The following is a 72089-nucleotide window of genomic DNA, read 5'->3' on the forward strand; positions in this document are numbered from 1 at the left end:
ATTACAAATTTATATTAAACTGTCTAGCAATCTGAGTTCACAGTTTGGACCAAATAAAGGACAAAGGAGTTTAGGTCTTACAATTAGAATTCTTCCACATCTGAAATACTTAAATGCTATTAGAAAATTTAACATTTTTTAGCATTTAGCGTTTGACACCAAATTAAAAAAAAATAGATGTTTTTCACAGAGAGAATTAAAAATTTCATTTGGCATTGACTATTACTGCTAAGGTTAAACTGCTTCCCCCACCCCCAAAAAAACTTATTTTTGTTTGTAATTGGGTATTTTTAAAACACTTTTTTCCAGTCTTTAGCTTGCATGATACAGAAGAATTTTAATGAGTAGTGAAGCTATTTTGAGTGTATATATATATATATATATATGTTAAACACAGGGAATCTGAAGTTCATTAGCCCTTGTAGAAGTGCTAAACCAACTATGTTCAAAAATATAACTATATTGCAAAAATATAACTATATTGCAGGGTCCTCTGTTTTCTGTGAAAATGCATGCCATTTGCCAAGCTTGTTCTCTTGGATGTGAATGCATTCAATTAAGAGAAGTTCATAAATTACATACTACTCAGTTCTAATATAAAGTAAGTCATTTTTGCTGATCCAGCTAAGAAGCCAGTAAGCCCATTTTCACAATGATAATGCCAATATAACTCATAGGGCATTTAACTCTGTCCAAGAAAAGAAGAATAGATGGGTTCCTGTGCATGTGTATGTTGCAGGAAAGTGTTTATCAGCTATTGCAGTAGTATTGGGTCCCTTTCATGAAGTGTATGGGAAAGAAGAAAAGAGTAATGGCCTATTTCATACTGAAAGGAAGCTTTTAAAAGACATGACAGAATGAAATTAAAGTAAACTTAGGGATTTGTTATATCCTATGATTTGCAATGACACCAGAGATTGGCTGAAATTCACACTGGGTTTAAATTAAAGCAAGTCTTCTGAATTCAGGGGCATTACGCCCGCTGTACACATTGTCATTTGGTACCTCTTGTATTTTCAGTCCAGTATAACAATGCTGCACAATGGGTAAGACTTGGCAACACGTTTTGAAACAAGAATCTGTACCTTCACAAAAGGCATATTTTCGTGAGTTCTTCTGTAGTCTATAGGGAGAGAGGAAAAAATGAGAAAAATATTAACTACCTCCACCTGTAATCAAAGAGGGTTGCCATAGAGATGGTGCCTCATTTTTTGTGTTAATGGGGGTCAGACTACTGCCTATTTCCCAGTTATTTTTTTTTCTGCATCACAGATCTACTCCTTTAAACTTTACTTATGCACAGTTGGCAATTTCAGTCCATTTTTACTCTTTTTGTCTTTAATCTTCTGAAAGAAAACATCTTAAAGCACATCAGTGTTACAGCTGTACATTCACACACAAACAGTTCAGGAAAATGAATGATAAGTCTTTCAAAATAACATTGTATGCATTCTTTTTTTCACCTATCCTCACGTAACTGAAAGTAGTTAAACTCCATGAGTACCCAATGAAAACAGACTGATACAAAAACAGAAAGTTTCCTCTGTTCCTGTTCTCCTTCAAGCATGTGTCTTAAATTCACTGTTTAAAACTTATCTTTAAAGGGAAGGGAAGATAAAGGATGTTTCCTTCTGGGACTGTGGTGGAATAGCATGCAGAAGGAGGGCCTAGATTGCTAACTGCTCACCATAAAATTATGCTTATGTTCAGTGTACCCAATAACTTTGCTCTCAAAATTTTAATCGTTTAATTTTCTGAGATATGATTGTTGCTATTCTTAGTATTTTAAGAAAGTAAATATTAAATTCCTTATTTTATAGTGGCATTTTTTCTCCCTTTTTTGGGGAACAAAAGTGAACGCAATTTTTCTTAAAAACTGAAAAAATGCTCTCACACATTGCTCTCATAGTATTTCAACACAGTAAAACAGGCCATCACCCAAGGATTAGATAACACACAAAGGAGTATATTACTCAGGGTGTTGCCAGGTCTACAGATAAAGTGGTGATATAAAAACAAAAAACAAAAAAAAAAAAAACACTAGGTAACAAAAATTTTTGTAACTGAAATATTCTGTAAACTGAAATATTTTCCCCATGTTTTCAAAATACAAATTACAGTAAGTAAAACAATGGTAGTAAGGTGTTAATTAAGTATATTCTTCATAATTTTCTTTTGATTTGATTCTCCCTCAGAGGTGCAGGGAAGTTACCCAGAATGCATATGGAAAAATAAGATGCCTTTTAAACTAAATCTTAGTTAAAGCGACTGGGGAAGCCATAGGTCCTGTCTATGTCTATCAAGTAAAGTCTATCAGATACATACCTGGCTGCTTTGAGATTCATTTACCAAAATGCCCTGGTCAGATGAATGTATATGCAGCACTGAATGACATCATAACCTTCACTATAACCTTCACTGTCTTTACAGTTATGTAGTTTGTCAGCTGTGCTTTTTACCCTATGTAAACATTAGGTTTGACAATTTCATATGCTACCACTTGTCACATGTCCAGGAGTACAGCTGCACATGGCTCCACTATACCATTGTCTTAGAGATAGACCTTTACTGTATTCATGACCCAGTTCTTGAGAAAGCATGAATATTCTTGAATAAGCTATCAGCTTGCTGAGTCTGTATAGGTGACACATTTAAAATCAACAACCTTTGTTAAAGTAAACCTGCTGATTAAAATTAATTTTTACTTTTTACAATATGCATTTTGTTCTAGCTGCTCACTCTCCTTTTCAAAATTTATATTTTGTTGTTGTTGTTGTTGTTTGTGTGTTTTTTTGTTTTTGTTTTTGTTTTAGATAGATGGGTTTCTATATTTTCTTTTGCATCACTCATACTCTGCTAGGTACTTGAGAGGGGAAAGTAAGAACATGTTTTTTTCTCTAAGAAGCTAAACTTCATTAGTATCATCATATGCATTTGTGTCCTTGTGATGGTGATTTGGATGGATATGTTCATACAAGAAAGGTTAGTGTCACAGTTTACCATAGAAAGTCTTTTTCTGATAATGTCTGTTCTACCAATGGCCTGTTGCTAGACAGGCTGGGTAAAAGTGTGACTAGACTATAGAGATACAGGGCCTTAAAAACAACCACCAAGCTACATGGGAAACTCAGAACAATGTTAGTACATAATCAAATACAAAATACAAAACTAGTACATAAAAGTACTACTTTTAGTTTTCTGGTGTTCAAAATCTGCAAACTGGAGTCAAAAAGCCCTGAACAGATAATGCAGCCAATTTTCTCCCTGTTCAACTGAAACACTTGGAGAAAAGCACCTGAAGCTATTTAGCAATCTAATCTGTAGAGGTAAATTTTATTTGTTGCCCATCCTGTTTTACTGAATTTTGCTTCACAATCTCTGTTCCTGTTCCTTTTGGTGTTATTAGAAAGATGGGGATGAAGAGAAATAGGTTTAACTATGAACAAATTTAATTTTTACTCAGCTATCCTAAGATACTTCAGAAAAGTCAGTATAGGGCTGTTGGTAGGTCCTTGTTAAAAATAAATAAACTTTCAGGACCATAATCTGCCAGATTGGTGGTGATATGAAGCAATTCCTTAGGTTTTAAAAGACTAATCTGTTGGTCTCTGGACTATTAGCACAAGCCTTGTATCCTCTCTGTTGTCCAGCTGCCCTGGTAACATCTGATGGCCTCACATCACTCAGCTGTCAGGAGTCAGGCAATCTGTAGTACTGTTACAGCAACCATAATTTGCCTGAGAATTTGCACAGTATTTTTTGCTTGCTTGCTGCTTAAAGTGTTTTTTTGTTTGTTTGTGTTTTGTTGTTGTTGTTGTTGTTGTTTTGTTTTGTTTTTAAATAAAACTGTTTTTGCATTCTTTCAAGTAATTGTATTTGAGCCAAATTAGGTTCAGGTGCCTGTGTAAGTATGCAGAACCTCCTGTTTCTTTCTGTCTCTTTATTGGTAGGATGTTAGCAGGCTCCTTAGAATTTGTATGTCTCATCTAAGGAGATACCGTATGTTCTTACCATTATCTGTAAAGTTTGTTTTTTCCCCTTTTCAATATAAAGTTGTTAATTTAAAGTTTTTATTTTATTTTATTTTATTTTATTTTATTTTATTTTATTATGAATCATTAAATAGCAATACGAGTTTTTGATTGTTATTTTAAGGAAAGAAAAATGGGTCAGGAATAAAGGAGTGGCTCAAAAATAGTGAGAGTGTATTTGCAATATACAGAAGAAACCACAGAAAGAAAAGCTCAGGAGAATACCCCCAAATTATTTAAAAATGGTAAGAACTGGAGAGGAAGCACCTAGTATTTTCTTTAGCATAAGTTTGTGTGTTTGATGACTTGTACAAAAATAGCATTTTATTTATTTTGGAACTCTGCTTTTATCCTTTCTTACATTTATTTCATAAATGTTTGCATATTTATTTTCATATTTACTATGTGAAAACTGTCTGGTTTTTGGAATGCTTTCATATTTTTTGTCAGCCATTTTCTCTTCCATCATTTCTTCAAATACCTATGTACCTGGGCTGAAGCTGTTTTTTAGGGATTATTCTTGTATATAGTGCTTTAGAATAATTTCCAGTTTCAAGTTTAGTGTTTTTTTCTCCATTGATGGGAGCATGAGGACTGGAAAAATGTCTGGGAGGATGATGGACTTCATGAGTATTTCAACATAGAAGCTTCTTATGTGATTTGGTTGAGTGATGCTTGAAGCTTTTAAGAGTGTTGCTGTGGCTACAGAATTTCTTTCATTTTTGATGACTATATGTTGTTCCTTGGAATATTTTTCTTCCCCCAGCTATGTGTTCTTCTCTTTATGTTGGTCTGTTCTCTGTTTGTTGGCCTTGGATCGCTTTATTTTTTTGCTAAAAGTGTAACTTTAGGTAATGTGCCTTTCAGATAGTTTTCATAGCATAGTTGCATTGCTTTCAGATTAGGTTCTCATGACAGCACAAGTGATTCAGTTTAGATTGAGCATGTAAATTTTTTGCTTGATTGTATATTTAAGTTCTGTATCTGAATCTGTGGGGAAAAGTAATCTGAAATAGCATAGGATAAAAACACTATTCAAGTGAAAATCTTTTAAAATCAGAAAATATTGAATTTGGTTTTGCTGTGTAATACGCATGCTGTGTAATGAATGGTTTGGAGAAGAACAGTATCCAGATAAATTCACCATAATAATTGATTGGGTTTTCATTTTCTGAATGATGCTAATTCACAGAATTAACCCAGAAGATTTTAATCTTGGATTGAGAAATGGAAATAGCTTTTTCTTTTAACTTCTTTCTGAAAAAAAAAAAGTCACATACCTTTGCTTTGAGGTTATCAGTAAGCGAAGTGAATATCATTTGATGTTAAACAGAATCTTCTTTAGTGTTTATGTCTCTAATTCAAATATGATTAAAACAGTTCCACACTTGGACAAGTCTGTCCTCTAGCAGGTGGAAGTTCCTGGATTTCACTGAAATTCTTTTCAAAGGAAAAGTAAAAGAATGGTTAATTTTTTCTCTATTTTAGAAAGTGTTCATATTTGTTATTGAAATTCTACATAAATCTGGAAGTGGTCAAGTGATCTGTATTTTTTTTTTTTCCATGTTTCAGAAATAAAGCATGAGATGAGACCAGAGAAGTGAGTTTTGTTTAGACTCTTGGGGGGGTGGGGGGGTATTAGTTATAGCTAATCCAGTGGTGTACATCAAACAAGACCAGACACCCTCTTGCCCCAGACAGTCACAAGCTAAGTTTATAGTTTAGTGGTGGGCTTGTGTCCCACCAATGTGCTCTCAAAGTTTGTTTGTGGCAAACAGTGTTTCCCATGAATGGAAGCAGAGAAACTAGTAAACGGGAAATTAACTTGCAACAGAAGATTTGAATGAAATGACACTGTGGTATGATGTTGTGCTAAGGTTCTTGGGTCAGAGCTTTACTTGGGGTATGGGAAGGAGAACATATGTAGCTAGACATAAAAGTGCTAAATGTACGACTAGTATTTAAATATAAAACTCATTGGATTTAATCATCACTTATCAGGTTTGCTGGTCTGTGCATGAAAATAGAGCAGGACTCATAGAACCACCTACCCATCAGGAAACTGTACGAGTAGCAAAGAACATGGCTTTAATTTTCATGTCTGGATTTCTAGATGTGTAAAAGGTGGCAGTAAATTTCTTAGACTTCTACTGAATTTGTTTTATTTTATTTTGGGGGTGGCACAAGAGAAGAAAACAAGAAAAAACTTGTATTACATACATCTTATTTTGACATTTCTCTTATGAAGTGTGCTTTCCCTGTCCTGTGCCCTTATTATCTGGTGCTTCCATCTGGCAGTTGTATACTATAAACTCATGTGATTTATATGGTGGGTTCTTCAGATTGCATAATGAAGTCTGAGTGATAAAGCAGTGGAATGAGAACTCCATGTAAAAACAAACAATAACCTTGGTGATGCTACCTGGTCAACAATTCAAGTATGAATAGTGTTAAAAGAGCAGCAGTAGTTCAAGATTTTTATCTAGTTACTAAACAATCCAGCAATATCTATTGAAGGGTAGAAGGGGGGAAAAAAAAAAGTTACTCTTGGCCAGGAGTCAGGGATAAGGTATGTTTTTCTCTGGATTAATACTAACTCCTATTTCAGATAGTAGAGAGTGATTAAATTCAGGGTGGTTATATTTTTGTGAAGCAATTTTTTAGTCTCTGAAAGCAATAGGCTTATTTAGCCAAGAAATTGCAATGTGTATCGTTTGCCAAAAATACCAATAAAAGAAATTCAGTATGCAAGTACAAACCACTATGTAATGTTAGTGTAATTAGTTTATAATGTTCATGACTCACTCTGGGATCATTCACAAGTGCTCCATAAACATTAAAGATGACCTATGACTAGACCAATTTATCTTGTGCTGCCTGAAAACTTCCCTGCAGTGTAGGAAATGGGAATTGGATCCCATTTAGCTCTTGCTTATCCACCTCTTGCAATTTGCAGTAGAGTAAGAAACATGAAGGTGATGTTTTCAGCACCCTCTTATTAAATTCCCTGGTCTGTTTTCCCCTCATATACAGATATAGCCCTGTATAAAGATAAGGTATCATTCATTTTCCTTTTAACAAGAATGCAAGAGGAGAAAACCAAGTCCATATAGATGGTACAGGGACTGTTATTACTCATGGAAAAAAGGGTGGTTATAGCTCTCCTATATTGGAGAAAGGGCTCAGAGGTATCTGATGCTTTTTTTTTTTTTTTTTTTTTTGGTTGGTTGTCTTTTTGTTTCTTGAGATGAATTTACTACAGAAGTAAGACATTACATTCTTAAATACACTGGGTTTTGGGAACAAGAGAGGTTGATTTCCTTTTTTTTAATTTTTTTATTATTTTTTTTTTTTTTCACAAGAATGTTGGGGGGCAGGGGAGGAGAAGCATGATTTTGGAAAACTCCAAAAGATCAATACATTTTTTCAGAAGAAATGAGATATTCCAAAAACCAATTCTGCTAAAACTGCATTTACTCTGCATGTTTTCAGACAGATGTAAGAATAATCTCATTTGAATCTTCCAGTATCCTGTGGATATAATGTTGTTCTAGGGTTATTACTGTGCCAAGGTACCTTCTTAAAGCAGATCGGTTGACTCTGAAATAACCTTAGTTCCAAATTTTTGCCATGCTTACCAAATTATTCTGTTTAATAACATCAGGATGTCTTTATAAGTCTAGTCTTGTGCTGGTTGTGTACTTGGTCTTTAGATGCTCATAAATGAAAACTTTTATACCCTTGTGGTGCTACTCTTCTGGAACAAAAGTTCAGTTTGTAGTTCAAATTTCAGTGATTCTACAATGCTGACTTAAAACCTGAAATTTGCCTTCTTCTGTTGACCTAGAGAAAAAAAATCTCACTAGGGAGAGGTGGTAAGGCATGGTTATTTTGGCCTCAATAATTCTAAAACTACATCATTTTAATCTTCTTGTTGTAATAGTTTTATAAGATTCTCTCTCCTTCATCTGCTAGTTCTTATTCTAGCCCTCTTAAATATAGCTATTTCGATTGTTCTCTGCTGGTTTTGGAGAGTTTGAAAGAAATAATCCTGAAGCTGCCTGATCCTAATGGCCCTTTTATAAATATGGACATATGAATGAACAACAACAAAAAAATTAAATGCAATGGAATTTCAGAAATCCAACAATTATTTTACCTGTCCCCTGTGTGATTTTCTCTTGTTACTGCTTTTCATAAATATTGCAGTTTAGACTAAGTTTTTGGCCTAAATTACATAGCAGCAATGGGTATGTTGCCCTTGGTTCACTACTCAGTTGGCCTGATTAATCATGAAGAAATCATCAATAGGTATTGCAGGCTGTTCTATCTTTATAGAAGGGTGTTGAAAGGTACTTGAAGCAGTGTGGTTAAAAGGGAGTTGATGTGCTTCATTGCCTGAGAAGTGGGTTAGAATTACAGAGGCTGTACAGTGGAAAGTGTGTGTGTATATGTAGCAAGGCAAAGACACTTGTAATATTTCAGGGAGAACAAAATACTTTTGAGAAGGGAGAGGATAGAGTCCATAATTGTAACCAGGTCAACATCCAATGGAGTAGCGTGTTATTTTGTGATTAATATTAGGTTGCAATTTTATGTTGGCTCCCGGACAGTTGTTAAGATAGACCGAAACTGAAGGTGGGTTTTTGGTGCACCAGATAAATGGGAAGGAAAACTTTATGTGGGAATTGCCCATTAAACACAGAGAGAGAAGGAAAATGCTTTAATTGAAAGGAGAGGATTTTGGATGTCTTTCCAAGCTGTTGCTTATTTTGAAGTCTGCTAGCACATGAGAAGCTCCATTCTGAACTAATCATTGGTATACCTGCAGTCCCTCATTATTAAAAGAACCCCTTAAGCATCAACAGCTTCTAAACAGAATATCCTCTTTTGATTTGCCTCTGTGACATCAGACATTTTTCAGCTGAAATATTTTGGCTCCAGGTAAAGAACAGGCTTCTAAGGAGAAGAGCTGGTTTCCATGCAAATATCTGACATAATAAAAATAATAAAAAGAACTACAAAAACTTCTCATAGGAAATTTTGAGAATGTCAGAACTTTTACTGAGGATCTTTAGGCAGATTTCAAAAAAGATTCATATCCTTGATTAATATATAGGCATGTACTTGCAGCCAATGCTACAGAGATGTTTATGTTTGCACTTGCAATGCTTCATTATTTACTGTGCATATTTAGCATTTTAAAGAACTCTTCAAACACTATTGTCCTACAAATCTTACAGCTCATAACTTAAAGTTCAGCATTTGTCAATAAAAATGACACTCGTGGTTATAACAAGGCCTGTAAACTTGTTCTATTTGTTTCGGCTCTTTTAATTAGTGAATTACTAATACAGCCAAGCACTAAGTCCTGGTCTTTGTTATTACCTTCTGTAACATCTTTCTCTTTACCCTACTTTCTTCCTACCCTCATCCTTTAGGGGAAATGAAAATGGAATAAATGGTGCATATCCTTTTATGAAATTGGACCTCTAAGTAACCAGCATTAATTTATTACAGGGGACAGAAGCATAACTAATGCTAAAGCAAATGTGCTTCTGGAAGACATTTACCCACTTAGCAGTTATCCAAGTTGTGTTTTGGTGATCAACGTGGCTCTATCTTCTCTGTAAACATCCTGTGAGCACAGAAAGATTGAAAGCAGTCACAACTAACACCAGTGAGGATTTAAAAATATCAATATCTGCCTTTTTTTTTTTTTTTTTTTAAGGAAGTACAGGTATCACAGCACTGAATACTTAATCTTTTAAGTTTATATTTGGAGAGGTATGTCTAAACCAGAAAATAGCATTGTTGTCTGTCATGTCCACCCTTCCCTCAATCTTTCTGGTTATGGGAAAAATAACTTTAAGACAATAAAAATTAAGATTGGGGGAAAGCAAATACTTCATTCAGCAGACACAGCATAGAATTTTTCTTGGGCAGAAGAGCTGATAAAGTTTAACTGCTTCAGACTTTTCCCAAGTCTAAGTGGGGGACTGTTTTCTCTGCACATCATCCTGCTCTGTAACCCAGCTTTAAGGAATGTAGTGCATTCCTTTGGGCCCTATATTTTAAGCTGCATGCAGAAATCCATATGCCTTCCTCAGGCAGGAAGATACCTTTATGTACTTGACTACACTGAAGTCTATACATTTAGGGGAGTGGGATATTTCAATGTAAGAGCAGACAGGGTAGCACAGGAACACAGATCAGATCATTTTTTTTTTCCACTCACTTAACCTTTGGTGTTTAAAGAAATTGCAGTCTCCAGAAAAAAAAAAATGAAATCCCTTCTTTCTGCTCCTCAGAGTAATTATATGTATGCCCTTTCTTTATTTTTTTGGTGTTGTTTCTTCCTGACTTTTAACCCCAATTATTTTGGAAGAAAAGCACAGGTCCTTTGCTGTGACTTCCATCTTAAGGCATAGGCTCCTAATCCTGCTCTCCACATCTGGTCATCAAATCTGCCACTTCAGCAGGAGGTTACAAGTGTCTTAAGATATTATTAGCTTGCATCTCTCCACTACTGTGCTACAGATAAACTGTTGTGACACTGTATAATGAATATTTGCTCAAGATGCCAGTATTCAGTTAATGCTCCCATTTAGCATACCATATATCTGAGGACTGTTTGGTCACTTATTTTCTTATTTTACTGTATTTCAATTCCTGTTTTCTTAACTAAAGATGGGCAGAGAGGGGGCACAAAAACAAACAAACAACAACTACTAATAGGTGCAGTTGCTATTAGCTGTACAGATCTTGCTCTTACACTTACATCACTGGAATCCAACCTATTCTAGAAGAAAAAGGTACATTTATATCCATGTGTTATACATGTGAAACTGAAAGGACCATGGTGTGCAAGAACAGTAAAATACCTCAAAGCAGACCCATCTAACACTGGGATAGCTGCTTTCCAATGCTGCATTTTAATTAATTTGTCTGTACATCCAGCTTCCTGTCGCATTCACTGTTCTTTCGGTCAAGGCTTACTGCAACACATCTCAGCTGAGGTAAATGGACATGGATAGCATTTTACATGAGGAATTGACCACACTTTCTTTCCTTTATTTCTGAACAAGGGAGGGCTTGGAGGCTAAGTCCTACCAGCTGTTTGCAGGCTAGTTTTGAATCTGGTCCTCCTCCTACCTCTTGCCGGTATAACAGAACTAAATAAATAGTATCTGATATAAATAAGGAATGAAATAAAGAGTATCTGATGGGTTAAAACACTACTGTGATGGGTGCTGACAGCTGAAGCTCACTGAAAATGCCATAGGCTTTTTTTTTGTAATCTGAAGAGAGACTGGGACTTTTAAGAGTGATTATTCCTGGAACCCAGCAGATGTCCACTCCTGTTAATGCTGTCTGAGGTAAAAACAGCCACTGTAATGTGCCCACTGGGTCTCCTGCTTGAAAGTGCTGCATTACCACCAAGAAGGGAGACTTCTTTAGCGTCAGCCACCTAAATGGAGCACGGGAAGGGGGAGACATTTATCTAATTTAGGTTAGTTAACTAAGTGGAGTAAAAACCTTGGGCAAACTTGCCTCTTCTGCCCTGTGGATTTGTGAGGGTGGAAAAAATATCATCTTGTTAATCATTTTAGCAGTGACCTGTATGCATGCTGGGTCTGTCATACAACCCCCAGCCGTGCTAACCAGCAGGAAGGATGCAGAGAAATGCTTGGATGGGCTCTCCTTGCTCCTCAGGTGTCAAAGCACAGCTTGGTTCTTTCCCAAGTTCCCATTGCTATGTACAGGGACACTGATATTTGAATAACAGAGGTTGCAAAAAATATATAGAGGTCAGTTAAACACTGCTCCTAGAAGCTTCCACATTAGAAAATGAAACTGGAGGAGGTGTCCTGTGCAGGACTGGACAAAGAGGATATCTTCAGCTGCTTTATCAGTGAGCTCTCTCAGTTTTGCTTAGAGAGATCTTGACCCAGGTCAGTATTTGTGTCATAATAGGAGTCATTTTTAGAGGCTCAGATTTCTTAGGCCAGTTTAATAAGTTCATCTTAAGGAAAGTAAGGTACAACTCTACCTCCGAATTTTGGGTGTAGATACCCTTGAGGAGGGAAGATCAAGAGTTCCTGTAAATAGGAAGCGTATGATTAGAGATCAAGAGAGTGATGAGGTGCTAAGTTGGCAAAAGTTATTACTACTCACTACATAAAAATCTTCAAAATTTGATATACCCAGGCTTTATAGTTACCAGTAATACTTAACCTTCCTGAGCTTTAAGACAAAATAAAATAAAATAAGAGAATCTCTTGAATTGGTTAGATTAAAATCTAAGTGGTGTTTTTCATGGGTTCAGCAGTGTTCCTTGGTTTCATGCCCTCTTACTTTCAGTGTTAAAACTTACCTTCAGTACATCTCTTCTATTTCCCGTGTATGAACGCAAAAAAAAAAAATCTAGTTCATCCTACTTCTCCACAGAAGTTTTCAAACATAAATTTCAAAACCTTCATTTTGTAGCTTATAGTCAGCCTAATAATATAAACAATTTAACTCAAATGCCAACTAAATAGTAACTTTGCCTTGTCCTTTCATTGTATGTTTCCGACACTTAAAATTTGTTTACTATGATGTTTCCAAACAAGTCTTCTTATTCTTTTCTGATGACATCTGAATTATTGAAAGATTGCATCTTGACTGCAGAACTCACAGAATGCCTGAAAGAACCTAAATCTATTCCAGACTGTATAAATAATTCATGCTCGATTCTTCTCTCAGCTGTGGGGATGCTGCTGCTTATTTACAGCACAGCACACTTCAAGAAAAAAGTCTTATCTTATTAACATCTCTGCTATTTAAATAAAGTTGGTCATAGACTACTATTGTAGCTACTCAAATACATGTACTCTGATGAGTTGTAATTATATGAATTTGCTCCTTTTATAGTTCTTCACTTATGAACTTAATTTAACAAATTTGTGGGTTTTATCATGTTATTTTCTAAATAAAGCATATTCCAAACAAGAGATGATGATATTTTCCAGTGTTCTGTGTGGGACCTGCTCTTTACCCTTTTCAGGACCAGAGACTAGAGAACAATATGAGAGAGAACAGATTAAACTTCTCCAGGTTTTGTTTTTCTGTCTGTTTTCTTCATAACTGACCAGCAAGTCCAGCCTGTCATAGCCAGTACACTGTAAAAACTGTTCTCACTGATTACCTTCCATGAAGTGTTCTGATACTGCTGATAATAAATAGCTTACTGCATTCATTTTAATAAAAATTGTTCAGATAGTCTCCAACTATTGTGGTTGATGCAATTGAAGAAATAAATATTCCTTAGATTCTCCTTTAATATTCACTTACCTGTGCTTTATTTTCTACCCTATTGGAAGAGGTGGACTTGTGAGAAAAAGTTATATGCAAGCACCTGAGTTCTGGGTCTGGATTTAATGTTCAGATCAAGCAAGACTAAGTGCAAGTGTAAACCCACTACTGTTAATTGTTGCATTCAACAAAGACTTCAGATTTTTTTTCACGCTAACTGTGATATATTTGATATATCAGAGCACTGGTACTGGAAAGCAAACTGCTTGTGCTGCTTATTAATAGTGATAACAGTTTTCACCTACATAACTTCTTAATTTCATTTTACTAAGACTTCTCTCCTCTGCATTGGACAAAGCAAAAATTGGTTCCTCTTGTAGCTCTAAACTCAGATGAATCATACCAATTAAGAGAATAAACCACTACGAGTGTAGGAATGTCTTGCTCAGAACAAATGTAGTAACTGGTAACAGTGTTCCAGAGAAAATGAATCAATTTGATACTGGAAATTATAGAATAACCTGCTTAAGGATGTACTTGCTTTTTGTCCCTTGCAGGTAATGTTCCCTTTCAAGAAGGTTTCTATTATGATTAGTGTTTATATCGTAACTCTCAGCTGTAGATGTTCTCACTATACATTAAAAAAATCTCTAACCCTTTTCTGAGTGTCACTGCTTTTCAGGAACTTATCTTAGTTTGTGTCCGGTAATAGTGTCTTACAGGTTAACCAAGGTCTGCAGAGAAGTTCTTTGAACATTTTGTATTCACTCTTCAGTAGCACTGAGTGGATGTTTCCAATAGTTACCTCAGGCCAATTCATGTTTCTGCTTTTGCTGTTTACAGATAACTTAGGCTGAAGATGCATGTTGTTAGAACCTTTGGTCTTCAATCCCTCCTTTTTTCCCCTCTTCTTTTCCCCCTTTTCCCCTTCTTCCTCCAGTTTATACCTCAAGGTATAAACCTTAAAGAACCTCATTGATGTTTTTTTCCTGCTGACAAAATAAAATAAAATTATTGATTATAAAAATTAACTTAATAAATACAAAACAAAGACATGAGCCAGCTCCCTCAGCACTCATTTGCTGTTTATGTGCTTGTAGAATCCTTTCATAGAATGGTTTGGGTTGGAAAGAACCTTAAAGATCATGTAATTCCAGCCCCCCTGCCGTGGGCAGGGATGCCACCCACTAGATGAGGTTGCCCAGGGCCTTGTCCAACATGGTCTTGAACGCCTCCAGGGATGGGGCATCCATAGCTTCTCTGGGCAACCTGCTCTCAGAGCCTGACCATCCTCTGAGAGAAGAATTTCCTCCCATCCTCTAATTTAAATGTCCCCTCTTTTAGTTTAAAGCCATTCCCCCTTGTCCTGTCTTTCTTTGACTGAGGAAAATGTTGTTCTCCATCTTTTTTTATAAGTCCCCTTTAAGTATTGAAAAGCTGCAACAAGGTCACCCCAGAGACAAGGTCACCCCGGAGCCTTCTCTGCTCCAGGCTGAACATCCACAGCTGTTTCAGCCTTTCTTTATAGGAGAGAATTTTTGTTGTCCTTTGAATCCCTTGCCAGGTGTCGTGGTTTAACCCGGCTGGCAGCTAAACACCACGCAGCCGTTCGCTCACCCTCCCCCCTCCCTCTCTGGGACGGGGGAGAGAAATGGAAAGTGAAGCCCATGAGCTGAGATAAAGACAGTTTAATAAGACAGGAAAATAATAATAACAACAACAACAACAATAATAATAATAATAATAATACAATGGTGATAATAGGTAAGTAATAGTAGTATGTACAAACAAGTGATGCACAATGCAATTGCTCACCACTCGCTGACCGATGCCCAGCCTAACCCCGAGCAGTCCGGCCCCCTCCCCCTGGCTAGCCACCCCTATATATTGTTTAGCATGACCCCATACAGTATGGAATACCCCTTTGGCTAGTTTGGGTCACCTGTCCTGGGTCTGTCCCCTCCCAGCTCTTACTGCACCCCCAGCCTGCCTGTTGGCAGGACAGAGCAAAAGGCTGAGATATCCTTGGCTTGGTATCAGCACTGCTCTGCAACAATTAAAGCATCGGGGTGTTATCAGCACTCTTCTCATCCTAAGCCAAAACACAGCATTCCATCAGCTACTAGGAAGAAAATTAATTCTAACTGAAACCAGGACACCAGGTTTAGTATTGGCTCTCCTAACTCTGTCCCTATGCTATATTTCTCCTGGAGTGTAATTGCCATTTAACAGTGTAAAATTAAATGGTGATATGAAAACTACACGGGGGAACTAAAACGTGTATTTAAGAATAATTCTTGAATGTTGACACTCTATTGTTTTATTTACTTTCACAAGTAGAAGACATTTCCCACCTGTGGGGTGGAATTTTATTTGACTAAAATTTACAATTAGCTATATGAAATCAGAGTTTACTGTATGTTTTACAGTGGAGCTCTTCCTGATTTACCATGGTATAACTGCAAGGTTCCTTCCTAATCCATGCTGTTAATGCTCATTATTATTCTCAAAGTTTAATGACAACACAGGTACTCTCTCTTAACAATGATGGAAAGAACATTGAACAAAGTTCATAAGACAGCAACATTTACCTTGGAAGTATTGAAAGGTGATGGGGCGGTGGGGATGGTGGTGGGTGGGGAAACAGTAAAACCCATTATGCAACAGCGTAAGGTTTTTTTATGGTACTTTGAAGACAAAGTACAAGTTCAGAGCAGTGCAGATGCTATTTTCATACCTACAGTTTGTTAGGTGCAAAAGATATGTGTTAAAAAGTGAATCCCAGATTTGATCTCAAGGCCGTTTTCAAGCAAAACTCTCAACACCTTTTCAAAATAGCTTTGAAATTCATGCCATCTCAGTGACACTGTGAAAGTAGCAGAGTTCTGATGTATCTCAATGATTGAGTGCTTTTTCTTCAGCAGTGATATTCTTTTGAAAGGAATAGCAAAGAGAAGCTGTAGTAATTCAATTCAGATGCAAATATATCTGGATTTCTACCGAACTAGATTTACCACTGCTCTTTGTCTGCTTTATAATCTGTACCTGTGCACAATATGGAGAGGAGAGGTGAGGTGGGGGTGAAAGCCTTTGCTCTATTTTAGTGAAAATCCCTGATCACAAAAGAAGCAAGTCAGTGTAGAACTCATCTCAGCTTTGGTTGTTTTTGTTAAAGCTGTCTCTGCTTTCTTTACAGGTCTACCTTTTTTGTTTTGCTAATGCAAAGCAATGAAGTCTTGGTTTTGTTCTTTTGAATATTACATTTTAAGAGGTACATATTACTTTGTTCTCTTCTGGCATTAATATTTCATGAATTACTAAAAAAAAAAATAGTCTGGTTTGATAAGAATTGCATCATCTAAATTTGAACTATCTGAGGAGATATCAAAACAGTCAGTCTTAATACTTTGTTCTTGATGTTTTTTAGTTTGTTCTTTAATTAAGGGAGAAAAATAATTGTTTTCTCAGTTCATCTGGATTAAAAAAAAGGGGTATCTTTCTAGTAGATTTGTTTTTATTCTTTCCCTTGAAACTTAGTTTGTTTTTGTATACATATTTGAATCCTTACCAATTAAAATTGCTATCACTGTTCAGTGTTACAATAAATTTAGTACCATTGTATATGTTTTCTTATATTGTTATTCCAAAAATAATCTCCATGCACTTCCCTCTTTCTAACTGCTGGAGAGGGGGGGGAAAAAAAGGTATCCCTGACCTCAAATTCATGTTTCAGCAGTTTTTCTTTCAGTGATCCCATTCCATTTGTGATGTGAATCTTCCTTTTCTTCTGGAAGAGTGTTCTGACCATCATGGCACCTGTTATACAGATATATTTTTCATTTTTTGAAAAGGAAGGAAACTTCCCCCTCCATTCACCTGGATGTAGTTCAGATCTGTTTTCTATTTTGGAAGTCTATGGAGGGGAGTCTTGAGGATATTTCTATTAATTTTGTTCAGCTTTCTTCTCTGGTCAAGGCAGAAGGGACAACAAATTTTTTCTTCTTCTGAAGCCCTTATTCCTTGGCTTGTCCTTATAAATTCACTTCAAACACTGACTGAAATATCAGCAAGGGCTTCTCTATGTAACTTTTGCTAATAATTCTTAATATTTTTCACTATAAATATATCTCATACTGTCACCTTTCTCCCCACCCAGGTTATATTTTACTAACTTCTTATGCATTTGGGGAATATAGGATTTCTGCTTGATCACATCTCAAGCTTTCAAAAGTAATAGGAAAAAGAATTATAGCATTTAATTTTTGTTGGCTGAAATTAACACTTCAAGTTTGGAAACTGTAAATCATAGTGAAGATATTTTACCACAGAATGAGAAATAGTTCTTATCAAGTTAATAACTATATTCCACTTCAAGAGCACTTAAGTGGCTTATTTTTATGCCTGTCACATTAGATTTCACTTACTCCACACTGGGTACAATGCAAATAATGGTGTTTAAATACCATTTAAATGCTGTATATGAGCAGCAGGCTTAATTAGAAGTTAGAGAGGGGATGCACCCTACTCTAACCTACTCTAGGCAACCCTGGTGTGAGAAGATGGTTCGACTAGCTGATCTCCAGAGACCACCATCATTCTGTGCTTAGGTCTGGGGAAAGGTAAGAAGACGTAGTGACCTGATTCCACAGGCTTGCTCTTCAACAGAAGCCATATAGATCTTATGTCCAAGCCTCTCTGAAGGCCTTTTCTTACATCTAAGAACTAATGAAGAATGAATGAGATCTTGGCACTGCCTCTTGTCCTACTTACTAGCCAGATTGGCTTGAGGTAGAATAGAGTGAAGAGTAAATTACTGAGGGTCCTTTTGAGAACAAATATGCTCTCAGTAAAAGAAATCAAGAGGGAAGATCTGTAACTGAAATGTCTTGCTGGGCTATAGTGACTCCTACTATTAACAGCTCTTGGGTAATAGTAGAACTAGCTAACATACTATCTGTATCCCAAAACTGTGCCTAGAGTGACACCGTTGCCTACAGCATGCCTGGTATTGTCCCAACTTGCATTTTTGTGTCAGCAAGAAAGATCCCACTGATATGGAAATGGGTCCATAGCCCTTTAGGGACTAAAAGGAACAGGCTGTCCAACCAATTCCATTTCAGAGGTTGATATGTCTTCATACGCAGATAAACTGTATAGCATCTTTTACATGTCTTCAAATGGCACAACTCTTATTTTGTACTGTTATTTCAAAGGTTCTGTTAAAATTAAAAATCTAAATCTCTTTTGATCACCTTCAGAAAGTGCTATGGGAGAAATAAATGCCTATGTGATCAAGCTGATGTACTGTACATATAGTTTATATGTTTTTTAAACTTTGAGGATTTATCTTAATCCTCAAGTTGTTTTTTTTTTTTTTTTTCTTGTTTGTTTGTTTTGTTTTAAGAATCTTGTATATGGTAAGGAAGAGGTGTGCAGATCCTGCTTTTCATTTAATTATCACTGCTACAGAATTGCTTCCTGAGGGGGAAAGGTGTGTTCATTTTGTACAGGAAAAAAAAAAAAAAAAGAAATTGCAGGATTATTTTTTTGTTGGCTCTTGGGAAACCAAAATTCCTGGGAGAGTCATACTTCTTTTTGACCTTACAAAACCCTTTTTGCAGGTAAGGTCTATGTATCCGATATTTATTTGTCCAAACCCACTCAGTCTGATACTTCCCTTACGTTGCCTTATTATGTTCAAATGAATTAATTTTCCATTTGTGCTCTCCCTGTTCATCTTCCTCTCTCCTATTTTCCCTATATGAATCTAGAAATGAATGGGAATTATCACAGAGAAAGACATTTGGGATTCAGTATCATATTACTAATCCTAAATACTATTATGGTTTGAGATAGAAGTGATTGCCTGTATGAATTGCTCTTTAGTCAGATAACATGTAATAATTTGACTATATCAGAACTGAAGTTTCTATTTTGTTGAGAGAATTGAAAATCCCTGAAAATATTTATACATAATTTTGTACTTGTAGAGTAAATCTGATCTTACTTCACTTCTGGAAACATTCAGCTTTGTATTAAGATGTGTTACCAATTTATATAGAATGATTTACAACATAAAGAACAGCTGCTCTTATGGACTCTTGCTATTTTCACTTTAAGGTATTACACCAAATGTATATAGAAGTAGAGGTATTTTTATTTATACTGTTATTTGTTCTAAACTGTTCTTAAGGGGCTTGACTGATCTGGGCTCTTCCTTGTTTTAGTGTGGACTTGTACTTGTTTAATCAGAAATGATCTTGAAATCTTTTGTAGTATGTCAGAATACCAATTAAGTTTGGTCAGGTAAGTCTTTGTGTTTGTTTTTGTTCATCTTCAGTAGCTAGCTTTTCAGGCTAGACTCATTGTGATAGCAATGAGAGCTCAGTAGTAAAGGAAGGTGTCTGTTGCACAGATTCTCAGTGTTTTTACTTGATCAGATATGATGATGCCTATTAAGCATATAGCCATCTCCCTATTTAATTTAATTTCTTCTGAGACCACTTTGCCCCAAACTTATGGGCATTCCAAGTTAATAAAAGTCTTGTAGAAAAATAAGTTGTTGCAGGGGAGAGAGGTATTTTCTTGGTTAAATCTTATCTGCCACAGATCTCATGTGCTATGCTGGACGAACCCCTTATGTCAGTGTACAGGGCAAAAAAAAAAAAAAGTATCTACTTTCCTTTCTTGTGTTGGGCCATATTATAGAGATCTTTTAAAGCTTTTGCACATAAGTGTGCTAAAATAGACAGACATGCTTTTCCTCCTGAATTTCTGACATCCTATTACCCTGGTTTTTTTTGTTTTTCCAAATATAAAATATAGATAATACAGCTTCAATTCTTTTGAATATTATCATTCTGACAGTAATAAGGAGTCAATACTACCCAAGTAATAAGAAAGTGAATCGTATTGGATGATTAGAAGACCTAGATAGTGTTCTTAAAATAAGGTATAAAGTCAGTACTGGAGATTTAAAAAAAAAAAACAACAACAAAAAAAAACTACTGACCCAAGGAGATTTCTTCTGGAGAAAAATAATTAGTGAACATACAGGATCAATACAGAAACATGTTGTGTGCATGCTTTGAGATGTCAGCATGTCTTGATGCCCAAGAGCTTCACTATTTAGAATTATTTAATTTGATGTCTGTAATTTACCCTCCATGTTACATTATTTTGACAAGTTTCCACTTCTCTTGCTGTGATAAGAAAAAAGATTAATAATAAAAAAGTCAATATCAGGTTGTTCTTGTCAATTGTCACAGTGTGTACAAGATGTTCCAGAGAAAGAAATGCATCTTATTCACACCAATTTGGAGGGGCAATACTGTAAGAATGCATTGGGGAATAGACAATCCCTTTAATCTCTGAGATCTCACATACTACTGCCTCAAACAGTTTCTAGTTGCTATCTTCATAAAGTTGAACTTGTTTGACTCTCTCAAAATTGGAAGACTGAAAGTCACAAAAAGGAACAAAGTAGATATCGGTACTAATCAGTATTCAGAGGAGGGAAATGGACTCTGAAAAGGAGAAAGAAAATCAACCTAAAGCCATATTGTTGATGAGGGGCCACCTTGATTCTCTGACAAGTACAAAGGAATCTTTGTGTCATGTGAAATCTCTTCAGAGTAATACTTCTGAAGTAGTGAATTTAAGAAGAACCAGGGGACGCCAGTCTAGAGATCACACTGAAAATGAATTATTCATTTCCCTGCTTGTTAAAATCTTATTATCAATCATAGATACATGATTTTCAGCACTACTTGATTGGTTTGGTGAACTGCAGGAGAGCAACCCCTCTAATTCCTGTTTTTAACTGGGGTGATGTGGTGTGTGTGTTAGTAGTTTTGTTGGTTTTTTTTCTGAATCCAGTCCTTGAGAAGAAGAGATGAAAAGAAAACAAAAGCATATTACAGCATTTCTAAATTTTATTTGAAGATGAGTAGTAAATTTTATAAAAGCACTACTTTGCCCCTGTCCAGCTGATGTGCCGCAAACCTGTACCTTTATCTGTTGAAGTTGGCAGTGAGTCGCGGGATGAGCTGGGAGGAAAAAAGAACAACTTGAAACATGTGAGCTGGCACCCTCTTTGATTGTCATGTTATAAAAGACTTTGAGGATCAAGTTTAGGCTTTATTAGATCTGAAATTGGTCTCCGTGTCCTGAATGTCTCATTCCCTTGAGGTTACAAATACTGTTTCTGAAACTTGCAACAATGAAGGAATGAACTGGGAGGTGCTCTCTCTAAAAACTGAAAAGTCTTCATTTTACTAAGAAATGGTGGAGCTCTTGTCTATTCTTGGGAAATGGTATTTTATTCCACAAAATGGATGCAAAACCTGACTATTTCCTTGATTTTATTATTTTAGATAAAAGCTCAGTTCCTGTTTTAAATCCTGCAGATTAACACACTAGAACTTGTTAAGTAATTAGAAGTTTTTATTTGAAAATATTTTTTATCAAAAAATTAGTCAAAAGAACCATCATAAGCAATTAATCTAGACTTGCATGGTATTTCATATCTAATGTCATTAAAATAATTGTACCTCTCACCTCCTATTCCAAAAAGCCTTTGTATTCCTTCATCTGGGTCTCATCTGAAGTCTGTGGAAGCCAGACTGTTTCTTTATTAAATTCAATGTATTACTTTTCAATTCAACATGATCACTCCTTGCTGTACATGAAAACATGGCTTATATACAGTTCTTGCTAATTACTGACCTTGACCACTTATGCTATGTCTTATTTGGCAAATGTCACCTTTAAAGTTTCAAGTCTGAGACTCCTCCCATCACATGCACACAGTTTTTCTTGGTGGCATTTTTTTCCATTCTGGGGGGAGGAGGGTGTTTACCTTGTATGTCTAGTGTATTTGTATTCAGTTTGACATTCTTACATGTAGATCTAAGGAGCAGTGTTTTGGTGTTTGTTTGTTTGGTTTTCTGTTGTTTTTCTTTGTTAGTCTCATTTTGCTGGGAAGGTTCAATATATTTTGTGTATCTGCACTTACACTGCAGAGCCCTTTCTTACTTAATTCCAGATGATTTCTACAGCTTCTGGGTTGAAGAGCTGATTGATTTTGCAAGAATGCTTAGCTCATCTGATTTATCAAATCTATTACAAAATCCAATTCTAGCTTTTAGCATAACAAAGTATATTTACAATTAAAGATTTCTATACTAAGATCAGACTTTGCATTAAATCTTAGTTGATTTACAATACCACCACTCACCCTTCCTGTGTAATGATGTCTTCCATCTCAATATTCTCAATATATTCATGATGTTGTGTATTTGCATAGCAACTGATGAATTTATATGTTAGAATTAGTCCTACATCAATGTTTCCATATAATGCCAGAAGATGATGCAGAGCACCCAAGACTCATCTGAATGACAGTTGGGAAGGTCATGCTCTGACATCTTCTATTTTAGTCTAGAGTGTGGCCCACAAGAAACCAGAAACCATTGCATAAGATAAGCTTTGTCTGTTCATTTCTGTATTGCTTACATGAGTTTGTGTTACAAGTTAATAGATATATTTCCCATGACAAGTTATTCCTTGGTACTTGATTACATTGATTTTCTTCATGTTATTTCTGTTTAGTTTACATTTTAGGCCTTCTATAGGCTTTCAAGAAAGGTTGTGTTCAGGTATCAAGGTTCTAATGTTTTTAAAAAGAACAAAAATCCACCTTCGTATAATCAACAAAATTGAGTGGTTTATCAGTTGAAGTTTTTAATCAATAGAAGAGGAATTTGTAACCTTGAGGATTCATTAAGCCAGCTCAACTGAAATACAAACAAAAAAGGAATTACAAAACCATTCTCAACAAGCCAAGAAAAAGAATGCATCAGACTTCTATTTTTAGACCATGGAATATATGTTTGAGAAATCTAAGATTTAAGCAATACTGCTTTTTTTTGTTGTTTGTTTGTTTGTTTTGCCAGTAGGTATCCTTAGAAAGTTTAACTAAGATAAGGCTTAACCTCATTGCTTGTGTATTTCTTCTGTGAGATTATGATTTTTTTATTATTTTTTTTTTCCTGGAAAACTTCAATTCCAGTGCATGACTCTATTCCCATTCGATTTGGCATCTGCAGTTTTGTAATAAATGTAGCTTTTGATTCCATATATTTTACATATGTTTATTTCAATAAATAACAGTTTCACATGGCTTATTGCGTTTGGAATGGGACTTGCCGTTTTCAAGATGAGATTGGTAGATTGATAATATTTTTGGGATAAAATTAAGGAAGTGTAGTGGAATTAGTGCCTAGAAGAACCAAACTCACATTTGATTAGTGCCAAATTATTTGTACCACCTTGAAAACCTTCACATTGCCAAGGTTTAAGAAACAATTGTTTTCTTTAGAAGAAATGCAGTCTATTTGCTTTGGAAGAGATATACTCCAAGTATGGCAACCTCCGTCACTGTGTTTGGAAGATACAGTTCTAGATCTAAAGTACCTTGCTTTAAAAACACACAAACAAAAACAAACACAAAACAACAATCAAAAAATTAAAATTATATAATATAGAAGAAGATGTGGAAGATGGAGTAGGACTGGTATGGAAAGGAATAGGAAGGTGTGAAAAGAATGTGAAGTTTAAATGCATTTGAACTTTGAAATATTTAGCGTGATCATTCACTGACTGGTTTTCAGCAGTGCTTGTCCACAAGCTACATCAGCTATAGGAGGCACAGTCACAGTAGCAGGGTGTCTTCTACAATATAGATAATATATTACAGGAGGCTTTGCATATGAATAATGCAAAAGGTTTGAGTGGCTCAATGAGGGGAAAAAAGGCAATCCAAATGGCTTCTTCCACTGACAGGTTTTAGGGGTCATTTCTAAAGATTTCACCCTAACAAATCAGTTGCATTTAAAAGCCTAATAAAACTTAAAGCTGTGTTACTAGGCTGTGTCTCTTCTTGGTACAATGGTTTATTTTAAAGCATTTAAACTGTGCCTGTCAAGTAAATTACATACCCAAGAAATACAACTGACAAGTACATTGGATGGAATATAGTCTGAGCTGCTTTGAATTTTAAGCACTCTAATATGCAATACATGAGAAACTTTATAATGAAAAACATCCAATTCCTTTTTGTGAAATGTTTGCATTACTTGGAACTCTGCTTCCAACTTATCCTCTTACTCTGAAATCATTTGAGGGGAGATGTTGACCACTCTTCATATTTTCTTTGTATCTCTGCATTCTTGCATGGCTTGTCAGTCTTCATATTGATATTATATATATATATATATATATATATATATATATATATATATATATATATATATATTATAGGCAATATACAGAGGCTATATATATGTGTATATATATACACACACATATATATATATATATTTGTATATTTGTTTTGTCTGGGGGGAGTGTGTGTGCATCCCAGACAGAAAACTGTAATCTCACAGATAAATTAATGGAACATATTTATTATGTTAAGAGATCATACATAGAGACACTATATTTAGGTATTAAAGCACAATGGATTTGAACTTGTTTTTCAGACTATACATAAAGAAACTAATCTAATTTAGTACAGTGTGCGGTATTATTCACAAAACATGGTATTTTGCCTCTTCAGAAATTGCCAACAAGCTCAGCTGTTTCTTCATAATAGTCATCTAATCACTTCAGAATTTTTTAAAGATTATTTAGGAGTACTGGAGTATCATAGATAAATATTTGGTGTACCATATTAATTTCAGTATCAGTCTTGCTGTGAAGTGGGGAACTGGAATGTGCAATGGGACAAACTGTTCCTATAACTGGTGGTAAAGGTGCAGGAAGATAACAAATGGCAAAGGGTTCGCTTCACCTTTTAGATTGGTGTCATACCTGGGACTCTCTTTGGTATAATTGCACGCTGTTTTGAATGCAGAGAGATCAGAGTGATCTCTCTGTAACAGAGGGCCAGAATTCAGGATGATAAAGGTATAATGGTATTCTGAACTGTTGTTTCTGCGGTCTGACTGTAAAATGCTATGCTAAACGCATGAGTTACAAAACATGTAACTTGCAAAGTTTAAAGTCTGTAAGAAAATATGAATTCTTTTAGCTATTTAAAAGCTACAGAGCTATTGGTACTAGAACAGCTTGAATGCGTGTGGTGAAGACACAGCCAACTGAAGAAGCAGTAAGAGCAGCAACTTGAGCTTAAGCCAAAATGAGTATAAACAAATCCAATAGGTTTTATGTAACATCCCAAGCCTGTTTCTACTCTTTTTCTACAACATATACATTGTTCCTTTTCAACCGTAAGAATTAACAATACTAAATTTATGATATGTGCAATGGCCTATTTATGTTGAGTTTAAGCCTATTCTGAAAAGGCCCAAGGGCAGGTTGGACTAACTTGCAAATTTTATCCTCTGTGGCTAGAGTAAATATCACCAACAGTATTTGATAGTGTTATAAAATACAAAAGCCAGATTTTATTTTGTCTGAGAATGCATTAAGAGATATCTGAAGATACTAAGATAGAAGATGTTTGTGTGTTGGGTTTGTTTGTTTGTTTAAATATTGAATATTGTCAAGGAAGGGTTTTAGGAGGTACTTGGAGCACTTCTAGAGAGACAGGAAAGTACTTTGTGTTATGTGTCTTTTAAACTGCTACAGAAGGTTGAGATGTGGGGAAAATCAGGAACTCCCTGCTTCAGTTGTTGGGATGAAACAGACTACTTTCTTACATCCTTAAGCCAGTGTTAAAATTATTATACTCCAGTGAGGCAAGTTCAGTTGCTCTTCCCACATCTCTGTATCAGGAAGAGCCAGAAGAAGAAGAATGGTAGAACTTAAAGACAATCTTTGCTTTCTTGATTAACAACATAACACTTAAAATTACTTAGATCTTAAGGATGCAGGTAAATCACATCTGCTTACAGCATTTCCAGTTTCAAAAACCTTGGCATTCTTAAGAAAGAGTTTTCTTTCTCTGGAGAGCTCTGAGATGGATATTTTTCAGCTTCATCTTGGTCATCAGCCAGGAGGTGGCCATAGGACTGATGAAGGCCAAGGCCTAGGCCTGTTTCTCCTTCAGCCCTGATACATTTGCCTATTTGTTTGTGAGAACTCCCAGAGTAACGATTGCTTTGGGCTAGATGCTTTCCACAGTCTCCACTGAATGAGGATCCTTGGCTCTTACTGCTAAATGCCACTTGCTGTTCTGAATGCAATTCAGAATTCCAGAAGTTTTCCATTGTCAACATGTTATTTTCTTCATGCCTTACTCTCCTGGTTTTTTCCACTTTCTGTCTTAGCTTAGTCTAAGACAGTATATAACTGTCTCCTATCCATGCCTGTATGATTTAACAAAACAAGGATTTCTTAAAGCTGGAGAACTTTGGTATTACTTTCAAGAGCCAGAAATTTGATTCAGATGAACATTAATTAAGATAAATAGTCTGTCCTTCCTCATCACTTTAATTGAATGAAAAGATGGAGACTGATTTTTCTCCTTTCCCTTGCTGCCTGATATAATGAAAAATGTAATATTGTTAATGAAAGGCAAAATGAATGGGAAAGTACTTACACCTGTGTTTGTGATAGCATTAAGAGCTTAATGAAGGTGGAAGCCTCATTATTGATGAAATTCAACTGATTTGTATTTAATAAAATGCTTTTGTTCTGTAACATAATTGCACTTTTAATCTTTTTTTTTTTTTTTTTGAGACATCAGCCTTATTGAATGTTATCTATACCTTACTGCTCTCAAGGAACAGCTAATTAAGAAGACAATATGACCCCTTTATTCAAGGCTAAATTTTACTCAGTTAGTAGGCATTCTTCCCTGACTAGACTTACCTGTTTTGATTTAAGCTCCAAGAGGATTTGACTCTTTCTGCTAGTAAGAGAAGGCAGGAATTGAACCTATGTGTACTGACACAGATGGACTTTTTTTTTCTTTATCATTTTTGTGATTTATCTTTTTGGTATGCATAGCTTGCTCCTGTTGCAGTCTGCTACATAACCTAGCTGACATTGTAAGGTGAGAAAACTAGCCTACATTAACTTCTTAACATTGATGAAATTATGAGGTTTTAAGTTGCTGGTGATCTGGAATACATAAAAAGCAAAACAACATGGAGAATATAAAACGTGAGCTTCCTAAAAGGATTTTCAAAATAATTAGATTTTTACTTTATAAGTGAATTTAGTGTAGGAGCCAACTCTGTTCTGTGTAAGAAATTTTTAGGGACCACTGTCTCTGTGTTGCTAGTGGGCTGTATAAGAAGCTGGTTCATGAACACTTACTGCACTCTTTTTTCTAAGAGCTGACATCAGCACTTAAGGTTGTCCTTTTCCAGGTAAACAATGCAAGCCATAGTGTGGATGTGTAGGGTCCATAAGCTTCTATGGTGCGTCTTGTTTGCACAATGTATGGAAGACAGTTTAAAACAAAATGGTTTGTGAAGATCTTTACTTGTTGGATTAAATGAATTAGCATAGAAGAAAAAAAAAAAAAAAACAACATTAAAATACTAGTGAACACATTTGATTCCCTTCATAGCTGTACTTGCTGCTGTTTGCAATTCTCAGGCACTTGCAAAACTGAAGATCTAATGAAAACCATTTTTATGGTTTGTGTTCAGGAAGAGTAGTTATGAATTGTTCATAACTGCTCATTAGCCTGAGCTCCTGAACTCCATTAAAATACTTCCTTAACATTTCATGAAAAATCATAGAAGAAATGAGAGATTAAGAAAAAAAATAAATAGCACGAGTTTGAAGATGTCAATATTTACTGAGCCCAAGGTTTACATTATAGTAAAGGGGATGAGATGATGGAATACAGACAGTAATGCGTCAAGGAAGCGACAAAAGAGAAATAGCGGGGCAAGTATTTGATATGTGACTAGAAAAGGTTGTTCAGAAAAAATGGTATGTACAGGAAGATACACAACTTCATAAAAACAATAGTACAAACAAATTACCAAATTAAAACCAATAGAAGAGAGGAGTAATGAACCAGTATTTTAGTAATTTCTGCTTCAATTTCAGCCAAGTATGTAAATGTTGTTGCAAGCAGATCTGCATAGACAAATATATTGCCACCACCAACAGCAAAGCTTGGCCTTAGGCATAAAATACTTCAAGGTGGTTGCGGTTTCTGGAAACCCTTTTTTCCTTTTTTTTTTTTTTTCTCCCCTCAAGCATAGTACTAAATACTTGGGATATTATAAACCAAGTTGTGGAATCCAGTATGTAGAGACTGCCTATTTTCGGCAGCATGCTTCAGTAAGAGAGAGAGAGTACACTTTTAAATTTGGAATAAAATATTCACATTTGCTAGGGTGCCAAGAACTGAGATAGCTTGACCTGCCTGTGGAGTGCCAAGTATGGACTTTTTCCTTTGTTATTTGTGCCTTAAATATGGATCTACTTTAAAATCTAGTTTAACTCCAAAGCCTATAAGCCACTACAGTCAGGTTTTATTCATGATTTATTTAATTGCTATTCTGATCTGATAACAGAAAGCCAGACTGACAATATACGATTCCTCATTATTGACAGAAGTCAACCGTTGCCATTCAACCCTGACTTTACAGAGTTCTAATTCTGGTGGATATGCTAGTTCATAATAAACACGTTTTTATAAGATGAGATTTTAATAAACTTTTTATCATTTTTAATACAGTCATAACAGAATTATGTCAAAAAGGTGGAATAGATGAAGTATTCAGGTTGCAGACATTCTTAGAGGATTCCAAGAAAGTTTCTCTTTGTCTCAGTGAAATCATTTCAAAATTAACCTACTACATGTGTTCTGCCTGTAATTTGATTCACAAACTGGTGGGTGTGATGTCATGATCACAAATACAGAATAAGAATGTTTTTAAGATGACATTAAATTGATTGTCACAGCATTTTTCCTCATCTTTTTGTAGCAATTGAGATTCAACTGATGCATTAATATGAATGATAAATAATATGCCTTCTTTCTTTCCTTTTTTTTTTTTTTTTTTTAAACTAATCATTTGACTTTTAACACTTACATTAAACAGCACACCAAAAATTGATTCCTTTAGGTCTTCCTATAGGTTATGTACATGTCTGACCTTTATATCAAGGGGCTTATCTGAGTGTTACAGCAAGAAAAATGCACACAAAAATGTTGCTTTTTCCAGTGTTTTATTCCCTGTCTGATGGTCTGGTGAAAATGCATATTGTCATCCTGAGACACTGGGAATATAGATGAGAAAGCTAGAGAAATAAATGCTAATGCACCAGAATACTACATAGAAGACTAGAGAAAGGTAGGGAAGTGTGACATGGTTTTAAAACAGATTTAGAAATCATGATTTCATGCCAGAGCCCTGTGATTACTGAGAAGTTTGCTGCTAACAATTCACTTCTTGAAGTGGGATTTGATATTTAGTGCTTTGAAATTCTCATATAAAAAGACAAGGTAGGAAGAAGGCCAAAAATACAACAGCAAAAAAAAGGCCTACATAGATACATTTTTGCACTGATTCATTGTTGTCTTTGCACATCTTCTCACTGCCATCGTGACTACTGGCAGCAAGACTTACATGAATATTTAACAACTCTGGTTTTGAAATATGAGACTTTTCCTATTACATTTTATGTAAGGCCAGGGATCAGATCCATACCCACTGTCCTGATTAACCTATTTTTTTACTTTGGTTCACTCCAATTACAAATCTGATTCACATCTGTCTACTCTGAAATTGTCAATTGATGCTATAGACCATGACTATGTTTTAATTGCTTGCATGAATTGCTTGATCATTCATTAGGTGGTGGATACCTAGGTACTGTCCTTTTAGAAACTTAGGAATGGTTGAGGAAGTCTCATTTTGTGTTCACAGCATGGCTTGTTTGTGATAATAATACAGATAATAACTAATAACAGAAAAACTTTCAACTAGTGTCTTTCCTAGATGTATTTTGTCTATCAGAAAATATTGTTTCTTTGTTAAATTAATTTCTGTGCTAGGTACTAAAAATTTTGTGTGTGTACATACAAATTAAATATAGCTTTAATCCTCTAATTTAAAAAAAATAAATTAGAATCTTTAAAACTTTGGTTGAGTAGATAAATGCTGAATTAATAGTAATGTGACTACTCACTAAACAGTTTACGTACTCTGAAGAAGCATTTCCTAATGCCAGGGGAAAGAGGAAATCTGGCATTCAGCTTTGAGCTCCGATGGCTCTGGTGGCTTTAGCCTGGCTTTGAAGTGGTTATCAGAATCAGTGCTTCTCCTCTTTGTGCTCAGCAGTGGAACTGTGACAAGAAGCAACAAGACTTCCATTCATTTTTGAAGGCTTCTGAGCAAATCATGAAAATAGGGTTTCACTCAAAAGCTTGAGCTGTTTAGTAGTGATCATTAGAAAATGAACTTAAGTCTCTTTCGTTTCCTTTTGTACTTCCCAATCAAGTTCAGGGAAAGGGGCTACATCATCATGGCTTGAAACTCCAATTGTTTGAACAGTTGTGAAAAACTTACTTCACATTCTTAGTTTATTGTGTTATGGTTGTTTTCAAATCCTACCTACAGTACTTTTGTTCACATTAATTCTTAAAAACCCTTTGCGGTGACATTATTTCAAACTTTTTTTTTCCTCTTATCTGCCCAACTGGAGAACGGTAAAAGACACATAGATACAAAAATCTATGAATTTCAATTAAAAATGATTTTTTGTAGGGCAGAGCACAAACCTGGAATAAGTTACTAGGACATTGCTCAGTTGTCATACTGTATTTAGAGATTTACTGCCTGCAAACTGAATGCTCCAATTTAATGTTCTGAAATGCTTAGTTTTAGAAGATGCAGGATTATCCCATAATCTGAAGAGCCGTTTTGGTTCTTCTTTTCACTTTTCATAACTTCAGATAAAGCAGAATAGAATGCAAATTTAGGCAATCCCTAGTCCAGAGTTTCTACTCATAAAATCCAGTATGTGGCACCAGTTTCATTAGGTAATAACAGGTTATCTTAGACTGATCTCCTATGAATAGCTTTATTTGTTTTATTATTTTTTTCAATTAAATTATGCCACACAAGTGTGTATTTCTCTTCCAGCAATTATTTATGATTGCACTGGTGTTCTAATTGTTTTTCAACTTTTCTGTCTAAATCATTTTCTGCAGATGTAATAAGGTGTTAAGCTGTCTGAAGAGTAAAATCCACCCAGGTACTCTGTTCCTGTTCTATCAGTTGCTGTTTTATTGGAAATCTTTCCCCACCTCTTCCCCTGTCTGCAGAGATCAGGAAGTAAGATGGAAAAAATAGAAGACACATGCAAACAGAGAAATGAAAGAAGGTGGAGATATTAAAAACAGATGTGCAAAGAGGGTAGAACAAAAGAAGGTAGAGTTTCAAATTATCACACAGGGAAATGGAATAGTGTTTATGGTGGGTTTAGAATAATAAAGTCATGTCCAGAAGGTGTACTTGGGGTTTCTAAGCAGCCTGGATCTTTTTGAAACTGATAATGTTCAGAAGTAGAGCATGCTCTCAGAAACCCTGGGGATGGAAATACCCTGTAAGCATGCATCAATACTCCCTGAAGCATTTGAGATTCCGAACACATTGTTCCTAGAAAGCATACAAATATTTTATAGATAAAAAATTATGCGCTTTTTGACAACAGCAGTCAAAGAATGGCTCCCAATGGCAGAACAGATCCCTCAACTAATGCTATATGCTGCCTTGTCCAACAGGTGTAAGGAAATGTCTATAAAAGAACAAGGATAAAACAATTTTTCCATCCTCCCGATATTTTCAGCACTGGGGGATTTTCCAGAGACATAGTCATTTTGCTCATTTGATTACCCTTAGTGGATTTCTCACAGAACTATTTGCTGAATATCCTCTTGAACCTCTACTCATCTGCTATTAGTTGCATGAAGGACAACTGGCTTTTGCCAGTTTCTCATCTTCTGCTTTCATTTGGTTGCCTCCTAGTTTTTAAACTCAAACGAAAAAAGGGAACAAGTGATTCCTGTCCAATGTTTAAGAATAAGAATCTGAGTGTCTCTTCAGCTGTCTCTAGTATGAGGAGACCTTAAGGTATTAATTAAGATCTTAAATAAGGAGTCTTATTTAGTTTTCTGTGTCGATGTTCAAGTCTGAAAAGGTCTGAACCTCTTCCAATGCTAATCTATACCTCGGTCAGGAGGTTTGAGGTTGGGTTAAATCTTATTTCAAGAAAATGAATGCAGGAATGGGTAGTCCTCAGGATGTTTTTTGTAGAATACTTGCTGAATGACTAAGGCAAAATATACAGAAGTGTTTTGTGGTTTTGTTTTGTTTACTTTTTTTTTTTTTTTGGCATAAGACTGCAAGTTCTGCCATCTACAGTTATTGACCTCAAACATGTGGGGAGCTAAAAACTTGTCATTATATCAGCCAAATTCCTGAAGAATACTTATTGCTTCTACTGCTATCTGCCTCTAGCTAAGAATTGATCTTGCAACATTGAATCAGATACTGCTTTGACTTGCATAGGAAGAAGTTAAAGCATTTATTAATGAATCATTTTCTATGACCTTATTTGGCCTGCCTGCTTTCTGTCTATTTTTTCTGCTGTGTTTTTAATGATTTTGCCTTTTTCAGCCACTATAAATTTATTCTTGTTAGCCTGTGTCCAGGAAAGTAATATAAAATAATTAAAGAGTTTGATTTCAGTGAGTTTCCCAAGACCTACGGCAGTTAAATGTCATGATCTCAATGTGTGCTGTGAATTTAATATATTTTTTAAATGATAAACAATTATTCTTCTGTATTTCTTATGACTTACACTTCTGTCTTCAGAGGAATCCTTAAGCCAGAATAAAGAATATTGCTAAAACGACTCTTTAATATATATTTTAAAGCTTTTTCTGAATTTCAGTTCAAAAAAAGAAATATGAATAGCTACATATTTTTCTGGTATTTCTGTATACTGTAATTTGTCCTTTATCATAATTTTCCACAATGCTATATAATTATTAGAAGCAGCTAATTGGGCTTTATTAATTAAAAATATCCTGGAACCAATAGATATTAGGAAGCCTGGTTTAAGCTGTCAGTCAAGCTAGAAGTCTTTATTGCTAGACTATTTGAAAGGAATGATAGACTAGCTCTGCAGGTATTGGCTCTATTTAATCACAGAATCACAGAGTCGTCTAGGTTGGAAGAGACCTCCAAGATCACCTAGTCCAGCCTCTGACCTAACACTATCCAGTCTCCTCCACTAAACCATATCACTAAGCTCTACATCTAAATGTCTTTTAAAGATCTCCAGGGATGGTGACTCAACCACTTCCCCCAACAACCCTTTCAGTAAAGAAGTTTTTCCTGAATTTTTTAAGATTTCTGTCTGCTTGTGAGCAAGTGACGGAATAGGTGTTCACTTTTCAAAGACCAGTGCCATGGTTTATGAAATATGAAAGAAATCCCAAATGGGTCTAGAAAGATAAAAAAGAGCTTTTAGAGGTATTGGAATAGAAAAGAATAACATTATAGATTTTCACTTGATCCAGATGTAGAAATATGCGACTTTCACAACATCATTTCGTTAAGACTGGCTTTTGTTTGATTTTATTCCCTACTGATTTAGTTTGCTAATTTCCTCTGTACTAATTCCTTAAGACAGTTAAACATGATTTGCATGTTGTTTTTTGAATCACTCTATTACTTTATTTTTGTATTAGTCTAATGGTTGAGCTTTTGGTTGATATCTTTCCTTTCAAAGAAGAAGCTAAAACCTTTCTTTCTGGCTCTCCAGAAGCAATTGGAAGTCTTTTGATTTGGCTTGTCCACTGTATTTCCCTGACCACTAGTGTTACTCTGATGGCTGGAGATGGGAAAACTTAGTTCTATGGTAATTCTATTCTTCCATTACTAACATTACTAACTACCTGTTCAGGAAATCTTTGCAATATCTATTATTAATAATAATTGTTACTATTATTATTTTCTACCTTGTTAGAATACATCACCTCATAATTCAAATGAAACTCATTAGGGAAAGTGACATACTGGCCAAGAACATTTTTTCTCTTTGTAAATGGGAAGCTAGCTAGTGTTACGACTAGTTTTCTTTCACTTCAGATAAAATGTCTGCATGTGTACCAAAACCATCTTTTTACAATAACCACATTTTGCTGTGCTGTATCAAGATGGCATCTGTTTATATTTGTCTGTATGATTCTGATTCCTTTTACAATTTCTATCTGAATAGGAAGAAATGAAGGATCAGTAAAAGTGCATTTCAAGACTTTGAAGGGAGGTTGGAAGAGAGCTTAATTGCTACCAAAAGTGCTTAAATGAAAACAGGAATATTCATAAATCTACCCATGACAGAAAAACTGCTAAGCCAAACTACAGATGATCCAAAGAGTTTAAATACTGGAGCAGATATTCCTTTTCTGAGCAAAATAGTCTGCCTCATAGTGCTCTGGGACTCCAGATTTCAGTCTTAGCTGAAAAGAAAGTGAAGGAAGGAGATATGTAAAATGATGAAAATATACTATGTTGCAATTCAGGCGCAGGATAACTTATCTTAATCATTTCAACTTTTCCTCCTGTTTCATTCTATATTCTTTTTCTCTCTTCAAGTTTAAACAAGCACCAACATCAGAGTGTCTGAAGGCTCTGCCTATGCTTACTAAAAATGCTACTAGTATTCTAATATTTCAATGTAAAGTATACACCTTTCTTCCTTTTTTTTTTTTTTTTTTTTTTTAAAATAAAAAAGGCACTTTGTACTGCCATGCCCTTGAATCAACTGTCTTTCTTCCTAAATATCTAGTAGATAAATATGCTGTTCTTGAAAAGGATGGGATGATTTTAATGTTTTTCGTAATAAGTAAATGTGCAGGTGGCTGTACTGAGGAATCTAATCTTTGTGGTTAACTCATGTAGTGGAAAAGAGGCAGGCAACTGTGTCCCTACAGCTAAAATGAAATAATTTTCTAGTGTGAAATATAAATCCTTATGAGATACCAAGTGAAATGGTAAGCTAGGCTCTGCACTGTATGCCATTAAGATAAATGAAGAATCTAGTTATGAGACTAAAATGAAGAAAGAAAAAGTGAATAGTAGGATCTGGGATCCTTTCAGATTTTCACCAAATGTAAAAACTAAATGATTGAAAATAAAAGCAAGCCACAATTAGTGCCTACCGGTAGCATAGCATACTAGTCCTTTACTACTGAATTGGACTAGAAATCCTTGTCATAAGTTGGGGTAGAAAGGAAGGAGGGTCATAAAGAGATAAGAACTTACTGAAGTGAATGGATTTACACATATGACACCTGGTTTAAAGCAACATGAAATGCAAGCACTAAGTTGATCACTCATAAGGAGGAATTGTCTTAGGATATTCAGGAGAAAATAAAAATAAAAATGAACACCCTGATTTTGTCCATTCTTCTTTCTGATTAAGGCACCATTCAGTATCTCACCTTATTTTAGATGACGTGATGGTGTTGCATGGGATGGAAGTGAGAATACCATTGCATGGGTAACCTGGCAGAGGAGTGTTTGCTTCATAGAGACTACCAGATAGTAACAACTTCAAAACACTTCTAATCTGGCATTTCTTTGTCATCCTGCAGAAATGTTAAGCCTGCCTGTTCTCACAAGGATTTACTCATTATTTCATCCAGCTTGTTGCTTCAGCTGCATTAGATCTGCAGTCAGCCCATATTCTGCAACTGATTCATAAAAGATTATTAAATTGAACATGCATGACAGAAGCCACTAACAAGTGTGCCATCAGGTAGTGATTTGCATGCTTGTTGTAAACTATCCTTAGTCTGAATAAATAATTTAGAAGAGAAAGCAATACTGCTAGCAGATAAGATATAAATGTTTGAGATTGGAAAGGGAAGAACCTATTGCTAATTAATGGTCATAAAAATAGAAGTCTGATGACAATTTCTTGTTAGTTGTTGCTATGACTCAAATAACACTAACATATGCTCTGCCACCTCAGTATGTTGGCAGTGTGATATTTCAATCATCTAATTCTTGCTCTGCTGCAATGATAATGAATATAGCACCTACCTACATTTTTCTGCAATTAACACTTATTTTATTATCTGGGAAATATGTTGCATGTAGTATTTATAATGCTTTTCCCCATTCATCTGCTTTTTTTTTTTTTTTCTTCTGAAAAAGACTAATAGAACCAAAAAAGTCATAGTTCTGGTTTGAAACTAAAAACCAAAAGGAAAAGGAGATTTTTCATAATCTAATTATTGACCTTGTTTACTGAAATGGGAAGTACCCTTAAAATAAATAAGTAAAAATTGGATAAAACGTAAGTTACTAGCAAATGGACAGTATTTCCAAATAACTCTGTTCTAACTACATAGGTCAAAAAGTTGATGTCTGAAAAGTAATTAAAAATGATGCTCTGAATGTGGCAATGTTATGCAAAAAAAAAAAAAAAAAAAAAAAAAAATTGTTTTGGTGAAAGGCATGCAGGAAATATTTTATGTTAAATTCTGCCTTATTTATATATCTATGCAGTTAAAAAGGAAAAGAAAGGAACAGACCCATCGATTATTTAATTGCTTTTCTTTTTTTTTCTTTTTAAAAGTAGAAATTTATAGTAAAATGGGAATTTAGTTTAGGTCCTGCTCTAAGAGCACACCATTATCATGGACAAAGTCTAATTGTCCAAATCTGAGCTTACTGTATCATTTGACTGGCAAAAATAGTAATCATATTTAAAGAAAAAATTGAAAATGACTATATATTACAGGTATATATTTATTTGCAATTAGAATAAAAGTTGAGAACTGTAAAAAGTATATTGTTTTCATCACAAGAGCATTCTTAAAAATGTTGCAATATGCCAATAAAGCTATTATTGAGCTCAATGCACTGTATTAATGCACTGTATTACAGAAGAAAGGAGCAAGTACTGCTGCAGATGTACAGCACATATTTAGAACTTTTTTTTCCTTGTAGTCTGCAGTGCAGAGCTTTATTGGATAGTCAGTACTTTGACCCTGGCAGGAATTCTGTACAGAGAGTACATACCCAGCTGGAGTGCAGTGACGATGCAATACAGACCAAAGTGGTATGGTCATTGGGATGCAACGGGAAAGAATTCAATAAAAAATGCAGATTGGCCATAAAATGCTCCGTGTCTTAACAGTATATAGCTGAAGGCTTTTAAGGCTGCTTGGTGTATTTCTTAAAGACACTAAGATTTATTAAGGACACTGAGATATATACTGCTCTGTTAAAATTAAGTAAACTTATCTAGGGCAAGATTGTGCATTTAAAATCTGTTGGGATGCTTTAGCTTGTGACCTTTCTGTAAGCACCACCTATACAGGCATAACCATTAGGATATGTCATTATTACTTGTCCTATATAATGCACTTAACTCTTTCCTAGAAAGCCCATTTGAGACTGCAATAATTCTTTAAAGGAACACTTGAGCACAACAATAATCAAAGGAAATTGAAGAGGCTGTCACTGAGAAGTCCCCTTTGTGTCCACCAAACTGAAGATAAATTGAAAGGTAGCATAGCAGTGTCAGATGAGATGGCCTGAAATGTATCTGTACCTATATGGCTCAAATCCATAGCAAGCAGACAATGAAGGGATGTAGCTACTATTCCCTTAAAATGCTTGAAGTATAATTTTGTCCTAAAATAATGCAGTGTTTGATTTTTGCCTTCCTTGTAAGTTCATTGTGTTCCTTTCCCAGTCCACTGGAGTTGAAGAAAGTTTTATGTCTGCACAACAATGTCTTTTGCCATTTTTTAACTCATTTCATCATTTAAAAATAATCTAAAAATGATTGTAGACTCTTTAAAAAAAAAATGCTATTGAGATGAGATAAACAAAAAACAAACAAACAAAAAAAATACCTCAAACTAAAAAAACAGTGATAGCAAAGTAGTGTGTTCCACATCAATATTTTTTTTCACAGCTAGGAATAGGGCCTTCAGTTTCATAGAGAGCTGACCTGAATCTTTAAGCTATACAAGGCATTTGTTTGCAGAAAATTACATTTGAACAGAAAAATAAGACTGTATTGTAACAAAGCCAGAGATTATAATCAAATTCTGCTAATCCCATGGAAACATTACATTATTCAATTTGTGGTTTACAACAATTTAAATAAATTAAAGCAGAATTTAAATTTTGTTCTAGGTGAAAATGTATAAAATTAGTGTTTTCCACTGTCAGTCTGCCTTAACTCTTTCTCTGAAGCAACTTGCCAGAAATCCAGAGAGATGAGGTCTAAGAATAAGTGTTTTTGCTTTGAAAGATCAAAAAAACAAAAACAACAAAAAAAAGAACGCCTTTATTCTATAATGTGGCAGATAAATAGATACCATGATTATAGATGTGCACTAATTAGATGTGCCTTACCCTGTTATCTTAGTAGTATATGCTTGCATAAGTTAATACTATCAGCAGATCAGCAGTGAGCAATATTGCTGATGTGGACCTGGGGACATCATCTCAAAGCTACCAGAACTTAGAGAAATAGACAAAATAAATATACATACAAATGCGTATTTTATATAATATACATTTATAATACATATAGCAATGTTTATATATATATAATCTTACATTCTTCTCAGGATTTAATAGAAGCACATTTTTCAATTGCTAGCCTAAATATTGCTTGGTTGGTGTGCTTCTCCATGGAGAGCTGACTTTGCTGTATGATGAAGGCTTCTATTGTTTCTAGCTTCTGAAACTCATTGAAGTAAAGCACAAAAACATATGTACTTAAAACTGTTGCATACATTTTAGAAATTGTTGTGGAAAGATGGATTAATTAGTGAGTTGCATAGGAGGGTGCACATGTGCAAGACAACACTAAAGCAAAGGTGGTACTAAAGAGAACTTAAGATTGGTAAAAAGGCAGTAAATGCCTGGCATAAGGCCTGGAAAAAAAAAAAAAAAAAAAAGAGGATGGATGATTTTTTGAGTCTAGATGCCATTATCAGGAGATTTCTCCCATTCTTGGTTGTTTCATTCATCAACGTCAAGCTGGTGACTAGTGGTGCTTATTGTTAATAGTTATTGATCAGTGGAACTGACAACAGATTTATAACTGAACATGATTACATGGCTCAAAGCAAATGAAAATATCACACCACTCCTTCCACCTTGTCTTCCTTGCTGTCCAGAAGTCATTCTTATATTCTACAGTAAGCGTGACAGAATGATAAACCACTGCTGGTTTAGCACAAGATAGCCACTTAAAACTAAACAAAATTATGTAAATTAAATTGCTGTATGCCTAGCAAATTCACAGTTGTTTGGTTCCTAGTGACAATACACTATAGTTTTCCTTAAAAAATTGTAGGAAAAAAAAAAATCATGCAAGTGATTCAAAAACATTGTTTCTGACAATGTTGCTTACAAATCATAGGCCAGGAAAAATACCACATTGCCACAAATAAAAATGTTCAGGTAATGTTTAATTTTGTGCCATGCTCTCACAAAAAAAAAAAAAGGGGGGGGGGGAGAGGGGAAGAAAACAAGGAACAATGGTCCATAGAGACACGATACAGAATTATTGTTTGAGTAGACATAATGCTTTCCTTCCTGTCAGATGAGCAAAAACCAAGTTGCATCACTTAAAAATAAAAAAAATAAAATTAAAAAAAAAAAAGTCAAAAAGAGAGGACTGCGCAATTTCAGCATTGGGAGTGGGAGCAGGTTTTTTTCTTGGGACATGAACTAGGAAGGATTTACGTAGGTAGTGAGGAAGTGAGTGTGGGGTTGCTTCTGTTGGCATGTTTATTTCAGATGTTCTTGATAGTTCTGTTATTATCAACATTTATTTCATTCTCTTCAGGTTAAGCAGTGACTTTGTATTCTCTACACAGACAGTTGAATCTCTCTTGAGAAAAAGCTTGGAATTAATAACTAACCTATCTCTGAACAAGTCGGTTAGGTTGTTCCTTCCAAAGTATGTTCCCTTGTACATGTTTAAGGCAAATATTTCACCTGTCATTATGCTGGCAAATTAACTAACTAATTACATTAGCCAAGATTAAGTTAGTTTACCTCTAGATGATAAATGAAATAGGAACAATATAATACCCTGTCTCACAGGCTTTCTCATTCATCTTCTCAGTACTTTCAGATCCTTGTGCAAAACTTATGCAGGTGTGTGAATGCCAGTGTAGGTTGGTCTTGAAGTTGGAGAACACAGAGCCAAAATTTGAGGTTATGATACTAGTAACTGAAGATCAAAGTAATATTTTTTTTCTTTGCCATTCAGTGATCAACTTCATGTTCTGCTTAAGGCAAAGTGAATTTGATGTGTAAGATAGGCAACCAGAATATGACATAGTAAATTCTAGATACACTTGCAGTAGTAGTACCTCTCGCAGATGCAGAAGTGTAGCTCTGTCAACTCAAATAGAGGCAGAACTGGGTGAAATGTAAAAGAACATATGTGACCTGACAGGACTGAAAATCCTAAAAGTTACTCAGTCACTGTAGCATCAAGATTTGTTTTCATCATCAGTTTCTTTGTTATTAAGAAACTTTGGTAATGTTTCATTCTTTTTTTTTTTTTAATTATGGTTTTCATAATTTTATTTTATTATTATTATTAATATTTTTTTTAGAGTATGAGAGCGGGACACCTTGGATATAAATGGCCACAGGAACAGTCTTGACTTTGAAACTTAAAAAATGATAATGAGTGATTTCTCTCTCTCTCTCTCTCTCTCTCTCTCTCTCTCTCTCAATATTTATAAAAATCACATCTACAGATACAAACATATTCTAAAAGAATAAATACAATGTATCAACTGAAGTGGTACCAGTAACTAAAAATATTGATTTCAGCTCATTGACTGTAATGGCATAGAAATCTTGAGAGGCTTTGTGCAGTATCTTGAAGACTATAATCCCAAATATGCCTTGTAAAATGTTTTCCCCCCTCTCTCCTTACTCTTAAAAACTATTTATAAAAATGTTTTTGCTGTAGTGTACATTATGGACACTACATAAAAACAGAACACTTTTTATTATCGCAAGATAAAAGATAATGGCTCAGAAGTCTGTTCAATGAATGAATTTTACCAAATAAGGCAAATAAACCTTACACTATTTTTACTATACTGTGTGTTTTCACTTTAATATACAAGAAAGTGGGGGGAATGAAAACCCTCTGATTTGATTCATTATTAACCTAAATAAGCATTTTAAGCAACCACTGTCAAACATATTGTAAAGAAAGAGATGAGAATGTTTAAACACAAAAGGGTGTTAAATAGCTAAGGTCACAATAGCTAAGATCACAAGTCCTGATCCAATGCCACTCACTTAGGTGGAATTTAACATTTGTACACTGAGAAAAGAATTGGACTGTACTTCTTGCAATATATATATATATATATATATATATATATATATATAAATTACACTAAATATATATATTTATATATATATAAATATATATAAATATAATTTTTATATTATATTATATTTTATATATTTTTTATATTTTTATATTTATATATTTATATTTAATATTTATATTATATTTATATTATATTATATTTAATATTTATATTATATTATAATTTTTATAATTTATATATATATAAATATATATATTTTTATATATATATATATATATATAAAAAATAAAAAGGTACATCTCTTCATTTGTTTTCAAAACAACAGGTCTGTATGCTATCCGCATCCATTTTTTCTATTGCTGATTTCTTCAGCATGCTCATGAATATTAGTCTATTGGCAAGGTTTTACATTTATAGTGGAAATTCATTTACTGTAAAAACAAAAATGATACTGTTTGGTTTACAACTCCTTCAAAGGTCAGTAAATGAAAATTTAGTGTGTTATGTTTTAAAAGAATTATTTAAATACTCTTCCTGTAAGCATACTCGTTAGAGAAGTATTCTTCGAAGTATATAAGGGTGGATCCCCAACCTAGAAGAGTAATGAGAATTTGAGTTTCGAGGACAAGGTTCTCGGAATGAAAGAAGCAACATACTAATCCAGCACTAAGAGAACTATTTTTAATGGAAGCAAGATCTGAAGTGTGCCTGAAATCTAAAGTGCCTGAAACATCCAGTAAGAAGTGTATGGGGAGCCTGTAGATTAGCCTTTTCAGCTATGCTGTGCTTGTCTTGTTTGTGATGAGGCTTCTCAGTGCTAGGCAGTTTGGTTAAAAGGCCTTTTTTGGGGAATGTTTTTAGCTAAGTTATTTTCTCAATATCAAGAATTTGTTTAAAGCTTAATATTTCTTGATCCAAGTGCAGCAGGATGTAATCCAGGATGCTTTTGCCAAGAGAGAAAGTAACTCTGAGACCAAATAGCCAAAACAGATTCCTATGACGTCAGAGAATTTTATGTCCTCTGTCTTTGAAAATGATGAACTCCCTACATAGAAAGAGAACTTTAATATCTAATGAGGAGGTTTCATTTGGCATAGTTAGGCAATTACCTGTAAAAGTAGGGTTGCTGATATGAATCTTGTCTATTTTTATGACTCAAAAGCATCATTAATAAGTATGTATTTAATGTATTTTACTTGACCTGTACTGCTAAAATATAATTTAAATAATTTATTTATTATTCTATAGCTGCAAGATATCCCTATTTTTCCCCATGGGGAAATTTTCTTGATTTATTTTGTTGAAATAAGTAAGATGGATAATACTTCAGGGTAGCTAGGGGTCAGTTGCCAATCTAGCCAACTGTGCTACAATACCAAAAAGCAGGGGCAGGAACTATCCAATTCTCTGCCTTGTTTCACTGTACAAGAACCTCAACAGTCTCATTTTATGACTTCAGAGATGTACAGATCACTCACTACTTATGTTTTTTTTTTGGTGGTTGCAACACTGATAAACTATCTTGAGAAACAAACCATACACCTGAATGACATGTGAGTGCTCTCAAACTATTTGGGTATTTTTTTCTTGTGGTTTGATTGAATGATTTGAGATTTTTTTCCTTCTTGTTATCCTTATTAGGTCTGTTAGCTTAGTGGTCTTATTCTGTCAGCAGTCGGTCAGGAAAACAAGTATTAAATGGTTGGACCAGTGCTCAAAGGAAGCTTTTTTTTAAAATGCAAATTGGTTGACTCAGTGCTAGGTTGTTACTACCCTTTCTGAAAAGTGCACGTTTCACTATTTACAAGAAATATTTAAATCTCGTATAAACCTGTTTTTTAACTTACAGTTAATGTGGTGAGTTAACGTTACATCTCTTCTAACAAAATTATTTGTCCCTGAAAGTTTACTAAAAAGCTCCTATTCTGAGGGGCGGCTGCATAAGAAAAATAAAACCGTATTAACCTGTTCAACTTCATGAATCTGCCTTATTCAGCTCCGTAGGCTCATAAACAGTAAGGTTCTAGAAGATGATTCTTAGTAGGATCACAACTTACATTTTCTGAACAACATTTTTGAGGAACCTTTCTCTTTTATAAAGGATATTGGCTCAAGTGGTAGCAAAAATACCCCTTCAGTATCAGTGGTGAGAATAGCAGTGTGAGTCACTTGTGTAGTAGAAGAACTTGAACTTAAACTCAGCTAGAGAGAGGGAAAGGAAAGCAGTGGTGGACAGTGTAATGGGTAGACTATTTGTAGTTTTCAGTTGGAAATCACAGATGAAAAAAAAAAATAATGCATTTGTGGTAGGTATTTTAGAAGTTATCACTTGGGAATTGTATATGGTAGAAAATGCACTCTTGAAATCTTTCTTCTCTCCCTTTCACCCTTCTCCCCCTAGTCTTTGAATTTCTATAACTGAAATCAAAAGAAAATGGGTTTGAGTTCTGCTAGTTTTGGCACAGATAAAAACAAATCATTAGGAAGACATATTTGTAAGACCTGGAAAAATGTGGATTCAAACTGTTAATCTCTAAGAGTTGGTGCAGTAAGTTTTGCTATGATGTTTGCTGGTCTTCCTGAATACTGTAGCTCACTAAAAGAAGGAAATTGCTCACAGATTCAAAATTTTCAGTTTTAATCCAAAACCAAGGTCTTGTATGGTTATGGCCTGAATACCTCTGTATGTTTAGGTCAGAGGTTGGACTCGATGATCTTGGTCTCTTCCAACCTAGAAATTCTGTGATTCTATCTCAATTCCTGCTGTTTAAAGAGCAACAGGAATATGTGTAGATTTCTTGCATCAGTCCCTTGAAACAGTTTTGTTTACTCTATTTTTTATGCAGATGTCTTTTACGCTGCAGCCTTGTTTTTTAATTAGTTTTTACTATTCACAGCTTTTCCTTATATTCCTTCAAATCTTTCTCTCTCCTTGGTGTGTTAAATATATCAAAGCCTGCAGGTCAAGATGACCAAACAAATCTTTTGATGTCTAATTTTGGTGACACTCCAGCTGTAGTGCTTTTTCTTACTCTTTTTTTTTTCTTTTCTTTTCTTTTATTTTTTTTTAATCCTGCTTTCTCCCTTTGACTGTATTGGCTTTTTAAACTCTTCATTTTATTGCCGTATGTTATGCATTCCACATCCTTCGGGCACACTTTAATCTCATTATACACGTTTCAGTTTCTCTCTCTGCTGTTTCCTCTCTGCTATTTTATTATACTCAATTGCACTCAACCTGTTGAATTTCTTCCCTAAACCCTGTTATTCTGAAACCCAATATCTTTGTTTCCCCCTTTGGCTTTTCTCTAGATGTAATTTAATACTTAACTGGATTAAAATTACAATGCAAAATTTGGTTACTTAACTTGTTCAATAAACTTTATCTCTCTCTCCAGAACTAAAAACTTAGTATAGTATAAAATAAAAAAAAAAAATAAATCATTTTATGCTTGTCTATCAATAGAAAAAATTGAAAATCTGAAGTTATGCAGAAGAGACAATTAACACTGTTCTGTATATTAAAAACAAACAAACAAAAAAACCCACACTTCTATGTTACGGAATGTTTCCAGATAGATCTCAACTTTATGGACAGTGTTTCAATCTGTGCTTAGAGGAGTTTATGTGAAGTTTGGAATCAGAAGTGTGTGTAGCTACAGCACCTTGTACTTCCTAGATCTGCTGGCAAATGAATTTTTAAGGACCAGCTTTAGCAACCATGTGCTAGTTGGACTTCGTAGATTTTGTGACAGAACTTGAGGCATAACTAGGACCTGCCCCTTCTTCTCTTCCCCCAGGTGTTAGGAACATGGCTTTATGTTGCTGTTCACAACTGTTGTTTGCAGAAAAAAAAAATCATTTTATTATATTTTTATCTTGAAAAGAGTCAGAACTCCAATTCTAAGTCTTTTTTCAAATCATACATCTTCAGCAAAAATTTTGCCTCAGTGGCAGCAACACTAGAAGCTGATCAGAAGTGGAAGTTGCCTTTTTCTATATTTGTTTCCTATTTGGGGTGATGCAGATTAGGTTCAGAAAGGACTGGATAGAGTTCATCTCGTAGCAAAAGAATGAGGAGTAGGAAAGACTTCACTCCCCAAACAAAAGTGTTTTGTTTTAAAATTATTATTTATTATTGTATAAAAATTCATATATGTCACACTAACATTATGTGAATTGGATAGGCTATCCTGCTGAGAAAGTCTATTTGTTTCTGAGGGTAATGTTGTTTATGAATTGTAATGAACTGAAAAGCAACAGATCAAGTGGAATGCCCTTAATGAAAATGAGTCTTGTTCAGCTGTGATGGAACCATCACAGGACATGATGTAGAACAATAACTTTAAAATTGTGATCTGAGAGGACACAATTTTAACGTAGATCAATATTTAGACTGAACTCTTAATCATCAGATGCAACCATCTGAAGAGATATCTAATTTTTTAACATGTTTAGTTCTGTAAATCTTAATTTTTGTCTTACTCTTTTTGCTGAAACTTTTCCAGCTACTAAATTTAAGACTGATGAAGTTAAGGACATTTAGGAACTTAGTCATGAAATTAATATCAGGAAAGTAAAGAAACAGAAGTGTAGAACTGGAATTGGTATGCTCTTAAGACAAAGAATTAAACCAGAATGGTAGGTTCATACATCAAATTAAACCATAACGTTAGCTTGTTCTTATTTTCCAATCCATCTTTTTAGGAATTAAAATGTCCCTAAATGAATAACATGATAGAAATGTTGATACTCTAAAAGAACTTACTAATTATTCGTGGATCATTCATTCTGTCTAGTTCCTGGTAATTACATAGAAGCAATGACCTAAGAAAACACATTGAAATGGGCATTTTTTTCACTTTTTGCTACAACTTGCTCAGTTGGAAAACTTGTGTAAGCTGCTAGTCAGTAAAGAAAGGAAAGCTATTTGAAATACCGTTTTAGAACAATAATAATACTTAATTCCTTGTGGATATGCCATACTTAGTGCTATAAAAGGATGTATAAGATTCCATTTTCCATACATGTAAAAACTTAATTTAAAAAGGGACTAAGGGACTTTCTTAGTAGAGAACATTCATGGTCATCAGCAATAAAACACAAATTAATTTAGTATTCCCTTGATTTTTGTACTTGTTTATTACTGAGTTTGCTGCAAGTCATTATTGGAAAAAAAAAATTGTGCTCATACTGTTACTGCATATTTCTCAGCTTCTCCCTTTCTGAGCCTGTCCTGTCCACTTTTTTTTTCTTTTTTCTCCCACTGATGCTATATTGAATGTTTCAGATTACCATCTGACATATAAGGAGCTTTCATACTTGATCATTTGACACTGCTTGACCAAACAGAAGGAGCATAGAGGTATGGTAACTGAAAAGCTCACCAATAAGCTATCAAATAACATCTAAAGGACTGCATAAATGGCTCTGAATTAATTGTGTATCATAATAAATGATATATAATTCATTTAACAATTAAACAGTGTCACTTTTTATCCCAAAACTGTCCCTGGAAAAATTCTGAATATTTTCAGATATGCTTTCATATATTCACTCCATAAAATATTAGTAGATTGAGAACATCCGATCATGAAATCATATGATAAACTCAGTTTAGAGGATGGTCACATGTAGACCAGGGTGGGAATCACATGTGAAATGCCAGTGACCTTTTTTTTTTTTTTTTTTTTAACTACAGATCAGACCTACTTACAGTAGAAAATCCAGTACAATTCCTTTAGCTTATCTCACAACTTCTAAGATTTAACTTTCCCCTCAGATTGAAAGATAAAGCCCACTAATCTCTGATTTGTAAAGTATGCCAGAATACTCTCTATAACCTATTCTTTTCTCATATATCCTCCAAAATATGAAGTGTGAGCAGTTGCTAGACTGAAGTTCTGTGTGTGAAGATGGCAAACTACAGTGAGACTCCCTGATTTGAAGCAGAGCTGGTTTGGATTGCAAGCAATACACATGTACACCCTAAAGAATGTTTCTACAGTGATGAAAGAGAATTTAAGAGTCACTAGGAAGCACAGTACCACATTGTTTTATGTTTCACTTTCCTGTGAAGCCTCTGGAGCAGGTTGGCTTCCAACCAAATATTGACTAGGTATGTAGGCACAGTGCAGGAGTACAGGGGTTGGGGGGGCTAACAGATTTATTTTTTCCTTTTATACAAGGAGCTAGGCATCTACCTGGTAAGAGCTTTAGCAGATAACTGGGATGGTGAAAAGCTGATCTCTAAGCTGACATTAGGTGGTACAGAGAAGAATGTAGGAGCAGATGAATCAGAGATTACTAGAGATGCTTTTAAAAATTGTTTTGCTGAACTGAAGTATTTCTAACACAATTCTGTTCTCCAAACATATTGCTCCTGGAGTTGCATGTAAAAAATGTCTTTAACTAGAAGTTTCTTACAGCACTTATGCAGTGATGGACTACAGTTGTCATAGAATGGCTTGGGTTGGAAGGGACCTTACAGATCATGTAACACCATCCCCCCTGCCATAGACAGGGATGCCATCCCCTAGATCAGGTTGGCCAAGGTCACATCCAACCTGGCCTTGAACACCTCCAGGGATGGGGCTTCCACAAGTTCTCTGCAACTTGTTTCCGTGCCTCACTACCCTCACACTGAAGAATTTCCTTCTAATCTATATCTATCCTCTTCTAGTTTAAGACCGCTCCCCCTTGTCCTATCATCTACTTTCTACCCAAGTAGAAAGTCCTTCTCTATTCTTTTCATAAGATCCGTTTAAGCACTGAAAGGCCGCAATGAGGTCCCCCCAGAGCTTTCTCTTCTCCAGGCTGAACACCCCCTGCTTTCTCAGCCTTTCTTCGTAGGAGAGGTGCTCCAGCCCTCTCATCATCTTTGTGGCACCTCCTTTGGAACTGCTGTAACAGGTCCACATCCTTCTTGTGCTGGGAGCCCCAAATCTAGATGCTGGTGGAGTAGAGGGGGAGAATCACCTCCCTCAACCTGCTGGTCACACCTGTGACGGCTGGGTATGGGCCCGATGCTCCAGTGCCATCCATTTTCAGGCCTAGTTGATTCATCAGGTGAGTTGTTACAAACTCCTCAGCAGGTTATGACTTCCATGACCACTGTCCATGTCAGAAAATGTCTTTCATTATAGACCTTAGCATTAAAAGTTTGGGGGGGGGGTGGGGGGGGGTGAGAACTTTGTATTGAGGAACTATTGAGAATAGGATTTCCCCTTTAGGAAAGAGGGTACAGTTGGCAGTTTTCCCTGTTGGCCGGGAAAGAACATAGCCCTTCCCCTGTGATAAGCTCAGGACTGCCAGAGAACAAAACAGCTCCCTTAGTTCTTACATGGTTCTGTCAAACCACAATAGATTAAGAACTGTCCTGCAAATAAGCTGCAGTGTCGAAATCTGTCTGCATGTGGCAGTGGTTTAAACTGTTTAGTAATTTTGCTGTATGCAATTAATACAGTAGTTTGTTACACCTCAGACTTTTGTAGCTCATTGTCTACAGTGCTACCTAATTTAGCTCTAATTGGTTAAGTTTTGAAAATGAGAGACAAATGGATAAATGATTTTCATGTGATTTCTGTCAGAATTGGAATAGACCAAAATGTAGGGGGGAATGACTCCCAGCCCCGTTGAAAGGTATAGATAATCCAGAGGAGTTTATGCAGCAATGGTTATTAATAATTTTTTTGGCTGTTGTAAATGAACATATTTAAAATGACTTTAGATTATGTCTACTTTAGCTAGCACTGTATTCAAAACAAGAAACATGGATGGAAAACAGTTTAAGAAGTTGTGAGGGCTATCAGTCATTTATTAGTATTATTATTATTTTCTGTTCAGGGTCTCTGCAGTTTCCAGCTTCTGTTGCAAGTACAGCTGGTACTGGCAGTGCTGACAAATTGGAGGGAAAATGAGATTGAATCTTTTTTACTGAAGGTTGTTTTGCATTTGTTTGCTTTGTTTGGTTTTCTGTTTGTTTTTGTTTGTTTTAGTGACATCTGTGTGCCTACATGCAAATCTGTGACTAGGAAGGGAAGGGAGAATTTTTAATATTCTTTCTTAGTTTTGCGAAAACAGGAGGTTTTTGCCCTTCTGTCTGCAGTTCTGGAGGGCCAAAGCCTCCACAGGGTTTGCAGTGCCTGCCTAACCCCAGCTTGGCCTGCTGTCTCCAGGCTACCCTCTGTATGGCTGGCCCTCTGTAGACACTGTGACCTGAGGACCAGTGACCTGTGACCCCTCATGATCTCAGGTTCCCCTTTCAGTGTGGTACGGCCTGTGATTCAGGACAGCCTGAACAGGTAACACTTCTGAGATGAAAGCACCAAGAAAGGTATTTTTAATACTAGGATTTCATTATCACCCTAGAGTCAATTCTCCCCTTAGTGCTTTTGAAGACAGATGAGTGTTGTGGTTAGGCTGGGGACCTTTCCTTCCGTGGAAAGGTCCCCTCCATGCCCATACCAACGTCCCAACTCTCAGGCTGACCCAGGCTTGCCAAAGGACTGCCCTGGGTGCACCCCACAACACAGGGCTTGTTCTTTGCCAGCTGTCTCCATAGTTTTGCCCTGGACATGGAGTTGCTGAAGATGTGTGGAGAGTGAGGGGTGAAGGAAAGCAGCATCGCTGTGTGCAAGGTCGGCTTCTTTGGGATGAAACTAGGCAGAAGACACACTCCTGGCGTGTACCTACTATGCTCCATGCAGAAAATGTCAGTCCACTGGTCCAGGCTAGAGGTGGTCTGGGATAAGCAGCCTGGCAAGATATGTATGGCAGTTGGGTTATCTGAGAAGCTTCCCCCTCTCCCCCTCCCCGGAGAGCTGCTCTTAATTATTTTCACCACTTTATAATATAAACTTAGACTGAGACTCTCATGCCTTTGGGGAAAGGACAGTAAGACCAAGCATTACATAATGCTTGTAAACTGTAGCAGGTTTTTGATGCATTCACTTCCTCCCTTTAACAGTGGTTGATAGCAGGTATATGAAGGAAACAATGCAAAGTCCTGCCTCTGGTTCAAGACAGGGATTGTGCTGAGCTGAGGATTCATGTCTCATATGCTCTTTAATGCTAATGTATAATTACATTTAAATCTGTTTTATCTGTTTAATATAATCTTTATGGATTCCTGCTAAGCCCTCGAATTTCAAAATAAAATCCATGTATTGAAATTCCATATATTAACTATGCAGTATATTACAAAATATTTTGTTTTATCCATATCATGTTTTGGTTCCTCCTTGGATGTAACCCATATGCTTCTCTTATGACAATTACTGCTATTGAGTGGTATTTCTTCAACTATTAGTTATTTTTTATAGCTCTGTAGGATCACTTCTTTTTCTTCTTGTCTTAGACCTAAATAGTTGTCATTTTTTAAATTTCTGTTCATATGAGAATTTGTCCATGCTATAATGAGACCCATTAACCTTCTTTGGAGCTTCTTCTATTTCTGCTTTTACCATTTGGAGGTTAAGTAATCAAGCTGAACAGAATTTTCAGAGTTTCAATTTCATTAATTTATATAATGACATTTTAATGTGTTTAGTATTACTCTCATCTCTTACACAAGTTGACACTGTCTTTGCTTTCTGATTGTTGTGCACTGAAGTGACATTTTCTTGAGCTATCCAGTTATGACCGTGTGTAAGTTGTTTCAACTCATTTTTGAAGTTGTCAATATGTAGAGGTCTGCCTTTTCTCAAAATTTTTCATAGGTGAGACACATAGTTGTGCTGTCTGCAGATTTTATCTCATTTTCTTTTTCTATTCTTAGGTTACTCTAAATACACCCTGTGTAAAATACACGCTAAAATTACAAGAATTTATAAAGGTACATGCTATATACAGAAAATGGGACTTGAGCCCCAATGTGTATTTGTGATTACATTTAATACTATGCTGACTGGAAACAAACAGAGAAGTAGCAGGCAGAAAGTAGTTGGGTCAACCCAATGTGAATTTTTTTGTACCTAAGTCAGTATTCAAAAGACTGTTTGAACATTTTTTTTTCCAGTGTCCTGCTTCTGATATACTTATTCTACTGTGTATGAAAGGTATTTTTTGTTGTTGATAATAGAAATTAAGGTACACACAGCCCTACAAACACAAATTAACATTAAAGCAACTGAAAAAAAAATAACTGAAGTTACTAATACATGTGAAAAATTTAAAATACATGCTCTGTCTTCTGTTGTTCTGTACCTCTTCCCTTTCATTGCGCATAGACAATACTTGCAGAACCTGAGAATTTAATTTGTGCGCTCTAATTTTTGGGCATTAATTTATCCCTTTGGGTTACTGTTATTCCTTTGCTTCACCCCAATGAGTTTTATCTCATCTAGACTGCTTTTTTTTTTTTTTTTTTTTTTTTTTTGCTAGGTTATATGTTCAGGTGATAGTTGAATGTTTTCAAATGCTGCTGTGACCCTCTTATGGAAGGTGCTGTTTCAAATCCAGTTTTAGAGAAGCTTTCCACTTGAAAAGCCTATCTACTGAAGAGGTAAGAGACAACATGAATAAGCCTTGTTAGTCAGTTGGCTCACTTCCTGGTCAGAAATACGTGCAAGGTACCAGTGTGTTCAACAGGCAATTTGCTGAACTAGCTGTGTTTCTAGTGTTTAAAAAATATTACCATTCAGCCATTTCAATGTATACTTATGTAGGATATGAGGACATCATAGAAATCCTGTTGTTTTATATAGTTAAACTTCATGAGAAGTCTATACAAGTGTTTTTGTGGTGCTTTTGTTGTTGTTGTTTTTCCGTATGTTTACATAAGACAAAATGATGTCTGCTTCTCTTGAAATCAATTGTTTACATGTGAAACCTTTCTGCTGGAAAGGTTCTTCTAGGCTACATACATCTCAATTGTCACTCAAGCAAAGAGGTAACTGACCAGTCTTCACATGAATCATTTGAAGTCATAAAGTTGAAAAGGGTTTTGAAGTTTTGCTTGAGTTTGACTTCCCTTCCAGAGAAAAGAGAACACTACCTTTAAAGCTCTTTCATCACTAGAAATTGCAGGGTGTTAATCCTGTCTGAATACTTAAAGATACGTGCCATCAGCTGTATTGGTAGTCTCCTGAAATGGTAATAAAAATAAAATTAAAAAATTTCTCATCCTCATCTACCTTCTTGCAGAACTTACATGAATCATATGCCAAGAAAATATACACAAAAAGACTATAATACTAATACTAGTTTTCACATTTTGTCCGTTTTTGTATGGACTTCTCCATATTATCATGATTTCCTCTTTATTAAGGGTTAACAGGAAATATTCACAATGGATAAGCAATAGCAGGATAGAGCATCATGTCTGAGTAGGAATACTGTAATACTAAAAGATGAAATAAAAATATATATGCTATCCAACATACTGAATACTATGAAATTTCATTATGATGTTCCAGTTCAGTTGTGTGCTCGGTGTGTGATTATCATACTGGTCTGTAAGATGTACTTTCTTATATATTTTTTTTCTTCTACTTAAGGAGTAATTGTAAAAATTGTAAGAAGTTTCAGGGGGATTGGATAAAAGTATTTTAAAAGCTCTGAAGAGAGATCTTTGAACCTTAGAAGAGGAACTTGGTAATGATAAGGGATTACAGGGACAAATGGTTTAGAACATTTAGTTTATGTAGTCTATGGTGTGTCCTTCCTCAGTGAGATAATCAACTACAACCTCACAAGTTTTAGACAGTTTCTAAACCATGTGTTGCTTGGAGTGAAACTCCAATGATCAGCAGTTTATTAGCAAATATCTTGGTAATTTAGTATTAGACACCGATTTTCTTCCTCAGTTTGCAATAAAATTGATCTGACATATAAAAAAGTAATTATGTACAAACACACCACAGTTGGACACTCACTGTAAAAACTTAGGTGCACTAAATAGAAAAGATGAATCTGATAGATGATATTTCCTTGTGTTATATGCAGGCAGACATCTGGTATGAAATTTACTGGAGGTGCAATTCCATTAATAATCAATTATTGTTTGGGAATATATATTATTGTTTATTTGCAGAAAATTATGTAAAGCCCATGAATGAATATGAGCGTGAAAGTTTAGAGCAGATGGGAGTCAACTCTGGCTACTCTACACAGGCATTTAATTTCTGTGTTTTATAGACCATATAAATAATTTGTTGGTTTAGGGTTTTTGTTTCATCAGTACAATTCTCGATTTGCTTAGAAGCTAGTCTTTTCCATCTCTCTCTTTCCTGCCAACATGCATGGCTTCCAAAAAATAGTGTGTGTTATATTTCAAATAAAGGAGTCTAGGTTAAAAGTTTCACTTATGAAGGGAAAACACACAATGTAGTATACATGTATTTTGGTTAAGTTCCAGTGAAGTGTCCTGAAGTATTTCACCAATATGAAAACTGAACAACAGCTGAAACCATTCTGGAGTGACTTCTAATTTCCTTTGTTTTTAATTTATTTCCAGATCAGTGGCTATATCTATTTGTCTCTCAACAGTCAGTAAAATGAATAGCTACTCAAAATGTGGTTCAAATTAATCTCTGATACAGCTCTGCTGATTTTGAAGAACTTTGTCTACCAAATCAGTGAAAATAAGGTTGGTCTGGGGTAGGGTGTATCTAGTGTGGAGACAAGTTTACTATACACAACGCAAAATGACATGTTCATAATATTGAAAAAAAAAAAAAAACAACAAACTAACTATGAAAGATAATATACTATTATGTAATTTCTATGCATTATAGCTCTCACTCTCTAGTTTGTTAAACTGTAGCAACTCATTTGCTATTATTTACCTCACAATCTTCATGGTGATTTCCACATTTGGCATAATACTTCTACAATACTTAAATGTAAGTAAACAAGCAAACAAAAAACTTCAAAGGAGAGTGCAGCATTGAATTTTACCCAGTGTAAGCTAGAAATGACAGCAACAACATCAACAATGGAAGACACTGTCTTCTAAAAACACATTCTGTGTTCTGTCTAGTTTTTGTACTCTTCATTGGTATTCTGAGAAACATATCGAGAAGGATTGATATTTTCCTTAGAAAAATAAGTTGAAAAATTGAGAGATTTACAAGAAGAACAGCAGTGCTGAAAAGTGTAATTTTTGCGTGACAAAATAATAGGGACCTGGTGCTCTAAAGATTCCACCACAGCATAAATGCTAATCAGTATAGATTGCTATTCAAATAGCAAAAAAAGAAAAGAATACCTTCAGAAACACATTTTTAGAACTCTCATTTCTGATGAGAGAAAAATAGATCTTTCAAGTTGAAATCAATGTCAGGTGTTGAACACCAGGCAAAATTCTGATTGTATTACATAAAAGTCCAAATACAGATAACTGTATGAAGTTAGAATTTCATCTATTCCTTCTAAAATAACTAGATTTAAAAACAATAGTAGTGTACATTAGTCTTTTTATTACAATCTGATATATATGAGTGTTGTAGGTCAAATCTACCTATGGGTATGTATTCTAGGTACTGTACTAATGCCAAATGGAAAATCTTCCAGCAAGTTGTTCCTATACTTGCCATTGTAATTGGGACAGAAAGGAGCGGGGAAGACAAAAGAGAAAATAGTATCCTATATCCTATAACAGTCAGTATCCCTTTTAGGCCTTTCTTCTCTTGTCAGGTGGGAGTAGTCTTAGTCTCTTATCATATTGAAGAATCACATCATTCATGTAGGATTGCATTTTCAGAACTACCACATAGTTTCCACCTTGAGTTCCTATTTGCTTACATAAGTTCTGATACTGTGCAATGGATCTTTTCTTTGCTTTGTGATCCCAGTTCCATACCTGAGATCTCTCTTTTAGCCTTGATGAGCCCAAAAGAACAAAAACAATTATGTTTTGAGGTAACTTTACATCTCTACTGACTGAAAAAAGTAGGCTACTGCCTTATATACAGAGCTGTTATCAACAGTAGCATTCTACAGCTTACATGTAATGTGTGGAAAAAGCTCTTAGCATAGACTGTTGACTTGGAGCCATAAATGGTTACTGATCTCCTATATGCTCAGAGCTGCTGGAAAATTGATCATGGTGTTGATTTTATATAAACACATCGAAATACAATTTTTTTTGTTAAACTATCCGATTTCATTTGTGTGTTCTTTTGTATAAACAACTGATAGCAATCATATAAAATTGATATATGCTGACTTGGTAGCTGTGAACGTGGGTTGAAATAATTAATTTCCTTTATAATAACAGAATTATTTATAAAACATTCTATCTTTCCTGATATTTTTGAACCCTTTCAAAACTAAGACAGTCCAGAACACAAATGACGATCTCTGCTGATTGAGCTGAGATATAGCAAGTAATAAAATAAGTTACATCTATAAACCTGAGAAAATAAAATTATCTGAGCCATGAGTATATATAGATTACATTACTGTGAATCAAAAATTATTTAAAAATACAAATCTTTTAAAGCTAGAAGAATAACCATAATTCGGTTGGTCTTCATGCTGACTTTTTTTTTTCCTGACTAATTCTCCATGATTCAGAACTTCTCTACAGACATTTCTGATCTACATCAGGTAGACCAGAGAGAACTGATAATTCTACTGCTGCCCACACCTCCTTCCAGAATATAAAAATTCTTGAAACAAATACCTGGCTAATTTCCAGTTAAATTTTCCCAGTTGTGGCATCCAGTCTTTGGTGCCTGGCATTTTCTATGTTTTTTTTAACATAACGTTTGTTTCTCCATTGTTTATTCTGTGATTATTTATACATAAAGTCATCTCTCAATCATCTTCCTGAGATCCAGAGTAAATTCATTCTAATACCAGACAAAGCAGTTTTGTAGCTATCACAAAAAAACATTGAGCATACTCAATGTTTTTCATCATTAAAACATTTGTTTTAAACAAACATTAACTGCAGTTTTATGTTGTTTGCTCATATTCATTCCATAGTAGACTGATGCGGTATTGTATGCATTTAGGTTGAACCTTCTTCAAATGGTGCTTGGCTAATGCTCATTCTGAAACAAGCTGTGAGACTGTATTCTGCTACGCAGAGAATTGAAAGCAGTCGTGAGTCCTATGTAAACTGTTTAGTGTTTTCATCCCTGTATATGTTATTTAGGTGCATGAATGATTTTATTCTTAGGCACCTACATGTGTAGCAGACAACATAGTTCTTAGTGCATTGGAGGCCAGATGAAAACTATTAGCATAGTGCCTTCTACCCTTCCACGTGGAAGGTTTTTCTGGTAATGTGTAGTTGGAGACTGTGGTGTTCCAGAGCTGCTGGCACATTCTTTTGCCACAACATGCTTAGGAATGGAAAGAATGGCAACACTAAGCTAAAACTAGTAGAATATTTCTAGTCTCCAGTTCTGTTGAAATCTATCTGTGCAGTCCACTTATGATAAGAAACTTTCAGCCCACCAGAGTTGTAGCTTTTGAATTCTTCAAACATAAGCCTATTACAGAACAGTCATCAGTCCATCAATTACTTGGATATATACTGTCCTTGGAATTAAAGGTAAGAATCATTAGTGTACAATATTAGCAGTAGTTTGGTTATAAAAAATTCACTTGTGTAGTGCTGCTCTATTTTTCTGACTACGCTTTTTAAGAAACATTTGTTTTTTTAACAATTTGAGGGGAGAGATAAAGTAAATTTGACTATGTTTTCAGAAAATATTAAGGTTTTCTTAAGAGGACAATGATAAAAATGTAATTGATTATTGACATCATAACTGTTGATAATCCTTGTCTCATCAAACCTTACAATGAGAGCCTGGAAATTTAAGAGCTAAATATGCCATATCACAGAGCTGTTTTTACATTTTGCACCTGGCTGCAGTCATATTGTTACAAAGCTGCTGCTAACACTGGGTCTTTGGTATTTATTAGGGCTTAGAAAAATAACTTTGAAGCCTTTGGAGGTAATTTACAGAAAAGACAATGCATTGCAAAGGTTCTATATTGCTCCCATACAATAATTCTGAAACTATTCCCAGCTAGAAATAATATTGCATTATCAGATCTGAGGACATCCTAAAGCAAGTTGAGCTAGAGCTAGGATGCCTGAGGTGGTATTTCTGGAACACAGATACAGTTACTGCTGTACTCTTATCTACCATAAGTACATAAATGCATCTTATGGCAGAACTAAGGAACAGAGTGTGCATAGGGTCGAACTTGACAGGCCATCTGTGAAGTTCACTTATTTTCTTTTCCACTGTTTTTTATTCTATTGCTGTCATATAGCTGTCAGTTTCAGAAAATCTGATTTGATTCGTACAGTGATTAACTGGAACAGTTTGGAACAAATGCAGTAAGTTGCAGTGTATGTGCTGTTAGGAGCTGAGCAGCACTTTTGTCTCCATGGCAAGCAGACATTTTAAGCAGTGAAGATGTATGTGGTTTTGTGAGTCACTGTTTATCGTGTCAGGGCTTAGCTCCCTGGCCAGGCAGTTTTCTGGCCAGGCACACTTGGTGCTATTATTTATCCACTCTCATTACAAATGCTATATCCAGGGACTAAATGTGGGATCCTGTGGGATGTAATAAGGACTAGCAGGACAATGCAGTGTTACAGAAGTCAAAATCAACTGCACAGGTAAAGCTATATTAAATCTAGAAGTTGCCTTGAGTTTGTCATTTTGATTTCCTTCTTACCTTGCATTTGCTTCTTAAAAATGTAAACTTTTAGGGCTAGAAAAAATACTGAGAAGGCTTTTTGGAGAACATTTTAGTAGCCATATTTGCACTGAACACTTCAATGCTTTATTTATTTGTTTATTTATTTAAGGCACACATTTGATTAGGACAATTTGGAAGTCTTTCAGATAAAATGAATTTGTACTGCACAGTTTGTAGCTCAGGCGTTGGGTCATAGAGTTGTGGAAAGGAATAAGGAATTATTCCACAATCAGAAGCACCAATTCTGATTAGTAGCCAATTTTAACATTAACATCTGATGTAAGCAAGCAGAGTTCTGGCGTGGATGTTTGTGATTAGAAATAAAATCATAATATTAAGAAATCAATTTTAAAAGCAATTTTCCATGAAGATAATATATTTTTAAATAACTGGAACTATTTCTTACTTTTCTTACCCTTTGGGACTCTCTCATGCTCTGGTTTAAATCATGTGTTGCTTCATTGAGTTACTTTTCCATTATGCCAGTTTAATATCAAAGAGATTTGATCTCCAGAGCAACTAGTGTACAAGATAGTTGGTGCATATGTTTCCTTCCTTGATCCATGAATTTTACTTATTACATTAGCCTCTGCCTAGAGGATTTCAGATGCATGTTGTTGTCAAATGCCTTTCCAAAAGCCACTGTCAAGAGAAATAAATACTTTCAGAGTGATTGACTTGGGGGAGAAAAGGTACAGATAATGAAGTCAGCAACATACAATTTTATTTTCAGATAAATGGCCTAAAATCTGTGACTTGCTCTCCCTAGGAGATCAAAAAGGATCATACGATTTAGTGAACTGGAAATACAGAGTGCTTTTTTGCTTCAAGTGATGTTGGAACTTCTGGGGTCTTGAGGGTAATGCTGTAAGCAGAGACAGTGGTCTTTACATTTATTCCTCAGCAGAAACATTTGATAACACATCTTCTTCTGAGAGCTGGAACAGTTTATTGTAAGATTCTTATTGAAAATCTTGTCTCAGGATTTCTGAAAGTTAAGATGTTTCAAACACTGATAAGGGCTGATGAGGTTAATGTAAGATGAGGGCCTAGGAGAGATGCGGGTTACCGGAAGATTAGAGATTTCAGACACTTCATGATGAATTAAAATGTATAGAGAAGATTTCTGTTTCAGTTCACCTCAGTGAAGCAGTAAGACTAAATGCTCTAAAGGAATATTTCCTTCTAAACTTATGTGTAAGTGAACAACCCATGCCTATACATAATATCCTTTAAAATGTACTGGCTGGCAAGCACTTTGAAAGTCCTCTTCCATCTACATTATTGAATTCTCACTATGAAACTAGTGAGTACAAAGAACTAAAATGATGGCCATTTCATCAGCATTTATGAATTACCCCAGTTCCTTCTGTGGAACACGAGGATCTGGTGCCTCCTATCAGTGTAGTGAAAAATGACTCTCTATCTGTTGGTCATGTATCTTAATGAGAATCAAGTAGTTGCAATTCTTCAGCAGTCCTTCCCTGTTCCCTTCCCTCTTCCCTTCCCTCTTCCCTTCCCTCTTCCCTTCCCTCTTCCCTTCCCTCTTCCCTTCCCTCTTCCCTTCCCTCTTCCCTTCCCTCTTCCCTTCCCTCTTCCCTTCCCTCTTCCCTTCCCTCTTCCCTTCCCTCTTCCCTTCCCTCTTCCCTTCCCTCTTCCCTTCCCTCTTCCCTTCCCTCTTCCCTTCCCTCTTCCCTTCCCTCTTCCCTTCCCTCTTCCCTTCCCTCTTCCCTTCCCTTCCCTCTTCCCTTCCCTCTTCCCTTCCCTCTTCCCTTCCCTCTTCCCTTCCCTTCCCTTCCCTTCCCTTCCCTTCCCTTCCCTTCCCTTCCCTTCCCTTCCCTTCCCTTCCCTTCCCTTCCCTTCCCTTCCCTTCCCTTCCCTTCCCTTCCCTTCCCTTCCCTTCCCTTCCCTTCCCTTCCCTTCCCTTCCCTTCCCTTCCCTTCCCTTCCCTTCCCTTCCCTTCCCTTCCCTTCCCTTCCCTTCCCTTCCCTTCCCTTCCCTTCCCTTCCCTTCCCTTCCCTTCCCTTCCCTTCCCTTCCCTTCCCTTCCCTTCCCTTCCCTTCCCTTCCCTTCCCTTCCCTTCCCTCTTCCTTCCCTCTTCCTTCCCTCTTCCTGTTTCTGTCTTCTAACATGCATTGCAAAGGTGAATTAGTTCTGCTTTTTTCTTTTCATGATAGCCCAGTGTGTCTTCACTAACTGTTCTAATTGTAGTAGGAAAGATAACCAAGCAGGAATATTCCATGTTCTTAGGATGTTGCTAAACTATTCTTGAGCAGAGCAGCTGCAGTTTGTAACGATGGTAGCTCTGAAGTGGGATCATCTTGTGCTTTTGACTGCTGAATACTCGATGGTATGTGGAATATATTTGTTTGCAAATTGGTCTCATGTAAATTAGACTCAGAAAAAAAAACTGCACTTACCACTAAACCACAAGGACCCAATTCTATCATCTTTACTAAACCATCTTGCATTTTTATTATAATGATGAATAATTGAAATCAGCAGCAATACAGGGTTTGGGGAATCTAGCTTTTAACAAAGTCTGGAAACAAATGTATTTCTTAAATGTTTAATGGAAAAATCTGAATGACATTATGGTCCTCAAAATAGCAGTTAAGGAAAAAAAATCCCAATTCCAGAAACTTTGTGTGATATATATATTATTTCTTCTATATTACTGTCTATATTTTTCCCATGCAAATTTGGAAGCTCTCAAGCCCACCAAGGCGTACCAAGTTGCTTTGTATTTCCAAATGTTGCCTTCTAGCATTCCGGCACTTTACCATAATCATTTGCATTTGAAAATTAAGGCACTTGAAAAGCAAGAGTGAAACAAACTCCAGCATAAGCAGATATGTTGATTGCTCCTGCTCTTCAAGTTGATTTTAATGCCTGTTACATGCAAGATAGACAGAAATTCCCTCTACAGTGCTTAAGGTGCTTGACTTTAATTCTTATTCCAGTTCTTTCTTGTTTTTTGGCAGAAACTGAAGATGGAGAATGCCTTATTTTGTGGCAAAATTGCTTACATCCAAAATCTTCAGGAAAAGTTGAGATAGGCTTCAGAAAATGACATTTGTAGGCAGAAATCATTCAACAGCAAAGTTTGTGCACTTCGATGGGAAAAAAAGCTTTTATACCTGCTGAAGTTCTTTCCCCTCCTCTGACTGTGCAGGCTACCATGAGTAAGTAAAGACTGTATGAGACATCCAGCTCTAGGCTGATGCTGTGTTCATCTGTTGCTGGCTAGCAGTGTCACTGTTTTACCATATGTGAAAGACAACTAACTGTGCTGTAGTGAGGATGCCTCTAGTGGTACGCTTTGGCATGCAGTTACAGCTGTCAGTGTGCTTTGGTATTACAAAGCATTAGCCACTCAAACTGTCTTCCTCTCTGTCCTCTTCTGTAACTTCATGTCCTGTTACCTTGTACATCCACACATCTGATGGCAGTATTTAGCCTGATGTTGATTAATCTCCTGACAAAATTAAGGCATCAGAAAGCCAACAAGAAAGGAAGTGGACAGTTTTGGAAGTGGTAGGTCACTGGAGTTTCCTCTTCCATGGTAAACTTGAAACTAACAAGTCCATCTCCCTGGATTACCACTTGCTTCCTTGTTTTTTGACAGTTCTTCACAAACAGGCAAGTGGTGAGTGCTCTTTCCACTCTCTCACAAATTCTCAGGGACACGTGCTGGGTACTTGATACAATCCCAGAACAAATGCCTTCCCTGTCCTTGTGGGCATAACGATTTATATGTGATCATCTTCAACAGCCTGGATGATGTTGCAATTACTTCAAAATGATTCATTTTTAGTTTTATATGATTTATTGTTTGTAATTTGTCTTTCTCACTTTTGCACTTTCTCACATGTATCCAGTAGATAAAATATCTGACATATGGATCCCATTGTCTATCTTTTCTCTGATTGGTTCAGAATATTTTAGAAATAGAAATGACATTACATATTCATATTATTACATTATGTATACAAACATAACTTTGAAATTCTCTTTTTAATGTAACCATTTGAAAAAGATGGTGAATCTGCTTTGCAGGGTTTTTGCTACAGATCAACCAGCCTGTTAACCGGAGAGAATGTATGGCTTGTCTCACCATTACAGCCTTGCCTGTGCGTGGCCATAGCTCAGCGTGGAGGGAAAACCTAGAGAACCCCTTGTCAGAATATTCTTGGAATGGTATTTCATGTTCTGTGTTTCCTATATAACTTTCTCTGTCTGGCTGATCTTTGTAGGGATAAGTTGTCCCCTTCATTTTCTTTTAACAGCCGGTGTACATTAATATAGTTTTTAAAAAGGTGACTGATGATATTCTATTAAAAATAATTATGAAAAGTCTTATAACTTGAAGCAGCAATACATTAATTTGACAAATGAGAGATTTTTACTTAAGCGGATGCTATATATATTAAGCTGGAAACAACCCAGAAAGTAGATTGACTGCTCAAAATAATTGTAATCTAGTAGGACATTTTTTAATTAAGCTTTTCAGGAGGGGGGAAAAAAAAAAGGCCATGTAGATGATTTTGAGCTTTACCATGTTCAAAACAGCAGTCACATTTTTACAGGATGAAATTTTACTACAGTTGGGAGAGCTGGTGCTGGTACTATGCTCTGCCCACACAGCATAGGATCATGAAGGAGTATTAAGAAGTCTGCCAGCCCTTGCTCCAACCACCCTCATCTGTCGTTTTCACACCAATGGAAAAGATGGCTTTTCATGGCAACTTTTAATAGACGTATCAGTGAGACTGGATAAAATGAAGTCAAGGAAGAGGGAGAGGCTATTAAAAATAAGAATTAAAAATATTATTAAATACATTCTTAATAAGAAGATGCTTTCCTTTTTGCCTGTGTCACTGTGCATACAGACGCCACAGGATTCTTGTTTTCCTGATTTACTTTTTTGAACATTTTCATCAGTGCTCACAATACTGATCCATTGTTTTAAGGCTGAGGCTACAAACTATATGTGTGGTGTTATGGAACTTTGATTGCTATGAGATTTTTTACAGCTTGATAAAAAATCAGTGGGAGTAAAGTGCCTCAATGTACAGCAGTACTGAGTTCCAAGACTGGTGAGATGCGGTGTCTACAGCATTCTGAAAACATTTAGTTCAGTGGGAATTTGGCAGCTAATTTTAGCAAGGACTCTCTCATCTGAAAACAGTCTGGCCAAATGAATGATAGTGAAAAAAACAGGAAGTTTGTGGCCTTAATTCTTCCATGAAACTAGTGTCGTATATGTCCACTAGCAATAATAAAATAGGTTTCAAATTCTTCCTCTCCTTCCCCTCCCACTCCCAGTCTAAAATGGTAAACTCTCCCAAGTAAATAATCAGTAGGTATAGTGATAGTTTTGAATTCCAGAAAGATCAAGCATGGTCTTTACAAGACATGGGTGTATCTCTTTTGCTGATAGTGGTATTTCATAACACTATTGTACGGAACCCCCACTTTTCACTTGAGCACTGCATTCAGAAACTGAAGATGAATTCCCCTAGCAGTGACAGTGATGCAGACTGCTTTATGATAGCTACTTCTCTGGAAAGCCTCGTGTTAATTCCTTAAAATTCCATAGGGTTGAAAGCATTCCCAATTTATAATAGGGTTGTTTAGGTCAGGGTGGATGGTCTTTGTGAAGACCCAGGCTAAATGGAGAGCAAATCTTTGCTCAATCAGATAATGGTAGGGCGATAGGGAATGGTTTTAGACTAAAAGAGGGCAGATTGAGATCAGAGATTAGGAGGAAATTCTTCACTCAGAGGGCGGTGAGATGCTGAAATAGGTTGCTCAGGTTGTGGATGCCCCATCCCTGGAGGTGTTCAAGACCAGGTTAGCTGAGGCCCTGAGCAACCTGATCCAGTGGATGGCATCCCTGCTCGTGGCAGGGGGATTGCAGTTGCATGATCTTTAAGGTCCCTTCCAACCCAAGCCATTCTACAATTCTGTGATCTGTGTTCATTTACTGGTGCTGTCCTGAGCAACAACTTGTCCACGTTTCATTTTCATCTCTGTAAAATTATATTTCACCCTTCTCATCTGCTTATGGTCAAGCTGGAGGTTACTACTCATTGGTCTAAACATTTTCACCAGCAGTCTCCTTTTGACTGTGATTTTGGTTTGGGGTCTGTTTGATCTTTTACCACCTGATTATTCTTTGCATTTTTTTTTTTATTCTGTTGCAGTAGATATATGATGAATTGTCTAGTTGGAAAATATTTTTCTTTCATATATTACTTCAGATGACATAGTAAATCTAACTAATATCAGTACCACAGTGAGCAGATATTGATTAAGAATGTTGACTGTTTTTAAAACTGTCATACCAGTTACCAAAATTACAAGCTGTTATTTGATCCAGAATATGCCTTTTTAAATGGCCTAATGACTGTGCTGTGTTTGAAGGAAGCAACCATCTTCTGTACTATTTCTTCACAAGGAAAGGAAAATCAATGCAGCTTGTGTAATTAATTTATGAACTATGATGCAGTACAGGACATTTGTCATGCATTAAATTTTACCTTAATGCTGCTGGAGCGTTTAAGATATAGATCACTTGCAGTCGGGTTGCACTGAGTTTACCAGAACAGAGGAGTCTGTATCAAGCATAATATGCCTCGTCCTCTTTCAGAGGACACACGTGTTCAAGATAAAGATATTGGAAAAATATTTATTAGGACTGCAAAGAACAGAGACTGTGAATTATGGCAAAGGGAGCTAGTTTATCTGCAAAAACACCAGTGTGGCAGCCATACTTCAAATAGGTCACCTAAGGCCAGTATGTGTTCCCTGTAGCCAGGTGGCAGTGCTTTGCAGAGTGTTTATCATGTGTATTTGATTTCTTCCTGCAAGGTCAGAGATAGCCATGATAATAGTGAGAATGTTTAGCCTGGAATTCTTTTCCAGTTGCTGGGAGAGAATGGCCTCCTACATCTGTGTTTTTGTTTTTTGTTTTTTGTTTTTTTTTTTTTTTTAGTAGAATTTCAAGAGGAAAATGACACATGCAGATTTTGCTGTTGGTAATGTTTTATTTTTCCTTCTTTCTTTTGGTACATGATATGAATTGGATATGGAAACATCTACGTTGAAAAGTAGAGTTCTTCTGACTACCTCCCACCCACAGCACACACATTCAACTTTACACAAGTGGTCCCTTCCTTTGTCAATCATGGTGTTGTTTGTTGTCATTGTTTTTGTATTTGTTTTTGTTTTTCCAAATAAAATATTTGTATTGTTTTGATATTTGTTCAGGAGGGTATTTTATTCACCTTTGGAAAGCATGTAAATTATTAAAGCCACCCTTGAAACTCTGCAATTGAATGGGACTTCTAATCCTTGTTTGAAAATATAAATTATTCATTGTAGGATTTAATTTAAAAGTTGGCTATGTCATTCCCATGGTTGTTTACATTGCATTCTGGTGAAATTGAAAACACAAATGAATTCCACTAGGTTTTGTTAGAGACCTTCTGACTCAGTATATCTGAAGGTTGTCTTTCTATTTCTTTAAATACGTAATCTTTGTTTTTGCTTCCTGTATCAAAATAAAATATAGATTATAAAGAGAAAGTTGCTTAGTGCCTTCAGAAACAGTCCTTCGGAAATAGTATTTCACTGAAAGCCGCCATTCATTCACACTGGCCATAGTTGGCTCTTAGATGAGAAACATCCAGAGGAAAATTGACGTCTGAAGTAATAATATTGTTATTTTAGTATATTATGTTTCACTGTGAGCTGATGAAGAAATGAACCGATGTGCTTAGACCCTGATAATTTAAAGGCACTGAATAGTCTATATCACGTTCGAAAAAAGAATAATAACATCTGTGGTCTAGTTGAATTTTGTTTGGATAATTTCATCCTGTATAGATGTCTTGCACCCCAATCTCTATTCCATTTTAATGTCTTAGGACCATTATTATTATAGTTTAATGCTAAAGCTACTGAAACAAATGAACAGTGTATCCTCTCTTTCATGCTAATGTGTTGAATGCTCTTCTAGCGTTTAATAGATGAAATTGTACAGATCGGCATTCTTTGTATTCAATCCTGTTGTGTTCTGCCTCAAAATCATTCCTGCTTCTCACTCAAGTTTCAATGCATACCACCCTTTGTGGCATGATGTTATAGTGTGGGTTAGGTGTAAATGCTTTGTTCCATGCCACTGTTTCCTTTTGGAAATCCGTACTCAAATTCATTTGTGTTTGTATAAAATGCGTAATGTTCCAACTGGCTGTCACTCCACCCCACACTACAGTCTGGAGCAACCATACGCAGCCAGTCTATATATTTCTGTTATTTCAAATTCACGTCAACAAGTTTGTCTTTCCCCCTTTATAAAACAGAAGCACTTTAGAAGAAAGTGTATTTAAAATACCAACTGTCAACAAACAGAAACCATGATCCATTAGTGCAGGAAATACTGGAATGCTGTGTGTATGTTAGCAAGTCCGAGAACTAACCGAGCTCATGTGGGTCATTATTTTAATACTTAAGTAAAACACTTCTGGAAAACTTTCAGGATAGTAGAGTGTTTTTTGCCTCCTTCAAAAGATATCATTTTATTAATAAATATGACACTCAGTTTTAATTTTCTGGAAGATCCTTCCACCGTGTGTAGCATTTCCTTCCTTTGTCTCACTAATGGTCTTTACCTTTTTGCAGTGTTCAGGAATTGACAGAAAATGTCATTTTCTTCGCCACAGAACTTTTGTCAATGTCAGTGAAATGTGCTTAAGCAGCTTTGCATGAGGAGAGAATATGGGGAAAAAAATTGTCCTCAAAAAAGGAGGTGGAAAACTGAGAAATGAAGATTTAGTGTTAGAACAGGAAGTGTGCATGTGTGCTCTTGCATGTGTGCTCTTTTGTTTTGTTTTGGTTTTTTTGAACCCTCTAGAGTTGAGTTCTTGGTTCCATCAAATGTTGCTGAGGACTTCTACATATGTGGGAAAATGCTTCTTTTCCTCTATTTTTTGTTTAATATATTTTCCTGACTACCTTTGCCACACTACCAATATTCAATAATTTCCAGGAGTTTGTCTTTATTGACTGTAGAAAAATACTACTATAGTGTTTTACTATACTGCTTCTACAGTCAGATCTGTAGCCTTTTATATTTGGTTTAGGGTTTGGTCCATTTTTTTAATTCTTCTGTCTATCTCAGATTTCAGTATATGAAGCACATGTTTGCTGAAAACAAAGCCAATGGTTTTCTGCCATGTCTGTGCACCCCAGTTCTTCAGTATAATCTAGTTCCTCCTTTATCATATTGTTCTCTGTAGCTTCAAGCATCTATCGTTAGCCTGACAAATACACAGCTTTGCAATCCTTTTTAAGATACTGTCATTTAAGTTCTTAGACTTCTCCTTTCAAAATCATATATGTAAAGCAGACTAAGGAATTATTTCCTCTTCTGTACTTATAATCAATGTTGGGGACTCACTATGAAGCCATAGCTGTATCTATGACCTGGGCATATAAAGCATTTCCAGTCATATGAAACATTCTCATATGAAACAGTATTAATATGTATGGCATTAAAAAAAAAAAAAAAAAAAAAAAAAAAAAGTTCCATGATGATGAAGACATGCTGAGAAGAGCCTTCTAAGGCTTTATATTCTGAAAACAAGGAAAGCTATGTGGATTTTCTGGCTTTCAAACTAGGCTTTCTGGAGTAGCTGCTTTTCAAAAATATGATACATAATCTCTCAGGACTTGGCTTATGGCTCAGCTTTCAGGAAGCAGACTTGAGAAAATAAGAACATAAGATCAGCAGTACCAAGTCAGACAAATCATTATCTAGTCCATATCCTTTGGCTAATAGCAGATGCCAAGGGAAATGTGCAAGAGCAGAACAAGTGCATAATGATACTGCCCTACATCACTCTCCCGAAACCCAGTGATTTGTAGCTCAACTGTTATTGAGCTAAAGGTAGTTACTTTCTTTTGAAGAAACTGTATTTTGTCTGTCTGTCAATTGCTTTTGAACCACTATAAACTTCTAGCCTCTGTAATATCCTTTGGTCGAAGCTTCAAACATAAGCAGTAAGCATTAGGTTGTAAGCTGAAGCATTTGTGGAGTCATATGACAGACTGCAAATTTCTTGAAACTTCTGTCTTCTTGCATGGTAGCACATCCATCTGTCAGCAAAGCTCAGTTAAACACATGTTTTTGCTGATTACTGTGAATGTACATAATTACTATATTCTTCAGAAGAATATCTTAGGTCTTGCCTCTGTAACTGGTAGGAACATTTTAAATGCAACTATGCAAACAGTTTGGGTACATCTCAGAGAGGAAAAAGGAAGTAGTGGTTTTTTGTTCATTTGTTTTTTCCAAGCTGAAATATTAGCCTATCAGCCTTGATACAGCTTTTCATCAAGAACACTTCTGAGGCCCACACTGAACTCCGAAGAAAGAAAGAGAGAGAAGCTCACTGGGAAACAGCTTTTTGACTTAAAGGTGGACAAATTAAAGTAGTCCTACTCTGCTGTGGGAAAGAAAAGCAGATTCTGTCTCATAGATGCTGCAGGAGTGATTGTTATTATTTAGCCATGTGGTTGCAATACTTCTGACTTAAGTGGTTATGCTTCCTTCGCTACATGCATCTAACAAGGCATATTTTGAAATGCTTATTTCATTGTCAGATTCATGCTTGTCTCTGTGCTTTGCAGAACCAGTACAGATGAGAAAGGCCTTACACATTTTTTTGATACTAAAATAGATGATCCTTAGAAGAAAAGACAGTGCATGAAGAAGCTTTGTTCTCTGGTAAATATGTATCTCATATACACTACTAATTTTCTTGATATACTTTTTAATATGGTTTCATATATATGAGAGGATTTCTCAAAGGGTGCTTTTTGTTTGTTTTGATTTGGGGTGGTGGTGGTGGTAATTGAGTGGTGATACATTTATGGGAAGAGAGAAACCTTTTCTCTGAGTCTTTCTATATGTGGGAAAGAAGCCATCCAATAACAAAGACAACTGTCGTTCTTTATGAAATAGGCTTCATGAAGTACAAAACAAAAGAAAAAGATTAATCACATCCTGAAAGATGGGGGAAAGGTTAAGCCACATTACATTGGGTAGCCAGACAGTGATTGTGATCAATTTATTACTGCAGAGGTGGACCATATTTTTATGGTCAAAAAGCAAACCCTTACCAAAAGAACAAGAATAGTTTCTTGCTTGCACTGTGACTCACAACAAAGTTATGAGTCAGAACAAACAGAGGAGTCCTTCTGTTGATCCCCCAAAAATATTAAAAGTATATATGTAATAATAATGTCAGGCTTCTGGAATGTTTCTAGGTTTCTAGAAATGACTCATACATTTCTAGTTGGTAGATAGTATGAACTAGAACACATGGAACAAGTGTTATTAACTTGGGCTATGCCTGGTTCTGAGGCAGTCTTGAAGTCATGGTTCAAAAGGGCAGAGGAAAAAATTCAGAGTCACCTGTGTTTCATTTTGCACAACCGCATAAACACTTGGGTATGTAATTCTAATTGACAGGACCTCTAGGCCTTAGGGACTTGGTACTATTCTGCCTTGGGTACAAAGTAGAGACCTACCTCTAGCGTACTGTTAGGCGCAGCACAAAAGGGAAATACCAATCTTGGTCCTGAAAGTAATGCAGGCACATTAATGCATTTCTGAACCTTAGTTCATAATCCCTCCTGCAAAGAAAAAGATGCCTCTGTATAATTGCATTTCAAGGGCACAGACAGGTAACAGTAATTTGGGATTATCTTGACTGTGCTGTTTCAGGAGTATAGTTATGTTCATCATGTTCAGTTCCTATAACTGCTACTGTGGCCTCAAACTCTTGTTAAGATTTTTAAGATGTTCCTGGGTGATACTACCTCTCTTCTTACTATCTTTCAACCGGTTTGATGTCAGAACTTGCGTTGCAGAACTCCAGCTTCTGTAAATCCCCAGTTAAACTGTGGAGGTGGCATTGATACAACCATGCAAAAATCAGTGGCACTATGTCAGATTGTGTTCAGTAGATGAAGTGCATTCAGGGTTCAGGTAGCTATACAGCTTGATGTGGAAAGAAAATCTGAGCTGGTGTCTTCACAGCAAGAACAATTGCTGGAAACATAATGAGGTCTGAAGGATCTGCATTAACTTAGTCTAAAACTTTTTACTTTACTTCGTTAGTGTGTGTAAAAACTGCAGAATTAATTTGCAACAGAAATCACATGTAAGATGTCTAACTTAGTAAATAGAAATTCTAAATTAATTTTACCAACTTTTATGTTAGCTTTGGACTTGTTTGCAATTATGTGCCAACTTGAGGTAGCATGTTTTGCATCATTTTATGGTTTTCCTCTATGAAGAACTCCTATTCCAGTAGTATGTAGGGAAAACTGAGTAAGGCTGTTATAATTTTTTCTCGTGTCAGATCTTTTTTCAGATTTTTTTTTTTTCCTCACTTAGCCTTAACTTATCTCTTCCAATTCAGCAAGGATCTAAGGCTAATGCAGCATCACAGTTGTATCTATCATCATTGCTAGTGATAAAAGATTCTGCACTTACAACCTGGCTGACAATGATGTTGTTGATATGATAGGTACAATAGAGTCTTTGCGTTACTAGCTGTAGTTGCAGCTAGTTGTCAGTAAGGAAAGCAGATATATCCCCAAGTCTCATGGAATACAGATGTCTCATATAAAATGTTAATAATATGGCATCATGTTTGAAAATTGCTAGAAACTGTCTCACACATTTGATTAAGCGTTTAATCATAAGAGTATATTTTTTGCTAAACTGGAAAAGTACTGTGGGCATACAATTTCAAAAGTTTTCTACAGGACTGTTTCTGAAACCACTGTAGCTTCCCTGGTCACATTGATAGAAAGAAACAATAAGAGTATGGTAAGCACAAGTCTAAAGTTTTTGATGTAAAGTGAATGCACAGTTCCATTTTTTTTTCAAAAGTATTAAAGTTTATTTTTTGTCTTTGAGTCAAATGAAAGCAGAGTTCAGAAGCTATAGCCATGCACAATATTTTCTTTTGAGTTAATACACTATGAGCTCAAACATAGTGCTAGTATTTACAGGAGATTTAAGTTGCATATTTATAAGAACTGTGCACTTTTATCGCATATTTTATTCCTATTTATTTACCTGCTGTAGGGAACCTGATTTGGCAGGGGGGTTGGACCCGATGATCTCTTGAGGTCCCTTCCAACCCGTACAATTTTGTGATTCTGTAATTCTGTGATTCTCTGCAGTCCTGGATGAAATCACTTATTTCATCTTTCCATACAATTTGTTAGATAATGTCTGAAGACAAATGATTTTCTTCAAATCTTTGTATATGCCTAAAATATATATTTTACTACTCCATTGATACATAACATCTGATACGTTAACATTGTTGATAATTAACAAAGCTATAGTGTAGCAATTTTTGACAAATCAGGTTTTCTTACTAAAAAATTTGAAATTACTGAAATGTCAATTCCTTCAATATATTAATGGTTTTCCTTTGTTTGAAAATGAATCTTTTTCTTTGTATTTATTTTACATTAAGATGGCTTGAAATAGAGGTTTTCTGCAATCCACAAAACTTTATATGCATTAGTAAATCATTAATATTTTTAATTTATTTTTCTAATTACTGTGGGATTTTTCTAATCCCAAATCCGAAACTCTTGATCTTCCTTTTTTTTTTTTTTTATTATTA

The 72089-nt window shown here is 35.6% G+C and overlaps 2 long non-coding RNA genes across 2 annotated transcripts; both read left to right on the plus strand.

Annotated features, from left to right (window-relative positions):
- Window positions 1–3964: 3964 nt before the first annotated feature.
- LOC137855260 (uncharacterized) lies at window positions 3965–53822 on the plus strand. The gene is made up of 3 exons (XR_011095647.1): window positions 3965–4276; window positions 52075–52195; window positions 53726–53822. It is a non-coding gene; the product is annotated as an uncharacterized lncRNA (long non-coding RNA).
- A 6791-nt stretch (window positions 53823–60613) lies between these two features.
- Window positions 60614–62697, plus strand: LOC137855261 (uncharacterized). The gene is made up of 3 exons (XR_011095648.1): window positions 60614–60715; window positions 61350–61550; window positions 62425–62697. It is a non-coding gene; the product is annotated as an uncharacterized lncRNA (long non-coding RNA).
- Window positions 62698–72089: the final 9392 nt, after the last annotated feature.

Source organism: Anas acuta, chromosome 4 (assembly GCF_963932015.1).
Source record: "Anas acuta chromosome 4, bAnaAcu1.1, whole genome shotgun sequence".
In the NCBI taxonomy this organism is placed as follows: domain Eukaryota; kingdom Metazoa; phylum Chordata; class Aves; order Anseriformes; family Anatidae; genus Anas; species Anas acuta.